A 71,677-nucleotide genomic window follows, 5' to 3' on the forward strand; every position below is an offset into this window, starting at 1 on the left:
GGCCAAACAGGTTCTTAAGTAAACAAATGTCAAGCCCCATATGAAGCAAAGCAGGCAGACTTCTGACTGCAGCCCTCAACCACTGTGGAAGTAACAGCAGACCAGGAGGAGAAACCTGCACCACGTCACTCTCTGGCCTTTATGTCATTTCCTGTGAAGTGTTTCCAGGTGCCGGCCCATCAGCCACTAAGAAGTAACTCATCAGCTCAACCAGAAACACCTGAAGGAAGTTAGAGGAGCCAGGAGTAAAGCAGAGCAGGGGGAGGGGGGGCAGAACAGAGCAGCAGTATGTGTTGTAGTGTACAGCTGAGGTCAACAACAGAGCTCTGCATTGATTGCACATATGTGATAAGGTCAAAAACTATCATGAGACCTTTGGCCCTGGGCACTTTCCAATCATTCTGTTTCTCATAATCTGTGGAAACGTGTCTGCTGTTTACAGTTCAATGAGCACTCATGGCTGCAGCGATTATGCTGCCCTGTTTGCACCCCCATGGTTCAATGCCATGTACATGTGATCTAATACCAGCGCTCTAAGCACACTGCTTCATCTGAGCTGTGGTGATTATGTTTCTATTAACATGAATGGAGATAAGCAAGGGAAGAGGAGAGAGGAAAGCTTGGTAATTAACATGGCTTGCATACACGAGTGGCTCCCTTTGGTCTCGTAAAATGCCTTTAATATCTAATGGCTTATTGATTTGTAAACAAAAACAGCTTGTTTGGTGTATGGAAGCTGCCTCAGCTGGTCCGCAGAATGATGTTAAAATTGCATTAAAGGGTTTTAATGACACGACAACCTATAGAAGATGTGTGTTGTTCACAATAAGTGTTAACTGTCAGTCGGCAACCAATTATTATGGCCCCTTCTGCACACAACACTCAACTTGATGGACCCCGGGGGCCATGTGAAGATGACTTAGTGGGTCAAATGCAGCCTGCAGACATCACAGAGCGAGCAGGAGCATGCACTAATGCAGCACACACACACACACACACACACACACACACACACACACACACACACACACACACACACACACACACATACATAGTACAAAGTGGAAACAGACGGAGCTAAAAATAAGTCATCTGAAATATTTAACTTACTGACCCAGAAAACAACCCCAGCGTAATCGTCTCTTTGCACAAGCAGAGGACGCCACCACGACCCGGCCATGATATCATGAGGGCTGATGGGAGCCGTGGCTCTAATGAAGGCAGAGCGGCTGTCTGCCTCAGGTTAATACGCCGCGATCACATGCAAGGGAAGCGTGTGTGCCTTATTTGTTTTCTTAGTCAATTATGTACGAATGATAACATACGGTATCAGGTCATTAAAGCTGCTTCAATCAGGTCAGTTGGCATAATGTGTTCCCAGATCAAATGCACTGATATGATTGCTGCAAAGCCACAGCGACGCTCAAGAATCCTTCCATTACATTAAGTGAAGCGATACTGTATACTGTCTGATTAGATCTTACCAAGAATTCATTAAAAAAAAACAATGACTTGCACTTGTTCTTGTCAATGCTGATGCGTCATCGCAATAAAATCCGTTTGGGGAAAAGTTTGTGTTCCGTTTACGACATCATTCCAGGCTAAGAATGAATAATCAATAACTCAATGAATCCATAAAGACACAAAGTACGACCGTCATTGTATTAGTGAATTATAGAAACATCTCAGTGGGAGAGAAAGTTCATTAGGAGGAACAAAGTCAGAGTCAAAGTTCTGTGTGTGACCTCAGACGTGCCCTTCTTCGGTCAAGACGACGAAGAGGACATGATGATTGGCGTGGTCCCCCCTGTCCTGCTTACAGCTAAACAGCCATGTCCATATTCAGCGCTGATATTGGCCTCTAACCCCCGGCCCAGATGCCATTACCATTTTAGAGTCACGGCGAGCGTCCTGGCTGATGCACAACACCATCAATATTAATGTTCTGCGACTGAGGCGGCTTTGGAAGAACTTTCTCCCACATCAATATTGATGGTGTTGCCATACATTGGAGTCGGGGGGCCCTCTTTAATGATTTATAAGAGGAACGCGGGGGTGGGGGGCAGGGGGGGGGGGGGGGTTGTCTCTTCACCAAGGGGGCCAATGCCATTTTTGGTCGGCACCTCAATGATGTACATTTCCTGCCGTTCAGAGCAATTTCTGCGGGAGAGGGGCGAGTCCAGCCCACACTTGATGAGATCTGAGTGGAGGTTGCGTCGAGACGGGATCCAATTCCCCTGCAATGCTTTGCCGGAGATGATGGTTATGGAAAAATGAACGTTCCATTTCAGGGGATCTGGGAATGCTAAATGGGGGTGTGTTGATTCTGGAGATGGGGGGGTATTGCTTTTGGGACATCTTCACAAACAGTCCACTGTTAGGCCACACACAGACACCGATCCAATTCATTAGGATCTGTGCTGCGGAGATGCACGGCTCCATATATCGCATGTCAGGACGCCGTGTGTGCTGAGGAGTTTCAGGCTGCAGTGTTGTTTTTGTTATGCAGTCTGAAGTAAGAAGGAGAAGGAAATTAATGAAACTCAAAATGAACTTTGGCTCGGTGCAGATCTCAAACCACTGCTGGTTTCGCTGGCGGTTGAGAATTTCAGCTGGATTTGTCACACTGCATAACAAAACTGTACAGATCACAAAAGCCGGCGAAGATAAAGAAGAATCCTGCGATCTAGATGCTCCGACATGACAAGAACTGATGTGAAAATGGTCGTTTAATTGGAACCATTTAACCACAATCAGGCTGAAGACAGATAATAGTTTTAAGTGTTTTAAAACTGTTTAACTTTGCACATACTTCAGGGGACTTACTGATGTTTGGGAATGAAACGTACAAGAATAAAAATGTCACAAACCTCAAATGAGAGATTCATGATTGGAGGAACCGCTCCTTTCTTTTTGCTCCTTTGTACAATTTGAGTATTTTCATGCTGGTGAGTTGAGGACTTAGGCGATCCTCAAGTTCAACCACATTCAACTTTGGCCTTTCAAACGTGTCGTCCATCACTGCTAAACACAAGCGCGTCTGCCCCGACCGTGTCTGTATGAGGCACGTGGCTCTGCGTCGGGGATCAGGAGTGAAGGCGGCGAGGTGAGCGGGCGCAGGTTCGCTCTCCGCATCGGCCTGTTTAACATTTAGATTTGAGCTGAGCCAAAACGGGCCCGACGCATCTCATCCAGTTATTGATCCTGAAAGCAAAGATGCTGTCAGCGTCTGAGACTCCACCTCCTCGCAGAATGAACATGTCGCCTGACAAAAAGCCTCTCGGCTCTGACAAGGCGAGGGTCACCCGTGCAGCTGTCCGGCCGCCTCCCCCTTCCTCCCCCCCCTCACTTAATACCTTGCTACGTTTTGATGGCGAGCCACTAAATGGAGGCTCTTTGGGGAGACAAAGAGTGACCTCAATTTAATCTGACATCCCACCTATCGATCTCCGCCACACCGGGCTGCCGGAGCCCCCAGAGATGGACGGCTGGCTCGCCCTTGTCCTCCACATTCACATTTTCTCGACGAGGCAAAATAAAAAAAAGGCTGTTTATTAAACAAATCGCCCCCCCCTCTCTCTCTCCACGATGTCTCGCCTGCCTTTGCTGGGCTATATTACCTCTATGGATCTGCTTCCTCCTCCCACGTTAGGGCACTGTTCATCTTCTGCCGGGCCCTTTTGCTAAATTGAATGTGTGTCATAACAAATAGAGGGGGTGTCCGTGTTAAATGCATGTGACTGGCGCCGGCGTCCTCTCTGTCACAGGAGCATCCCGTGTATTTTTAACAGGCCGACTGTGACACGGACCCGGGACCATTACTGTCAGAGCACGCAGGGTGATGAATCTGTCGCCTTATTGTGTTTGTCATCTCGACCTCTGGCTGGGTTCTGATTGGTATGTTGGCCTGCATTGTTTTTCACCAAAGTCCTGTTGTGTGTGTGTGTTTGTGTGTGTTTGTGTGTGTGTGTGTGTGTGCAAATTCGCTTGCATATTGGCTGTGCTACAAACCTACCTGACTTTCATTTGGCTTTCGTTGGAGAATTGTGGTGTCGTGGCGGTGAAATATTGCATCCAAACGTACAAAATAAGTCAAGCAGGAGCAGAAAATGAGACACCGACTGTGTTCCACTTCTATTATCCATCATTACCTCACTGTTCTACCGTCTTATTCATGTTATCATCCATTTTCTTACTATATTCCTACTTCTATGTACTGAATTTTTATTGTTTTTAATGTTTTATTGTTCTTTCATCCATGTATTGTTTTAAATCTGCTTTTTCATTTTTTTTGTCATCAAGTATGGAAAGTCTTCCAGCTTTGTATGAAAAGGACTTCAAAAATAAAGGTTTGATTGATTAATGGCTGCAAAACAAAATGTTCACTTTATACAATTTAGAATAATGCTACTGATATAATACACACATGGTTCAAACAGTGTTATTGTTACAGCCATTTAGTTTGTTGGAGGGATTATTGATATCTGACTCACGCTCCGCATTAGATGCAGAATGCAGCGTGGAAATGCTCTGAAGCTCAAGCATAAGCTAACTTCTCTCCTTTCTGTGATGCAGAGATTTATAATGCTGCATTTTTCTAGAACACGGTAAACAGGGAATTTCTCAACAGCACATTTCCAACACATCTTCAAACGCTGTCTGTAGTAAACACTGACCTCCTGCATATCAGCCTGCCACGTTGACCTAATCATCGCACCTTTATGTGCAAAGTAATTTACCTGCTAAGAAATTAACTGCAGCTGCTGCGCCTTCGTACGTCTGCAGGCTGAGAATTTACTGGCGGGTTTTGTATCTTGAAGCGGCGTATTTTGCCCTCATGGTTTATGCTGAGCCGGGTGTTTGCCATAAATGGCAGGTGTGCAAAATTGGAAGTGCAAAAGTAATTCAGGTCCTGCCATTCAAAGGAGCTATGTCAGTTTGATTTACCTGTACACATAAACACACACACACACACACACACACACACACACACACACACACACACACACACACCTTTGGGCCACATGTGTTTTTTATATTCATATGGGGCAGCAAAGAAAAAATGTGCGCCTCCAAAATGGAGGTTGAGGGGTCATGGTGTTTGGCCAGGAGTGACAGCTCTGAAATGAAGGCATAAGTCAATCGGCTACTCTTCATACACACACACACACACACACACATACACGCACACATATGGGTGGGAGGATGAACAGGAGTGGGCGGTTGTGAAGGGTGGGGAGAGGAGGATTGGAGGAGGGGAGGTTGGGCGTAAAGGGCACAAGGTTAGCATGTGAGGGGAGTGTGTGTTCTGTGTGTGTTCTGTGTGTGTAAGTGGTGTTGGGGGGGGGGGGGGAGAACAGAGCGTATGAGGATCTTAGGCCATGAGTTTGCTGTTTGTCTCTTTGTGTCTTTCTGCTTTTACTCTCTGGCTGCTTTCACTAAGAGCGTCCACTCTAAGTCAGTGGCTGTTTACCCGGACTGGAACAGAGAAACACACACACACACACACACATACTCTGAGAACACACACACACACACACAATGATGCACCTTGAACCCAAAGGTCAAAGACCATGTGTGCTCTATCCCTCTGACTCACTCACCCACACACACACACACACACACACACACAGCGGCAGGATATTTGTTTACATTCTAACACACACCTCTTTGCAGCAGGTCTGGCTCAACATTCGGGCCGCATCCTAGAAAGGGAAACCCCCACTTGGTTCAGATTCATTGATTGATCCATAGTATCGATTGGCTCGTACCTCTTTTCCTCATTGAATCAAAGTGCTCTTAAGAGAAGAAGAGAAATATCTGTGGACCAACACAGGAGTTATTTATGGTCTGTGGGCTGCAGAGGTTCCATCGGTAGGAATAGATCCGAAGACACAACGACTGCATGAGAGGTTTCAGGTGAATTTGATCGGTCACTGGTCCAATCACAGCATCGTATAGGTCGTCAATTAAAAATTAGAATGATTTAATAATCAAGCAAAAAGGCTGCTTATGAGATTTAAACAAGCCATGACAGTTATAACATATATGTGTTCTGGCTTTAACCTGGTCAGCTCATTTTCCCTGTTTAAACTCTGATTTAGAGGCACATTTGTTGTTGGTATGCAAAAAAAAATCAGGTTTTTGCATTTCCCAGTTGGTTCTTGTTTGCTAAACAAAACAGGTGATTTTTTTTCAAAGTCTCTCACCGATCAAACACTGGAGATATAACAGACAGGCTGCTGTCTCTGGGTTTCCAGTCAGAAACACAGAGATTTCCTTTGCTGGTTGGTTTCCTTTCATAACATAAAACTCTATGAATGCAAATTTCTCGCTTTGCCCTCTGTCTGGTAGCGACGTTGCGTTGTACGTCATTGTTTAGTCACACTATCTGTTTCCATTACAGTGTGCTAATGAGTATTTCATGGTATTACGTAATGGCAGTGAAGCCAAAATGAGCAGAATGACAGCAGAACACTTACTGTGAACAACAGAATTTTATTTCATTTAATGGATAATTCATATTTCCAAACAAAAAAAATGGACAAAAAGAAAACAAACTCATAGAAATCTTTCCGTGAAGTCATTTATCAACAGACGGCATTCTAAAGGTCCCAGGTGGCTTTAATCCAATACCAATACTTGATGTTGATACCACAGTGCCATGTTGGAAATGTGAGACAAGGTTGTTAAAACTAACTTTCTTTCTCCCAGGAAAAAACAAAACAAAACACTTAAACTAGTCCTAAGCTAAGTCACAGTCTTAAGTCCAACAGGGATAATATGGTAACACAGACTGAGGTTTTCAGAGGTTAGTCATACATTTCTCTACAGTATTGGTACCGCAAGCTGAAATGCCATGAGTTGAGGGGGCTTTCCCTACGTGACAATATCACCAAGAACAGGAAATGGACTCGCAAGATTTCAAAAAAAAAAGAAAATCAATATGCTGATGATGTCGGCTAAGACATTGACAAATTTCTCGACGTGTTAAAATTCTCTTTTCATGTAATCTCAATCATTTAGAGGAATTTTTTTTGACAGTATGCAAGTTTGTTTCCTCTCTTGTAATGACATTATTAGGACATAATACCTGTTATAACAGGTAACAACAGATTATGGCACAGTCATAAGATAAATGCTCAGTGATGAAATCTTTGTTCTAAGGCAAGTACAGCTAGTTTTGCAAAATGCCCCCCCGCCCCCCAAAAATAAGTCCCAATGGTCCAACGTCAGCCCGCACAGCTACCGCACAGTCACACAAGCCAAGGATCGACAATAACGACAATGTGTTCGTCGTTCTATCGTCACAAGATGGATCGAGTGGCAGAAAGGTAGCGAGGATCCGCCGGCGCTGTGGTTTCACAGACGCGGTTTCTGACTTTTTTCCTCACGATTTGCAAGTGCCTAAGCTTTTATTTATTTACTTTTTTAACAAACTTCCTCTTCTCCCCCCTGAGACCCAAACATAAGTATGCAGTCAAATTATAGACAAACCAAACATTGACATTTTTAATCACCGAAAACTAGAACAAAAATTTTCCAAACAAATATGCATTTCTCAGCTTTGGCACAGGTTTGCTGATAAGTGTGAATTTTAGCCCCGTTTGGTGAGGTGGGTTTGTCTTTTTGCTTTTGCACTGATATTGGCATGACTGTCTGTCTGTCTGTCTGTGTCCGTCTGTCTCTCTCCACACCCTTGAACCTGAGCTTTTCCCATTGAACCCTAATATGCTATAGATGCCTATGACTCAACGATATACATATGGACACAATCATGAGTTTTCTCTCCATATAAACAGTGCTAACACACACACGCACACACAATAAAACGCATCTTCTGCAAAAAAGTCCAAGACATTTTGGCATTTGTCTTTCTTTAATGGCTTCTGGTTTTCTTTAAAAACAAAATTGGTAAATATACAACGGGCCTTGTGCTGTTGGTTGCAGAGTTCCATTGGCAAAGCCCTTGATCAGAGTTCACAATACTGGGATGTGTGTACACAGCCTCTGTACATGAAGGTCGAGCACCGACAGGAAAGCAGAGGCTTTGTCTTTTGCTGCCCCTGTTGGGGTTTGAGACTGACATCTTAAAAGTGAGTCCAACAGACCTGCTGGTGAACTGCTCAATAACCTGTTCAACCAACCAGTCCAACTCGTGCCACATCTCAACACAGACTGCACCGCCGTCTGAGGGATCGGGACGGGGCGACCAAGTCTCTCAATTGGCCAAGATCCCCCTTGAGAAATGGTGAATGATTGGCTGGCTTGTCTGACCGGAAGGGTAAAGTTTTTTCTTATACCATCAGTCAAAGTTTTGAGCGGAATGGCGAGGGAGATGCTTCTTCTGGGAAAGTTGAGAAGTTGAATGCAGAGAATGAAGGGAAGGAAGATGGATGGATGGAGCGCTCAGATGGACGTTTAGCCTGAATTTCTCCTCTTCTTCTTCCCGTCCGTCTCAAGGCCCGTTCTCATTGTAGTGGAGCGAGATCGGCCGGTCGCGCTGCACGGTGGGCATATAGGGCCAGTTGTAGCTGGAGCCTGAGAGCAGCATGTCGCGGAGCAGCGTCTCGATGGGCGTCTTACCCACCAGGCGCACGAAGAACAGCTGCTCGATGACCGGCGAGGAGACGATGCGTAGGGACGGCAGGCGTAAGAGGAGTCGGCCGAAGCGATTGGGCTGGCTGGGGTACTGGTTCCTTACGTACTCCTCCAGGGCACACTGGGACTTCTCCTGGATGCTCTCCACATGAGCCACATCCGACAGCCCCATGGCATCTACACACGCAGCAAAAGTGAAGATTCATGGGTCAGAAAGAGCGACGACAGCATTCACAAACAGTCCCGACGTGATACTGTGATGGGAAGCATCGGGTCATACATTTTGCAAGAACTACAACAAAAGGTCTAATAGGTCTCATGTTGGTCGCTGACTGATAGCAGAGGTGGACTGACGCGATTGATCCTCCTCGAGAGCAGATAACTGTGGCTGTGATAACTTGTACAATTCAAACACCCTGCAGTGTTTTTCTGTTTGTAAATTGACTCCATGGTTCATATTTCAACTTTGCACCAGTTACCATAGCGATACGCCCACACCAAAGCCCTGAGTATTGATTAGTTTCAAGTCTTATATTTACCCACTGGACTCATTTTCTTGCTCAGGGTTATTAAAGTCTTTAGACAACATTCACAGAGAGCTGATGGTTCTGTTTGAATCCCTTGAAACCTGATGAGGTCAAAGCCGTCCCTGCAGCCGCGGCTTCTACACGCCCGTGCTCTGTATTCACGCTGCTCTCTGCCTCTCCCCTCAGCTGGAGGACATGTTCTGCCATCTACCCTCACACTTCCGCTCGCCATGGGTCTGGCACGGCTAGGAGAGTGTGTAACACTGCGTGCAACACTTTTCACACCCTGTATGTGCGGGGAGTGCACTGGGGATTTGGTAAAGGAGGTCAGAGATGTGTGAACTCAAAACAAAGAACACATTTCACTGTACGCTGCGGCGTACGGTGCATTCAGAGGAAGCGTGGACGCTCTTTGTCCCCTGAATGAACCCTCGTATCAAAGACACGTCTTGGATGAGGGCAATTACTGTACGTCCCAAGTGGGCTCCTTCACTTAAAAGCAGTGGCCCATAAGTTTTAACCTGTCGCCTTGCATCGGAGGTCCCCTTTGTCATCTTAAGCTTTGATCTGTTCCTTGTGTAACCCCCCCAAACGCCCCCGCCCCCCCGCTGGAGCCTCAGCACCGCGCAGCTAAAGCTTTAATTTTCCTCATATTTCTATTGAACCTTGCAGAATATTCGTCGTCATTCTGGATGAGCAATATCTCTCGCTTTGGGTTTATTTTCCTTCAGTAGGGGCGCAGCCACACAGGATGGTTTTTTGTGTGTTTTTTTTGTCAGCTGCCATTTTGTGTTCTGTGTGACACGGCAGTCGCTGCTCGGCGGGGATTAGCAAAGCTGTCCGTGCGACCGTAGCCCCTTCGCGTGCCAAAGCAGCAGCGCCGTGCACGCCCTCCGACACCCAGCGGCATGTTCCTTTGTCTGCTCCTTGGGCACACATTGGGTAAGTGGGTGGGGGGGAGAGATCACGGTGGCAGGACTGAGGTGCCCCTTCTCTGATGTGGGCTGATGGGTCCGGGGGTTCACAAGGGGTGAGGGAGGAGGTCTTGTTAACTCATCCTAGCAGGTCTGAGAGTCTGGAGGTTATAACCAGGCTTCTGTTATGAGTGAGTGTGTGTGTGTGTGTGTGTGTGTGTGTGTGTGTGTGTGTGTGTGTGTGTGTGTGTGTGTGTGTGTGTGTGTGTGTGTCTGCTTTCATTATATTCAACTCTCTATTCCAACAGAGCGATTAAATTTCAAATTTTGTCTTTGCCAAACTTGTGTTGTTTTTGTGATGTCTGTACAAGTGTGTGCGTGTGTGTGTGTGTGTGTGTGTGTGTGTGTGCATCTTCTTGCGCACAAGGAAGTCACATGGGGCGCTCAAGGCTACAGGGGTTATGTAGGTCACGGCTCGGGCTGTGGTGAATTCTCCTTCTCACTGAAACTCAGCATACATAATTCAGCTCCCGTGGTGGGGGCAGGGGTCCTGGGGTCTGGATTGGGCTTGGAGTTAGGTTTGGGGAGCGGAGGGAGGAAGGGAGGGAGGAGGGGAGGGACGAAGGAGGGTAGATGACTGGTTTCAATAATAGATGGGGTCGCGAAGCAGAGATGGCTGATGAAAGAAATGAGACGGGCGAGGTGGATCTATAGCCAGTCGCGCGGAAGAGAGCCCGACGTAAACGCCATAGGTGCCCTCAGAGCGAGCCTGACCAGCCGTGAGAGGGAGGGAAAGGGAACAATGCCAAAAAAGACAAAAGGACAAGAGACGACTCCTTGTTGGCTTCTTCACCATCCGCTTCCCCCCCCACCCTTGGGTCACAACACATGATCTCCCGGTGAAGTATCCCAGATGTGACAGTGTTTTGGCTGCTGCTGGAGCCCAGTGACTAATGGGATAAACCTCAACCCTGTTTGTGTACGCGCCGTATCAAAACAGGGCCCATCTCAGAGCGTCCCTCGGGATGCAAAAACACTTTTATTATGATTTAATCTTGTGTGTAGCTCATTGGGGGAACAGCGCAAGGGCGTGGGGCTCAAGTCCCAGTGTTTTGTGAAGAGCTTTGGATTGAAACTACCATCAAGTTGCGTCGATGCAGTAAAGACAGGTGTGCACAGAGGCTGGAGCGCAAACGGAAAGAACTTAAAATCTTCTTAAAACACTAGATTGATGGACTCTGTGTGAGGTCAGAGGTGACGTGGCTGCTGGAATCTTCCGGGTCTGAGAGTACTAAAAAGGGGGAAGATGCGTGTGCTTATTGTCTGACAGGACTCTAACAAGAACCACAAGCTGTCCAATTGTAGCCAAGCAAAGAATTCAGTTAATAAGTGACCTAAAGAGGTATCAGACGCAGAGATAAGTCCTTTATCAATGCTACCATTTTAGCTTCATCCTGATTGCGTCATTCATGTTTAAGGGGACATGTGAATTAGGAAGTACAACTTAACTGGCTTTGCTCAAAGTAGAGAGGTCGGAGGTCCACCATGATGCGACCATGTGACAGGCTTGATGTTATATTGACCACAAATGGTTCAGCGTGAGTCAAATGATTTTAAGTGAGACATACGCAGCTTTGTGCAGGGGTCAATAACTGCCTACTATCAGAGAGCGGTCAAGTTACGGTCAAATTCGCCGACTGCAGAGACCGTGCCTGACTGGGGGGAGCGCTGTCGCCCTGGCAGATGCATATGGAGCCGATGAGACCATATCTGGCATTGGCGGGGGGGTGGGGGGGGTCACGTCCCGGTCAGGCTCTGAGGAGGTCAAAAGGCCGCGGGCTGAGTACAGGTGAAGCGGGATTCATGTGCACGGGCAGGAGTGTTTCCTGGGAGTTGAGAGCAGGTTCACGTCCGTATACCGCGGGTAAACGATCAAGCGAGGGTCAACCTTTAGAATAATGGATGTGACTTCAGTTCTCAGCGGGATTGTGTCACCGCCTGTGACTGCTTGAGGCCCCTTGGCCTGTCCAGCACAGGTGCAGGCTGTTTAATAGTTTAAACTGTAGCGTAGTTTTAGTGAATGTAGCGGTGTTGAATAGCTCAAAACAGCGATTAAGCCAATAGTGCATTTTATTTATTACTTTCAATGACTGTATTGTTTTCTGATCAGGAATGTGAACCTCTAAGACATTTCTTCTTATTCTAAGCAGTTTAACTTTGTGTTTTGATAGCTTGTGATAGCCTGTGATACCCCTTGATAGCCTGTGTTACCCCGTGATAGCCTCTGATAGCATGTGATAGCATGTGGTAGCCTGTGGTACCCCATGCTAGCCGCCCTCTCTGAGCAGCACCAGGCTCCTTAGACTGGACAACACAATGTGCCCATAAGCAGATATCTGAATGAATGCAGAGGGCAGAAACAGAGAGTGTGTGTGTCTGTGTGTGTGTGTCATAGTTCCACATTTGTCAATCAAACCCACCTGAAGTGAAAAGCACGATGGACTTGAGGCAGGAGTACTCGGCCGTGTCCACCTGCAGGGCCTTCAGCTTCTCCACCTGCTCCTGGAAGACGCGGATGTGATCCATGAAGGCCACCACTCGCTCCGCCGACATGGGCGAGGCGTGCAGGCCGGCCGCCGCCAACAGCGGGGCCACGTGGAGCGGCATGGAGCACTGGGCGGCGTTGAGGACAAAGAGCTCGCTCCACGACATGCGCAGCAGGGCCACCTGGAAGAGAGAAGGAGCCGAGTGATTATGGGAGCCAGCAGGGGAATCACGTTCAAATCAGACATTTAATACATTTTCTTGGCGTGAAGTGGACAGCGAGGCCTTTGCTTTGGTTAGCTGCTGGTGATGATTGGCATTTGGAACCATTAGACATTATGAGGAATTGATTCTGAGCGGTAGGATTGTGTTTATAGGGTCAGAGCCCCTTCATTCATGACAGGGTGTGATGTAAAGGTTGACAGTCATTCAGCATTGGCAGAGGTTCACATTCTTCAAGCGCCTTCTGGTTACAGACGGCTTTAAATCCCATTTAGTCTCAGCATGGTTATGAGTGTGGGGCGTTCAGAAATTCAACTTATATCCAAATTCATACAGCAAAATATCAACAATCATTCTGAAGGATAATAAGGACGTTTATGTGTCTTGAAGGCAAAACCTATCAGTGTCCACAATTATAGTAAACGACTACAAAGTCAAAGTCGTTCTTTATTGAGAACCTGCTTCCAGATACGACACATAAACGCTCTCTGAAAGCTGAGCGTTCACCGCCGGCTCTGACACTGCGGCTCTCACTCCGAGGTCACATCCTAGATGTTGACACGGCCCTTTATGATATGTTAATTATACGGGCTTGTCTTGTAGCATTAAATATCTGCCATGCCTCGTCTGTCCCGAGATGCCAGCCAGTATTTACAGGCGGGCGATTACTCTGTGCCAAAGCTTTACAGCTGGTATAAATCTGCACGTGTGGAGTTGATGTAAGGCTCATCCGTGTTGGATATCAGAGGGACGTCAGGTGGCCCACACTGAGAATCACACAGCCAATGTGCTTTCAATCACTTAAAGGCACCGGCTTTGTTTCTAAGTGTAAGCAGACGGCGAAATATCACAGAAAATGTTTCCCAGAATCCGTGTGCATAAATCACTGCCGATGAAAATGAACACATATGTGATCTTTGCACAGGATTACAGCTTCCTTTAGGGTTTCCTTCAGATGCCCAGGCACAATGGTAACTATTTACTTTTGGGTTTAGTTGTGTGGTGTATAAATGTGTTCCTGTTGCGCTGCCTGTTGGTCTGAATCCACGATGGAGGAGGAAGCAGCAGCAGTGTGTTCCTGCTGGGCCCTCTAGTGCTCCACACAAAAACCGATAGAGCTTTATTCTAGCGGTGATTCTAAAGGTTTCGTAATTTGACTGTCACTATGGAAAGTCTAAGCTGCTATTCAAATAGGCGGGAAAGGCGAGGTGGGGGCGGAGCTTATCTCACAAATGTGTCTCCAGCTGCCCGTACACGCCTACGTGTTACATCGCATTTTCTTTTATTGGAGGGGAAACTATGCATCATTTTGAAAAACAACAACAATAACATTTTTAACTAAAAAATCAAAATAAAGTTGTTGCTTTGGTGTCTGGAGGTGAAATATTGACCCCAGGTTGCATCTTATTGCCTTTATATGCACGTTTGCAGCTCTGACGTAAGCACAAGCAAGCATCAAGATCAACTGGACTCACCTGATCCATGAGCTGCAGGTCGGGGAAGAAGGGGATGTTCTTGGCCCACTCCACGGCGCTGAACAGCAGCCTGGCCGCCAGCTCGCAGATGTTCTCGATGCCCATCAGGTTGTTCCCCTGCATGCACTGGGCGCCGTAGCGAGACGTGGGGTAAGGCTCGGCCCGCAGCAGCAGAGAGATGAAGCCGGACAGGTAGGGCTGGCTGTTGTACGGGTCGGTGCCGTTGGTCAGGTACTGGCCCGGGCTGCTCTGGGAGTTTGACGTGCGTCCTCGCTGCACAGCTGACGGGAGAGCAAAGAGACATCCGGGCGTTAGAATGCGGCAGTTTTAAAAGGCGCGAGTATGTCTTTCTTTCGTTTTTCGTTGTGGACTCTTACAAAGTCTATGCGATACACCTAAACCCGCTGCGCCTCCATGCGGCCTCTGTAAAGCCTCCATGAAAGGGGACGAGGTGCGACCGAAAGTCATTTTATGTCCCGCTGCAGAGAGGGAAAGAAGCGAAGATGAAGACGGGAGAGAAAGGAGGAAAATTGGGCATGTCAAAGGGGGCCGGACTGGGGGGGGGGGGGGGGGGGGGGGGGGGAGGGAGGGAGGGAGGGAAGGGGGGGGGGGGAGACGGGACTCTAAATATGTCAGCGCTCGTCTTTTCAGCCGAGCGGTGGAAAGTGGCCGGGCCAAGGCCATTCTCCAACGCCGCAGTGCATCAATGAGTAATGACAAGCAGCAGCCGGTAAAGATATAACACCTCTTTACACCTACAAATATTCTGCACACACACACACACACACGCACACACACATTCACACACACACACACACACGGTAAGATCCTCCCCCCTCTGCTGGCAAATGGCTCAGCCTGAGGCGAAAAGGGCACACAGAGGCCAAGCTCTCGTGCATGCGCTTGCACACACGCACACACACACACACACACACACACACACACACACACACACACACACACAGAGAAATGCCCAGCCCCCAGTTCAAAGCCATGATGATGCGTTGAGAGCTCAAAGGCCCATTTGGAAAACACCTGTTCAGTCATCCCCACTGTCTGACTAATAACTCCATCTACTGTTACACACACACACACACACAAACACACACACATACACACTGACGGGGAGAGCAAGCAAGCGAGAAAAAAAAGCATTGCAAAGAGGGCTGTGTGTGTGTGTGTGTATGTGTGTGTGTGTGTGTGTGTGTGTGTGTGTGTGTGTGTGTGTGTGTGAGGTAAAAGGCTGAAATGGCAAGATAAGGTGGGGGAGGAGAGAGCGAGAGGTGATAAGTTGAGAAAAGCGAGATAGAGGGCAGGAAGAGGGGTCAGAGGGAGGGGAGCGGGAGGAGGTGTGGCGCTCTATATGTTGAATATAGCAAGAGACCTGGCTTTACATGACAGGACAGGTGGAGGCCAGATATGTGTGTGTGTGTGCGTGTGTGTGTGAGGCGGGGGAGCCGGTTTGGAAAATACTTCCCCAGCCGACATCACCTGTCACCTCGGACGCAGCAGCTGTGTCAATTGAACGCGGCGTGCTGCGCCTGACAGGCGAGAGGTCAGATCACTGGAGAGCGTCATAAAAATGCCTCTGCTCCTGCTCCTCTCCTCCGCGCCGCGCAGCTAAAGGCCTCCGCACAAAAGGTGTTGACCTCAGAATACAAGTTTTCTCTGTGAACCTCCAGTCAACCCCGTGTTCCCGGTAAAGAATGCGCTCTCCTTTGGCAAACAACTCCCGTCTCTTCTCGGGCCCGAGCGCTGGGGAGGTGTCGCCCGTCACAAAGGGCGGCATTGCACAATGGGACATTCCGCGTCGCTCGCTCTCCCGACAGCGCCGCTCTTGTCTCGCTGCGCAAAGTGCCGGCTGTCGGCGGCGGCGGCGGCGGCGTCACAGCCGCACGCGGTTTCCTGTTCTTCAAAAATGTTTCAAATCAAAAGGAAGTGAAGGCCGCTTCAAAGAGCGAGGGGGGAGACGCGGTTAAGAGCGAGGCGCCGCCATACGCCTGAATTGTGGTCGGTCGCGGCGCACTGAGGCGGTTTATAGGACAGCGACACATGCAACAAAAACGGATGTCAACTCAAAGAGAGTCAAAGAGCTGGAGCTGACGATCAGAGCTACGACTGTGATGAAGACACACACACACACACACACACACACACACACACACACACACACACACACACACACACACACACACACACACACACACACAGAAGATTACACTCACACTGATATGAGCCAATAGATCCTTTACACGCTGGATTTACACTCTGTTGCCTCCAGTGCATAAAAAACATAAAAATCAATCAATCAATAGCCTGAAAAAACTATTGGTTCCTCTGAGTGAAATATTGCGTCACAATTTGCTCGTCTTGACTGAGGGACCGCCAGAATAAGAGTTCCCTCTGTTCTTGTTCCCAAATTGACCAATAGGGTCGCAGCGTCTCGTTATCTACGGCCTCTGTCACAAACATAGAGCAAACTCTGGATGCTTTAACACGTAAACAAACTGACTGACGGGCTGATAGGAGTGACATCACCTTTAAACACAGCTTTAAAAATGAACTCCAGTATCCATAGTACCAAGCACTTATTGTCAACTGTGGCTCCTAAAGTTCTAACATTCCCTGGACTCCTCAAGGTTCCGTGACATTCCGTGACCTGGCGTGACCTTGCTGACATTTCTCGTGTTTCCGATCGGTGATGAATCTGCTCTCATATTGATTAGAGCTTAATCCCACAGATGGCGGCGGGAAAATCTACTTGATCCACTTGGCTTTTGAAAAGCGTCATTGTGGGTTCACTCGTGGCAGAGAGGGCTGAGCACTCGACAGAGGGCACACACACACACACACACACACCGCCCGCTGTACTTCCTGTCTACAGCTGGCTGAGGGGACGGGAGGGAGGGAGGGAGGGAGGGAGGGGGGGGGAGAGAGAGAGGGTCGGTACACACACAGTGAAAGAATGAAAGACACATATGCACACACACACAAACATGGATGGAAAGAGAGTGAAGACAATTCTAGAAAGAGGGAGAGAGAAAGAGACACACACACACACAGACAGAGAGAAAGAGAGCGAGTGCAAAGGAGAGAGCACAAGCCAGCGGGAGAGAGAGAGAATCAGGCAGAGGGTGAGACAAAGAGAGACAGACGAGACAGACACAGAAGCGAGAGACTGAGAGACAGACATGTGCACACACACACACACACAGAGGAACACACACCGACCCAGAGAGAGAGAGAGAGAAACAAATTGGATGCTTGAGGGTAAATAAATAAATAAAGTCAGGGTCAGATGCAGACAGATGGGTAATAAAGTCAGATTTGGGCGTCGGCCATAATCTGTTTGCTGTTTGTTCATTGGTCGACCTTCTCTTAATCTCTCAACTTAATGTGATGGACAGCTCGTCGCCTGGTAATCACCCGAAAACTAGAAAAGAGTCAAGACACGACAGGAGGACAAATCCTGACGATTATTCTTCCTTTGGCAAATTTCAAATCATTCGGGGGCTCGGAGCAGGGAGCCGACACACACACACACACACACACACACACACACACACACACACACACACACACACACACACACACACACACACACACACACACACACACACACACACACACACACACAGCGTCCCACTGTGGCACAAAATGAGGGCACGAGAGGAGACGAGGAGAGGAGTGAGGCATCATGGGAGTTTTCAGCTGCGACTTTCAAAATGCCACTTCAGCAAATGGCAGCTGGCAGCGAGTACGCTCGGCTGCCCTGGATTAGCCTCTGGGTCAGACTGTTAGTGGAATTACATGCGGCCGCAGCGGCTAAATACAATTAAGGCCTATCAACATTTGCACTGAAAGGTCACGGCGCCGCGGCGACCGGGACACTTTATGGATTTGTCTCCCCGTCTAAATGATCCCGGCTGAATAAGTAGCTTTTCAATTTTCCCAAAGCTCCCATCGGGTCTGCGGAAAATAGACGGTGCCCCCGCGTGAACTGTGTCTGCGTTTCAACGTTGCGGCGCATTGTAGCTCAACCCGTGTGTGTGTGTGTGTGTGTGTGTGTGTGTGTGTGAGAGGGAGGGAGGGAGAGATACAAAATTAGAGATCATGCTGCAAAAACAAAAGCAGAGATTTTGATTTTTATCATATTGGAATCAGATGTTGAGATGTTTCTTTCATTGTGCGTTTGTTCTTCACTCTTCGGTGTGTGTGAATCAGTGTGTGTTTGCGTGGATATTTCACATAATTGAGACTTTTCTTGTCTCTTAACCTGAATCCACTGAGCTGCCCTTCATTAATATTATAATTCAACATTTCATTTAGAAAAAAAAGAAGAATAAATCCTGTCCAAATAAAACCCTGGCACCTCTGTGATGTTTACAGTAGGTGGCTATAATTTAGATGGTTGTTCTCTCTGTATCCATGACTACCAAAACAGCTTTGAACGCCTGTATCACAATCCTACAGGTTGCATGTTTCCGGCCTCTTCTGTTTGAACGTGACTGAAGCTTTAAACCTTTCAGATTAAACTCAGGGCTTAATTACACTTTCTTTTTGCAAGGCCAACATAACACACACACACAAAACTTACTAAACTTCCTCAACTCCTCCATTACTGTCCTGATTACATCATCTAATCATTGTAGCACCTCCTACTGGGGGACCGGGATTTGAAGTACCAGCGTTGGCCACAAGGGGACTCGCCGCCTCAGTGGTCCACTGTGTGGAGGCAGAACTGGGGTGGAGTGATTCAAAATGTCCGCCAGCTCCACAACCTCACAGACTGCTGCTTTATTGTTGTGAGGAACGAGTGAAACAGAAGTCAAAGCGCCAAATCTTACAACTATGAAGAGGGAAAGTGCCAACTATCCACAGAATTCCCGCTTGAAATGGTCACATGATCACTGACTGAGGCCTTTAAACACACAGATTTCAATACATAAGGTTTGCAGTGATACTTAAAATCAGCTTGAAGTGAAATATATGATTTAAATGATTCATATATGATATTTATATTTATATTTCAGATGAACTCGCATGGATCGCTTCAGTGCAAGTCAAACCACTCCAGCTCTATTTGTATGTGTGTGTGTGTCTGTGTGTTTGTTTGTAAACTCATGCAGATGCACATGGGTGTGTGTGATCCAGCTCAGAGGGCAGCGTGTGTGCTGGTGTGACGCCGAGGTATCATCCCTGTGACTGTTTTATTTCAGCCCTGAACTCTGACCTGCAGGTCGGCGCCCTGCGACACGGCAGAAGGCGGTGGGAGAGGAGCCGAGCGGAGCTAATGTGTAAACCAGGGGAGAGTTTGAGATAAAGACGGAGGAGATAGAGATGCTGAGGAGACACTGAGGAGGGAGAGGACACCAAAGACTCACTGGATGATCAAACACTCAAACCACTCACAGTTTCGAGCTGCAGCAGCGTTCATAACATTACTACTTATTACAATTTGTAGATTTAAACCTTATTCGTAGAATTCTGGATCAGCTTCTGGGGGATAAAAGTTCATGTAGTTTAGGTTAAAGATTCAGTCAAGAACTTACATTTTTATGAAATTCTAAAATCCTAAAATCTCAAATTAAAACTTTATTTTGTTTGTTTTAGTTTTTTTAAATGTAGATGTTGTCATGTTTTATCTTGATCGATGTTACTGAACGTCTCAAAACCTATTTTGAAAATGAACTCTTCTGGTTTCCCGTGACAACATGCCGTCGTCTCGCCCTCGTCATCTTAACAGACATTTCATGGCGCCCGGTTCACCGTCGAGTGTCAGGGTTCGTGCTCGCCGCTGCCGCCAAAACATCAAACCGGTGTGTAATCATCACAATGGGCTTCATGGTTGATCGGAAAAACTTTTGAGCGTTTTTATAACAATGTAAACAGCTCAATGAGGCTGCAGCCAAACTTTGAGCACCGATGAGAAGAAACCTGACAAATACTGAAACAATTAAAATCGTCTGGGGCTGAGACGAGACGACAAGCAGATATTTGTCCATAATTATTGATCCTACGACTCCATCCACGGAGACATTATTCAATGAAGGAGTGAAGGTGGAAGACAGAACGGATGGAAAGAGACAGAGGAAGAGGAAGATGAGGGGTGCATGCAGTTACTTCAGTCGCTTAGGTTCTTCAATTAACTATTAAACCAAATTTAGCCCAGAATTATGACAAAAATCTGCAAAATTCAGTGCGAGGGTGAAACGTTTGTTTTTTTTGAAAGAGTGAAAGTAAAACCTCGAGACTGAAACAAATGAGGGTTAAAACAGCAGCCAAACGACACACACACACACCCTCACACACACCCTGTTCATTTGAGGAAGCTTCAGACAAATTCAACCCTAATTTCATTAAATTAACTGAGGTTTTGAATCATTATCTAATAAAAAAACATGAAAGCAGAAAATCTCATGACAGCTTTGACTGCAGGGGTGAAGAGGTGGACGCCATGGCAACCATAAATGGATCATATTTTACCCTGCACATATGGGACGAAGTTGAAATCAAAACTATCCAACATTTTACCGCTTAAAACGCTCTAAAGCTGAACGATGCACGTCCCCGCTGCCGAGCAACAGGGGCGATGACATCACTGCGGGAGTTTAAAGCTCCTTAGAATCGCTTTGCCTTTTTCTCCCCCGTGTGTTATTACAAGTGCTCGGAGTGACACACAAAACAGGTCGAGCTACTTAAATCGCAAACAAATCAGTCCTGAGTCGATGTGTGTGTCGGTGTGATTGATACAAGACATCTGGGAGGGGCAAAACTTTTCGATCTTCATCCGATATAAACCTCACTTTTTTTTTTTAAATGTACAAATCTTAAGGCCACACAGAGTAAAATGACATTTGTACTTCCTCTAATTCTATATTTGTTTCATCTATTCACTTGATAGGAGAAGATAAACCTGTGACGTGGCCTTAACAACTCCAGCAGAGATTTCCGTCGTGTGTGTGTGACGTTAAATGGCAGCGCCCTCTCACCTTAAGTCAGCTGGGGCCTGAGCGACGTGTCCACGGGAGCCATTTTGTTTCCGAGGGGGCCTCAGACGGTGACTCAGCGTGGCGGCGCGGCGAGAGGAAGCCGGGCGCTTTAGGTTTGTCAACATTGGCGCGATGAGTAAAGGTTTCTCCCGAGCGCCATGCCGCCCTGATAGACTTTGGGGTGTTTACTCGCTGCAGAGGCGCCGTGCCGCTTCACACGTTTGGACTTTGACTCCACTCTGTCTGTTATTAATGTTTTAGCTTCGCTTGACCTATTTTTTTTTCCCCCCCCGCCGCTGTTAGTATTTTGTCAGAGTGCAATGTGGGTCAGCGGAGACAGCCGACGTCCCACTGGGCGTTCTGAGCGACGGATGACAGATTCCTGTGTTACAGATGGCAGCTGGGACTATTGACTATCACCACACTCACTCCTGACTGTGTGTGTGTGTGTGTGTGTGTGTGTGTGGCCATGCTCAGGTCCTTAAAATACTTCTTTACAAGCAAAAGTTCTGTGTACAAATTTGACTTATATTTATAAAGTTAGTTTGAATCGGGGGGTTTTCAGGAGGGACGAAGGAAACTTAACCTACATGAGCAAAGTAAATCAGGCTGTCAGATAAATGGAATGGAGGTAAAATGAGAAGAAAGAAGGGAAGAAGGAAAGAAGGGAGGATCGTTCATGATGAAGCTCTAAACTGCAGCATCAGATAAACGTACACTGGAGTGAAAACTGTGAAAGATGGAGCAACAGAAGTCTATCACAGAGGACACACACACACACACACACACGTGAATGCATGCTTTAACACAGAACATGAATCAACTGAAATATCTTTGCCTTACATAAGGTGAGGACACACACACACACACACACGACTCTGCATTACTAGTAATCATCCGTCACGTCGGCTCACGTAGTCGTGACGACCAACTAAGTGGACATAATGAAAACAGCGACTCGTGCAGTCAAATCTGTCACTTCAGGAGTTCAGTGAGACAAACAGACGTCCGGACCAACAGGCCTCGGCCCGTCTTTACGAGTACCACTTCACATTCACACGTCCAGCAGGCTTACGGACGCCGGCGGCTCCGGCGTTTACGTCATCTGGGAACAAAAGCAGCCGGGCACGTAGAGAATAATGACGTGGAGACGCTGCGTGCCGTCCCAGCCGCCCGCACGTCACTCAGACTAAAGACGGACACACACATTCTACATCCAGCTCCATTTCAAAGTCAGAATCTAACAGCTCTTAACGACCATCTGCTGCTTTTACTTTGAAATCATCCCAAAACTTCATGCTGTATGGATCATAGCTGACAGTAAACACACTGTACGTCGCCGTGACTACCTGAGCCAATCTTGTTGCATAATGCAGAGGAAACATGGCTTATGTATGACCTCAGAGGACGATGACCCCGGCGGCACACGTCAAGGCTTTTTAACCTTCTATTTGCTGAATTCGGAGATTTAATCCCCGATATTATTTTTGTCCGTGTTTCTAAACTCACAGCTGCATAACAGAGGCCCGAGTGTGTGTTTTATTTTATTTAAACGAGGCCACCAGAGTATTATTCCTAAACAGGAACACAGCACCTTCATCTCCGTGCATTAGAGACGCTGATGCTCATTCTTGATCACGGCCTAGTCCACAGCTTTCATCCAACATGGCTATAACAATATATTTATTTACGACTTAATCCTTCATTTTTAGTGCCGCACGCCGGGCACTTAATTTATCTACTTAAATCTATTTTAGTTAAGGCACATTATCACTTTGATAACACAGAAGTCAGCCTGCAAAGAGGATTTAAGGACACATTTTAATCCCCCTGACCTCAAACGCACCGGCAGATCAACGCGGCCACTGGAAAGCGACTTCATCCACATTTGAGTGTTTTGCACACAACTTTACATACAGAGACACATCTGGCAAAATGAGCCGACAAATCAGCAAAATGTCTCTCCAGCTTTTTCGTCGTGCCTGAACACAAACACTTTGTTCCAACGTTTCACTTTGGAGGAGAATTTTAGGAGCAGATTTGTTGGACGGAGTTGAAAACAAAGAGCTGGACTGAATTTGGACAAAATGTATAACTATCGACTCCGCTGTGTTTACGGTGCAGAAACTATAGGAATGACATGTTTTGATGTCCTACGGTCAGGTTGATTAATCAAAGGTATTTATTAAAGTGTAGGTGATGTCAGGGAACATGTTCGGTATAAAATAAGGTCAGAATGCAAAGGTGACAATCATTTAAACTGCAGTGACATTTCGGTTCAAAGCAGTGAAAGAATTCCCTACTGAGATTAAATCAATCATTAATTTCAAATACAAATTCCCCTTTGAGGCCTTTTTTCCTTCCCTCTGCCTGTCTCCAAATAAGACGAGTCAAGCCATTATTCCTACAATTAGTTCATTTGAAATGCATTAAGCTATCTCTCCTCCTCTGCTGTTGATTGATCCGGTTGAATATGAGATTATAAATCTGATATTGAGACTTTTAAGGAGTAAACACGCTGCAGCTCCACGGCTCACTCAGTGACACATGAGCCAGACCGAGTCAATGTGGCTTGCGGGTATTTTAGAGACTGTGTGTGTACAATGCACACACACAGACACAGACACGGCGGTGCGTTAGCGGGGACCCTTGAGGGATCATCCCAGGCGCTCTGGACGGGTATTTCCACGTCTTTCTATTTACATTTTGACTTAGAGGCAGAGAACAAAAGCCTGCAGGATCGCACAATACACTGTTCAACAAGCCCTGCCGAAGTGTCACTGAGCAACACTCTGCGTCAAAAGTCGAGTATCTGTTAAAGAATTCGAGTTTAGAGCACAAACACTTTTTGTTTTGCGCCCGCAGCTGATGACGTAGCTCGTTGTCGTCACTTTGACCCTTTGGCGTTTCCATACATTTTCCAGAGGAGGTTGTGAGTGCAGAGGGCCGCTCTTTCTGCCTGAACCCTCTAATTTCAAACCATAGGCGCCTTGAAATCTGGAGGTCATCACCACGACGTCTTGATGTTTGGAATCTAATTCACCCAAAGCATGGAACCCCCAAAACAAACGCATCTAAGCCACTAAAGCCACGCTGCTGCATGTGGGAGGACGAACCTCTGCCACCGTGAAGACGCAGCAGCTTAGAAAGTGGAGGCTGAAGCTTAATTAGGGCCGAACTCTTCCTCACCCAACACGTCTCCCCTGCTCCTCTTTGGCACTAACTGACCCGTTGTTAATCCACCACAATACAACTAATGTAGCGGCATCCTCTGTAGAGACTCTGGGTGTCGGGGAACAAACAGCGTAATTAAAAAGCGCGGGGGGACAAAGGGGGGGAGGAGGGAGTGGGGGAGTGGGGGGTCCACGGAGAACCGGGACGGGGAGCGGGGAAGCTTCGTGCTACAGCAGGTGGTGTCTGATTAGAACCACAACAACTGTACACACAGAGACACACACACACACACATGAAGCTGCAGCCTGCAGATCAACAGACGTGAGATAACATCACATCTCGGAGGATTTTTACGCACAAATGCCTCGCAGTCATAGTTCCGGTTTGACGTGAAATGACAACAACTTCAGTAAACTAATTTATTAAATCGATTGTTGCCACGAAACTGTTGTTTGCCAGCAGTTAAGATTTAAAAAAGTCAAATCAGTCAATTTGGTAAATTTATTCTGTCCAATTCAAACGTTTTGCGTGATATATTTTCGTTATTTCTCGCCGTTTCCGTTCCTCCAGAGGACTAAAGTCTCGTGTGTTGATGTGGAGGAGAGGGAGGGGGTTCCTAAAACGAGTCAAACAGCTGGATCCGCCTCAGCCGTTAATTTTAATAATTTAATAGTGAACAAGATCAACATTACGCACAACTTTACGCACGGAAACACGCTTTGTAAACACACACACTCACACATACACGCCACAGGCTGTTTGACAGACTACACGCTGCTGGCTGACACACGTCACGTTCCCGGGCCTTACCTTCTCTCCTCATGCCCACTTTCAGGCACTTCTTCAGCCGGCAGTATTGACACTGGTTCCGGTGGTGCTGGTCGATTGGACAGTCTCGGTTCCCCCGGCAGGTGTAAGTCAGGTTCCGCCTCACCGAGCGCTTAAAGAAGCTTTTGCATCCCTCGCAGGTGAACTGACCGTAATGCTTCCCGCTGGACTTGTCCCCACACACCATGCAGTCCACGTTGGGAAGCTTGTCCCCGGAAAGTGCATCGTTCCCCGGGGTGGAGCCGTTGGGGGTCCCCGGTGTCCCGCCGGGCTCCTGGCCGCAAATCTGGAGCTGAGACCCCGGATCTGCAGAAATGTTCTCTGGCCACTGGTTTACTACCATTGCCATGCTATCCCCGAACACTTTGCTCTTCGTTTTAAAGCACAGAGAGTCCGACGGAGTGGTACAGATCCGTCCTGAAGTCTTGGCAGGGCGAGGAGGCGCTTCCCACTTCCTTCACAAATCAACCGGAGCTCTGTTGTTATTTAAACCGCTGGCTCTGCTGCTGCTGCTGCTGCTGGATTAGCGGCTGATTGTCTGTAAACGCCTATCAAAGTTTACAGAAACGGCGGGGTCTCGTCATGATCGATGCATTTACGCGCAGCCTACAACTCCCGGTGCCCCTCGGTGCCCAGCAATCCATAAACACGCTGTTCCTCCGAGTGTAACCTCTTGGAAAAGTCAATCAAAAAACAGTCAATGTGACAGAAGTCAGCGCGAGTGTGTGTGTGTGTTCTGCGTCTATAGATAATAAAAAGAGTAAACAAAATGATCGATTACTCGCAGCAGTGTCGCGTCTCTCACTCGGTCGCTCCAAGGTCTCTCCCACGCGTTCGGATTGAGGATCTAAGACGAGCGGCTCTTGGGTGCATAGCTCGGGGGAACACTGACCATATTTCCCGGAGAAGAAGATTACAGCGCAGCCCCCAAAGAGTCGGTGCCCCGGTGGTTCCGCCGCCGGTGAGGTTCGGACGGCAATGTCAGTGTTTGAGCTTCTTCTGACCCACTGCAGCTTCCAAAGCCCCGCTGGAAAGGCGCGACGACGCGAGAGAAGAAGGAGATAACAGCGTGTTTACGCACAGGACGAGTGTGTTACTGCAGCCGTCCAACCGTCTTGTCTCCGTCTCTGTCTCTGTCTCCGTCTCTGTCCCACCTCTGCGAGCCAAAGCAGCAATTTGGGGAAAGTGTCACTAACACACTGCCTCGATCGGCTGCCACCCCCCCCAGCGGCGATCCATATTAGGGCTTAACTGCCAAATAAGGACGCGACCCCTCCCATTGGTGGCGGAGGCGCAAGATGAAGGGACAGCCGCGATTGGCCGCCAAATCTTGTGGAAAGTAAGAAGGCCTCTAATTGGATCAGCGTCGATTAGGACGTCTTTGATGGACAGGAGCGGTTGTTGAGCTACAAGCAACGTAAAGTGGGTTAGAGGGAGACAACAGATTAAAGAGGAGACCGATCAGCGCAGAGTTTGGCGAATAAATAAATAAAAATCTATTGTGATGGAACTTTTACGCGCGATATTATCCATTGCGTCATCGTGGATGTAAAGGAATGTAAAAGAATCTCTCGTTGGCCTGTGTGTGATTTGTTGGTGAAAATAAAATAAAATGTAATTAATTGTTTATTTTCTTGATGTCAACTGAGGACATTAACATATAAACATTATATACTCAACCAAAAATAATCAAAATGGTTACAAAATAATCCATGTCTAAAATAATATAAATCTATTAAATATTACACCAACACGTTTATTTCACCTCCGCATCGACAAACACAAAAGGGGACAAAAGTCTCGCCGAGAGACTCATAAAGTCTTTAAACTGTTAACCAGTTAAGAAAGTGTTGGTTTAGTCGGTTTGTTGTGTTATTCTTCTGCTTCTACCAGCTGGAACTCGACGCCCAAAAGGCTCCTGCGGTAATTAACAGTGACAGTGAGGCGTTCACCGGTAGGCAATTTTTGTTTTCACGTCCAAAACAGCGGGGAGGGCTGATTAATTTACCAGATAGACTCTTGATTTGTCACTATCTATCTATCTATCTATCTATCTATCTATCTATCTATCTATCTATCTATCTATCTATCTATCTATCTATCTATCTATCTATCTATCTATCTATCTATCTATCTTTCTATCTATCTGTACAGTAAAATGGCTTAAAGTGTGATGCATGATAATAGTAATATAGGCTTTTATATAAGGGAGCACACATGGACAGATGAGATAGATCGGATAATCCCATTACTGCTATAAAAACAAAATGGAACACAGTCCCACATCAGTCATATCCAAATTAATCTTTTTTTCAAAGCTAAAGAAAAAGCTAGTTGTCACATCTGGCTGCCTGCTCCTTGGCTTTCATTCACCGTTTCCTGTTTTATTTTGTTATATTCCCCTCTCCTCTCGTTTCAGGTACTTCACTTCCTGCTCTTGTGTGTTTCCCTCCCGTGTGCTTGTCTGCCCCGCCCTGATGAGCGTCACCTGTCCTGAACAGTCTCACCTGTCTCTCATTAAACATTCCCTCCCCAGTGTGTGTGTGTGTGTGAGAGAGAGAGAGACCCCCTCTCTCTTTGACTGCTCCTCTCTGTACTCTTCATCAAGCATTCCATTGCTCGTCCCCTTGCTCAGTGTGATCCTGCTTGTTTTTCACAATCTTTGTCTTGTTTGGCTTCTGCCTTCTCTCTGCCTGATCCCTGACTGATTATCTGCGTAACAAACCCATTTTTCGCAACTTTCTGAATCCACTTCCTGTCTGTTGAGTCCTCCTTGCCTGTGGTTGCTCCAGCCGTTACAAAAAGCTCACTTAGAAGCCGCGAGTGCAGCGCCCCGGGGCCAAAGAGCTGTTGGCCCCTTGCTCTGCTTAATTGCTGTCACATGTAACCTTACCTGTCTTCCAATTAGCCCCCTGACTCGCTATTAGGAGATTCCATGAGCTGAAGGCGAGTGACCGAGGGCACTGCGGGGTTTTGGGGGGCCTAATAATGATTAGAGTGTAATTCTATACACTGGAGGCTTATTAGGAGTGAAGGCGGAGAGTTTGGCCACATTTCCACGGAGAAGGCTAATTAAAAGAGGATCAACCTGGCTAATGTGTGTGATGTCCAGCCTCACTGAAGAGAACACTGTGTGTGTGTGTGTGTGTGTGTGTGTGTGTGTGTGTGTGTCATACTTTCTAATTTCTTAATTTTGAGTTTCAGTTGAAATGGCATGGAAACATAAACATAAGAAGATCTCTGATTTTTCTCACTACAACTTGAACACACCATCGCTCATTCATATTCTAACACATCTGCACATTCTCCTGAATCCCAAACCAACTTTTTTAAACATTATTATGTCTCTTATTCATCAGCAGACTTAAGTTTAAACTCTATTGGTTTATTTACAAGCTACACTGAAACGAAATCGCAATCAATCGAGGTCTGAAAGCCCAACAGAGGAGCGGAGAGCCGTTTTGTTTTTCTCCGACATCTTCAAGTGTCCAATAAAAGCCTCTTTATATCGAGCACACTTAGGGTCAAACAGCTCTCACAAACACTGTTTAGGCTCAAACGGGCGTTGAAAGTCACACACAATCGCACAAAATGTTTAGACGGTCGTAAGAAAGTGTTTGTCAGTGAGTTTAACCCCGAATCTGTGACTGATAACCCCACACAACCTGGATTGTGTTCACACAGCAAACCCCCCCCCTGCTCAGCGTACTCAAAGTAGGGTTAAACTTAATGCACAGAATTGTTTGTAACCACCATTTGATGCTCAGTGATGGATGGTTGGACCAACTGGTGCAGGAGGCTCTGACGTACGGGGGTGTCAGGGCGGGGGCAAGGGGTGGTAAACATGACTGCAGCCCATGGCCTAGGAAATGCAGAGGCCACCGGTTTACTTGTTAATTTATGGACCGCCTGACAACACCAGCGCCCACAATGCAACGCTGTGGTTGGGCTGATGCTAAATATGACCCTATTGAGGAAAAGGAGACCAGGTACTGTGTGTAACCTGAGCACACGGGGCCGAAATAGAAATGCAAAGCTGCGAGTGACATGTTTGTTAGGAGGTCCTGTGTGCGGTTTGTGTCTGCTGCTCGCGTCGCGCATGAGCAGAGAGCACAGAGCAGATAACCATCTGAAAGCTCTCGTGCTGGCAGGAGGTCAATGGTCTCTGAAGAAGTCTCGCTGATGGACAGACAAGGATGGAGTACAGTCTGTGTGTGTGTGTGTGTGTGTACAGTGGAGGATGTACTGAAACAGCAGCCTCATTATTTAAGGCAACACGGTGCAAGATGGCTGCTGTTTGCTCTTAATACTTACTACATACAGATGTTCCAGGGTGAAGTGTCACAGGGAAGCACTTTCTGAGGCAACAGTGAATATATTTGTATAGAACTCAACTCATAGCTTCACGTAGACGAGCTTTTAGAGGCTGTACGCACAACTACAGCTGTGTTTGGCACAGGGATCCGTCAGGGTCCGGTCAAAGGGCTGCAGACCTGGGAAGTGAACGCCAAATATCTCCAGAATGCTACAACTTCCAAAGAACAATGACGAGACGAGGCGGAGATACAGGGTTTTCACCCAGCGGCTCCAGAGACGCGCGTGCCTCTTTAGAAAAGGTACAATGACTAATAACTACAGCTGTTAGCAGTAAAAATACCTCTGAAAGGTAATAAAGGAGAAATGCATCGTCACAAATAACGGCGATACCTAAGTTAAGTACAAGAAACTCCCAGTTGTACTCATAAAGAGTTCTTGCATGAATGTACTTATCTTAACCTCTTCTCATGCGTCGGTAAGAGACAAACACACACTTCTCCTGAATGTGTATGTGTGAGTGTGTGTGTGTGTGTGTGTGCACCCCGTGGCGTTAATGTGAATGTGCAGAGACGCAGAGCCGATGGTTTTGAAAGTCAGCACTGTTTCCTTTGGCCGATTGGGGTTGATTAAGAGGTTAACTGTGCAGAGGCATGGCGTCTTTAAGGGAGATTTATCTGTTCCTGCTCTGACCCCTCGGGGGAAGCTTCCCTCACCCCGCCGTCCCCAGGATTTATTTAGTTATTTGTTTATCTGTTGGAAGGGGGTCAGTCTTTTGCTCTGCTCTATCTCAGCCCTGTTTGTGCGTCTCAGAACTCATTTTTCATCCCGTTTCTGGTGGGATCGTGGCGCTGGTGCCTTCTTTTTGCTGACTAAGCGAGGAGGACACGAGTGAAGGCCCCACTGAGTCTCGTGACCTTCGACATTTGGCAGCGATACACTCCCAAAATTGGTTATTTTCATTTGACACGTATTTTGCTATCTGTTCAACTTTGGCCCCCATTTGGAGGAATTATGGTGTTTTCCTAATTGCATCCTGACAGTTTTAATTCAGCTCCTCTTGAATTTATAGCCGTGTATTTCCTATTTTCTCATTATTTCATTAAAGGGGCTCAGAATCCTGACAGAGGAGACATTAGTTTATCATTTCACACAGGAAAACACTTTATCATTCCAGCTTCTCCTAAATTCCATACTGTAATAATAACAACAACACACTGGAGGACAGAGTAAAGACCCACAATGCCTCATAACTCCACTCGCTTATAAGTCCCTTTCCGAGGTTTTTCCTTTAAGATGACTCCACTTTCAGATATACACCTGGAAGGGAAAAGTCTGCAGCCAACAACCACCTACTTTACTTTAATACCTATTATTGTGTAACATGAAGCATCACTCTGTGCCTCAGTGAAGGTTTGAAGCTTTACATGTGGACCCTGACTGTCAGACTGGATCTCAAAAATCTCCTTCAGCCACGCAGAATCCTCATGTGATCGCTACTACTCACTATCTCTCAAAATCTCACACACACGCTTACTCAGCCGCACACACTCTCACACCTCTTGTGTAAGGGCGCTTGTCACTGTTAAGAGGCGGTGGGCCTTTTGCTGGGGCGAGGGTGCGGGTGAGGGGGGGGGGGGGGGGGCTATACAGGGAATGCTATGTGGCTTGCATGACCTGACATGTCTCTGAAGCTGGAGGGGGTCTCGACCTTTGACCTATGGCTCCAAAACTAGGAAGATGAAAAAAGGGGAGAGGGTGGGAGGGTTTCGCCTCTAAACAAGGGCTTCTGTTTCGACCACTCCAGGAATGTCAGTTCCATAAAAAGATGCCTACAGAGAGAGAGAGAGAGAGAGAGAGAGAGAGAGAGAGAGAGAGAGAGAGAGAGAGAGAGAGAGAGAGGGGGAGAAAGGGGCAAGAGAGAGAGAGAGGGGGAAGAAGGTGACGGTGTAAGATCCCACACTCACACAAGATCCTTCACTTCTTACATCACAGCTTAGTGTGTGTTATGATGTGGCTCTGTTGTACACACCTTAGGGTTTGTGTACATTTAAGGAGAAAGGTTCTAAAGTTCTTAAAAACAGTGAAAACAGAAAAAACGTACCACGGCAAACTGCTCGGGTCACAAATCCTACTGGAGAAATATATACTCCTGAAGTACCTAAACCAAAGGTACTTAAAAGTTAAATTACTGCTGCTAATCTACAGAAGCATCTAATCTAAATCTAAAGAAGAATGGAGTTTAGTAGCATGGCCTATATCTGACATGAGCAGAGGAGAGCAGAGGTAGAAAGACGTACAAAACAGGAATACTCAGTACTCCAGTGAAGTCTGAGTATCTACTAAGCTCCTATTTGTGTGCCTGTACTTATATTTCCCTCCTCTTTAGGCCCAGAAACATACAAGCATCCCTGTGGTCAAACAGTCAGATTATTAAGTGTCAGGCGTCAGAGTGTGACCAATGCACTTAACCAGGCGCTGCACTGGGGCACGCTCAGATTCTCTCCCTTCCTCCTCCTCCACCTTCATAATGTGATGTTTACTGCCATTTTTTTTTTTACTCCAAACTGCGGTCATGCGATCGGGCAATAAATTCCCCTCTGGACCTCGGCTGAAGGCTGAGCCCTTGTGACTCTGTGGTCGGGACCCGCTCGCAGCAGAACAGTGTTGACGCTGCATCGCAGAGGTTGGGTCAGGAGATAACCTTGTGTTTCGCACTGTTTTCCAGGTCGTGGACCGGGAGTCTGGATCGGAGCCAAACGGCGCTCAGGGGAAGCCTGTAATCTGTGACCCCACAGGGAGAAGCTCCGACGCTGCGACCGCCCCACGAACCACACACAAGCGTCTCCTGTGTGTGTGCTCTGGATGCACATGTGCACCGAGCGGCTTCCTCCTGACAGGTGATGAAGTTTAGCCTGATGCATGTAAAGTACATGGAAATGATCCACTCATATATTTCTATACGTGCAAATGATAAACATGTATAGCATATAGCAGAATGATCAATCAGAATATATAATAATCTAATGACATCACAACCTACATACAAACACAGAAGACATGACAAAGTGTGTGTGTTCTGTCGTTCAACACACACATCTGCATGGATTTAAAGATTTATACATAATAAATATAAAAATGAAAGATTAGAATTAAATATAGATAGATTAAATAAAATAGTTAAATATATCAGCTACACATTTATAAAACATATATTTATTATAAATGTATACAAATAATATTGTACATGTTGCATATGTGGTCATACACACAGTAGAGTTTGTGTGTCAAGTTTTGTTTCTCCACTGTACATCTGTGACAGAACAAGAACAGCCTGTGAACATGACACACACACACAAATCTAAACCAGTTGATCAAATATTGGATCTCTGTATTGATTGCTGTTCAAAGATCTGTAACTGCACTGCGTTCTGATCAGAAAACACACAAATCAAGACGTTCTGTTGCGTCTCAAAGTGAGAGAAGAGAAGTACAGGTGAGCCAGCAAGCTCAGCGAGCGTCTTGATGATCCTCAATGAAAGGTCAGACGAGTTGACTTGTTCCTACAGCTTCTATTTGTGGAGTTCGAATCCCTATTGACCATGCCAGCAGCTAATCAGAGGCTCATAAAGGGTTTTCAGACTGGCCCCGGACCAATCCTAACGTCTGATTGGATCAGCGGTAATCCTCCGGTATGACGCGTTGCTGATGGAATTTCCACCGGCCGACCATCCGACAGTAATTACACGACCCTGGAGACGTTGAATACCATGAATAACCGATGCGTGCGAGGATATTCTCTGTGCTGATCGTCAACTTTTGCCCTTCCCTCGCCCTGCAGCAGCTCACCCAGCGTACAAAACCCCTCCCCGAATCATAAACCTAAGCTGCAGAGGTTGAAAATGACCCTGAAGCAACTCAACTTAACTTCTCTGTACTTAAACATTGAGCCGCCAGCACAGGTTTGCCCCCGGACGCCGTCGTCTGACTGCTAAACGTGTGTTCAGGGTGGAAAAAGGCCAAATTCCCCTCCCTGCAGTTAAAATCTCAGACGGTGGTCTTTAACGCATTCTCCCACTTCGCTCCCTCCCTCCTGCTCTCCCAATAAAAACCTCTGACCAACAGTTGACCTTTAGCGTGGCCCCCTTCTTGCCGCTCCCCCCTTCCTTCTCCCTCTCTCCCCTCTCTCCCTCCCTCCGTCCCCCCTCCACTCCCTCTTCACCTCCGTCACTGCGGCCAATGAGAGCCGGCAGCTGCAGGCGGAGAGAGAGGAGCGTTTTTTTGGATTGGGTGGGTGGGTGGTGGTGGTGTGTGGGGAGGGGGGGGGGGGGTGTCAGGGTCAGGGGGGGTCACGGTACTGGTAAAGTCATCGCAAGAGGCTCCGACGAGGGGGCATCGCTTCCCCCTTCAAAGGCGGCGCGGTGACGTCCACTCCCCCCCGCCCCCCCTCCTGCACCCCTTCTCTTCTTCCAACCCCCCACCCCAGCTCCCTCCCGGCCCCCTTTGGCCCCCTTTGGCCCCGCTGTTCCTTGGCTCTCAGGGGTCAAGACAGCCCAGGGTTAATAAAGTGATACCAGGTGTTGGCCAAGGAGAAACGTCTCACCCCCTTCTCCCCCTTCCTCCCCCTCACCCGCTGGCCTTCTTCTCTCTTAACTCCCACCAGCAGCAAACTGTGCCCCCCCCCCCTGCATTTCACACCACCGAATCCTGCTGGGACACGGAGCCTCAGATTGAGTCCGGTGGAAGGGGTGGCCGAGCATGTCAAAGCAAAAACAACCCTCAGGTAGCGTGCAGCAGGACGTGCCCTCTGTGTGTTTGTGTGCATGTGTAAGTGTCACCCATTTCCTGAATGTGTGTGTGTGTGTGTGTGTGTGTGTGTGTATACTGTGCATAGGCAAGGGGGGGGGGGATACTAGCAAGCTGAATGCCACCGGAGCTCAATGGGGCCTCCAGGACAATACAGGGTTAACCGACCCGACAAAGTGGCCGATTATGTCTCAGCATAGAACCTTAGGAAGGAAAGAGATCCCGATGCCAAATCCTACCACTGTCATTCTCCAGGATCAGTGGACACACACACACACACACACACACACACACACACACACACACACACACACACACACAGGGCAGGGGGGGGGGATTCCCTTTAGGCCTGTGCAAAGAAAGGTACTTGAATGGCGTCTTCTTGTTTTGTCCACTAGAGTAGAAGATGGCTGAATAGATCAAACCAATCAAAGTGAAATCAAAGAAACAAAAGCAACGACACAGAAGGAAGCTGAACACGAACACACACACACACACACACACACACACACACTGCTGAGATGATGTACTCAGACTTGTGTGTGTGTGTGTGTGTGTGTGTGTGTGAGCTTGCCTGTGTATCCGGGTTTCCAGTCTGTTCCAGCTACAGTGCCAAACACACCCAGCACCATAACCTCCCTGCTCACACCCTCTCATTCCAGCCTGCTAATGAAGAGGGGCCCTAATTAACGCTAATTAACATCAACGACAAGTCGGGGCCATTAGTCCGGCTAATCCTCAGTTTACATTTTCCCCTCTCGCTGGAACCCTGCTGGCCAATTCTCACCCCGGCACAGAAAGGAGGCATTGTTAACGGGCTCAGCTTCAAAGACGCGAGCCCCCTCGAAAACGAGTCGCCTCCATTAGGCCCTGAGAGCCGGTCCTGATCCGAACGCTCCGCACAAACAGCCCCGGGAGTGGAAAAAAGGGAGGGGTGAGGAGGTCAAGCCCCACGTTTAGTCTGCCCCATCCGATCCATCAATGACTCGTTTGCACTCTTTCACCGTCCCTGACCAGCGAGGAAAAAAGAGAAACGCTGGAGCAGAGGCTGGGACTTCTGCTGTTTTCTCCCTATAGAAAGTGTGTGTGCTTGTAAGTGTGTGTGTGTGAGTGTGTGTGTGTGTGCCTATAGTTGGGATTGCCATCTCTGCTTATTTCACACTTCTAATTCTAGGAGGGTCTTTGTTTCACAGTAACAACAGCTCTATAACACACATGTCCTCACACTAACACCTGTTCTCGTGTTCACACACACACACACGTGAACACACACAAACACACACATACACAGACACACACACACACACACACACACACACACACACACACACACAGACACACACACACCGAGCTATGGCCAGTGTCTGATGATTGCTCTCATTCGTTATCGTCCGTATTAATATTTGCTGCGAGAGTCGTCATAAAGTTCAACCAACACGCTTTGGACGAATTTGCTGATTCTCTTGTCCTCCTTGTGATTCCTCTGCTTCTCTTGGCCCCTGGAGAAGGCAGAGAGAAGGAGAGAGGCCTCGTTGTTCTGGTCGCTGGACACCGAGCGTGGCACTTCCTCTGCCCACCACAAAAACCGCAAAAACCTCCAGGGTGCCAAAGGCATGAATCTACAATTCACATATTGTGTAGTAGAGTGAACTGTAATGTCACATCAAAACAGCTGACAAAGAGATCGGATTGTGATTTCCACAATGTATAGGCTTTGTCACGAGCCTCTCACGGCCGCCTTCAAGCACCCTGAGCCGCGTCCGGTACAGAGAGCTAGAAGTTTACGTTTACGAGGAAGAATCGGCACACAAAATGTCTTTATTTTGATTCATTTATTGAGTATTTAGCTTTCTGGTCTCGTTTCTGTGTTGTATGTATGTAACCCACAGACACGGCCTGGGGACAGAGCTGTATAAGAGCTGAGTAACCGCCTTTTGTACTGATGTGTCAACACTGAAACACTTTCCAAAGCGCTTCCCTGCAAAGCTCACACAGACACAGACACACACACACACACACACACACACACACACACACACACACACACACACACACACACACACACACACACTCACTTTTCCATGTAACCTTATCATGCACACAGTCATACCCACATAAATCACTCACTCTTTTTAAGTTTTATAAAAGCGTTCTCGTTAACCCTCTAAATGTTTCCTACGTGCCGGTTTAAAAAAAGGAAAAAGAAAAAAAAAAGCCCCCTCGCTTCCTTACACCTAAGAAAGTAAACACAATAAATTCCAGCACATAGCCAGAGCCGGGGTGTTGTGTTATTTTTCGGCACCGTGGGTAAGCACAATAGAAACGCAGCTGTGGTGATCTGTCCAGGCTCCCCGGGAGCCACCGGAGGCCGGGAGCACATGTTCGTTAATGATCATTTACAAAGGCCACAATGGGAGCCGCTGCTCGCTGAGGTCTGTACTCCTTTGCATGTCAAACCACGTGAATGACTGCACCTTCTGCTAAATGTTTAAACCCAGCCTGTCGCGGTGGATTGATTGCGGTTGACTCGACAGTTTAAACTCTCACTGAGGGAGGTGTTAAAAGTTTTGTTGGTTATAAAGAAGCTGCAGCGGTGTTTTCATTCACGCACGTCTCAGCACTCCGGACATTTCGGTCGGCGCTCTGATCTCAGTTTGGAATGCGTGTTTGAAACGCTTCACTGTGACGGTGGAGGGAAAACGTCAAATTAACTAAATGATTAATGGAACCTTGCCCTGCTGCTTTAAACAGTTTAACAATGCTGTGTCTTAAAAATGAAAAAATGTGCAACCAATATGTTTATATTCCCACTGTACTCTGATCAGTGTGTGTACTGCAATCCAACTCAGAATGAAATGTTTTCCAAATTGGGTCACTGACATTGTTTGTTGGTAAAACCGGAGCGATTTGGGTGAAATGTAGTCGGCAAATAACAAAGAACTTAAAATACTTATGATTTACATGAAAAGAAACAATATGAGGGATGTACTTTAGACGTAGTTTTCCTTCTGGTTCCATTTGCTTAATGCTGTGTGATGAAGAGCATGCTGAGGTGAAATAAGCCAATGGATTATTTGCATACTTAAGTAAAAGGGTCTGTTCAGTAAGTCAGTGCTAATTTCCATCCAGCTACGGTTTTCATATATTTGAAATCGCCGACTACTGTGACGTTTTTTATTTGCATGTACAGTAAACACGGTGACTTGGGGCACAAAAGGCCGACCGACTCTCCGCCGTCCTCCCGCAATCAATGCCATCCACGTCATGGTTACACACAAGCCAGCGCACGATCAACCAAAATCAAAGTTGCGTTTTGGGAGGAATTCTCTCCTCGCAAACACTGTGACATCTTAGCATCCGGCTGATTGATCAACCACCCAAAAATGGATCTGAAGCATTTTTGGAATAGAAGCCGTAAAGCTGCGGTCCGACGTGACACGGAGGTCAGGCGGTTTAAGGTGTGTGTCTCGTGACGGCCCGGTCTCCCACCGAGCTGCCAACATCAAGAGAAAGTTCCAAATGCTGCGAGGGGAGCGGACGGGCCGCCCGAACAAGCTCACGCATAAACACGTATGTGAGCGCACACACGCACACACGCACGCACGCACGTTCGGGACACATTCAAATATACACGCTCATGCACACAAACACACAGGCACCTATCCCTCCAGGGCATATCCACCAAACCTCCCCCACCCTTGAAACCCGATCTGTCGGCATGCAGCGCGGAATTCTCCAATCGCCCTGACTTTTGACCTTTGCCCTTTTTGGCAGTGCACAGAAGAGAAGATGAAGTGCCCAAGCCTCTCTCTTCCCCAACACAAAAAATCCCCTGTTCTAGCAACCCTCCCACACACACGAACGGGCACGCACACACACCACACACACATATAACACACACACACACACACTGATTCCTGTTTAGGACCCTCTTGTCAGTTCTCATGAGACGCATGATCACAATGACTCTTCATTTGTAGGTAACGGTGTGTAAGTCATTGTGTGTAGGGGTACCTCTTTAACACACACACACACACTCACACACACGTAGAGACCAACTATCAAAGTATAAAAGCTTTGAAAGGAGGAAAGAGGCCACCAGGATCATCACCAGAAAGTGAGACGCAGGACACTGTGTTTATGTGGTGTCAGCGTGTGAGTGTGTGGGTGTGTGTGTGTGTGTGTGTGTGTGTGTGTGTGTGTTTGGACTAACATTAAAGTTAAACTACAGCCTCCCCTCCTCAAATATCTTTACACAACACACATCCACAAATGACTGTAAAGCAACATGAACTTTGCTTTTAGTGGCACTAAAACATGTTTAGTTTGTACATTTTAGTTTGTTTTTTACACTCACACACACACACACACAGACATTCACACACACAACCTACTTAAACTAAAATCTGTTAGGCTCCGTCTTACATTGTTAGTGAAATAGATTGTAAGGCTGATAAAGTCCTCATAACGCTGGTATGTGTGTGTGTGTGTGTGTGTGTGTGTGTGTGTACGAGTGAAACAAACACACAGGTGAGCGCTTAGATTGAATGATTCTCTACGTCTTTAGTTAAGGTCAAACTGCTACACGCCGTCCTCGCCACAATGACACAGCTCGTGGCGTCACATCTCCAGAGCGACCACCCGTCCATTATTTCAGCGGAACCCATCGGCGGTGATTTGCGGTCACTCGGCTATCACATCTTGGCCGCACGCTGTGCATTATGCGCGAGCGTTTCCCATCCATCTGACCCGCTATCCCAAAGTGCATCTTCAGAAACCCCGGAGCGCCACCTCTCTCCTCCACCATCTGACCGCTGCCATTTGTGCATTGTGTGTGTCCGGCGTGACTGCTCTCGTCATTTTCCCCTTTGATTGGCCTTCGCACAATGTAATCAGTGTTGCAGCTGTCTGAAAAGGCCTCTTGTGCAGCATCTGAGCAATGCCGATCACCCCGATGCGTCTACAACTTTGCTTTTAGTTCCATTCAGCCGCTGTGACAAACGGCAAACTGTCTGGCGAGCATGTGTCAAGCCACTTGATTTACTGCTTTGTTTGACTGCACTGGCCCTTTTCTGAATGTCGCCTCCGTCTTCTATGGCCTTACTGTATTGGTAAGAATTGCCATGGCCGTAAGCTTGAAATTCTAATGTACAGACAGGCTGAAAGAATCGGACCACAGTATGTGTGACTCACTTCATGCGCTTCCGACACACAAAAGCCGACTTCTTCTGGATTTTTTTCCGCTTTTTACGACACGGATCAAATGATTGACTGGCGAATCCATCAAAATCATCTTTGAGTGTAACTGTATAAATTCAGCGAGCTCTCAAAAGTCCAAGATACGACACAAAAAGCCAACAAACGTTTTGATTTGGACGATCTGGCAAACTGAAGGACGCGCCATGTGGTCTGAGTTAGTTTGTTAGCGAGCGACGTGCCTTTAACTAGTTATGTCTCTGTGCGCAAGACCCCTACACTGTAGCCAATCCAATAAGACAAAGCTCTCTTGATCCCTCTCTTTAAACTCTCCACCGTGGCTGATTAAATGTAGCCCATTTTCACGCCTGCGGGCCGCGAGGCTTGAATGGCTCCTGGCAGTGAGTCCACGCTGTGCTGTCACTCCACGGGCCTGCGGAGGGAGAAGCTGAGGGCCAGCAGGGCTTAGCCGTAGCGTTAGCCCTAGCGTTAGCCTTAGTGTTAGCCTTAGCGCTCCACACAGCGTACTCTGAAGGTTTGTCCTCATTGTGATTAAAGGCAACAAAGCGACTTGGAGGGGAGATGTAGGAGATCACACGTTTACATATATATGAGCACAAGGAGGCGTCACACTCTGTTTAAGACGTGTACATGCTTGGATAAATCGATGTATGCGATTTGAGTGAGCATATTTTGAGTTGGGCTGATTTGAATCGGATTAAGGTGAAACCATGGCGTTAGAAAATGTTTTTTTTGCCTTAATCGCACAATAACCAAAGTTTAAAGTGCATGTAAACGTACTGACTGTTTGGCATCAATGTGCGTCACCAAATGGTCTCGTAATTTTTAGTTAGTTAGCTAGTTAGCTAGTTAGTTTGTTAGTTCGTTAGTTCGTTAGTTAATTATTCAGTTAGTTAGTTAGTTAATTATTCAGTTATTCAGTTAGCTAGTTAGTTAGTTAGTTACTGACCAATCAAATCCTTGTTGTCAGAAGATGCGTGAGGGGGGGAATTAAGGCGGAGTCTCATTAAACGCGAGCTGATTGGTCAAACACAAGCTGAACACCAAACACAACGTAACTCAGGACTGGAACATCGACCGGTAAAGACAGATTTCACTGAAGCAACAAGCATTCTGAAGTTAAAGTTGATGATTTTACATTTGAGAGACTTGTGTAGAGTTTCTCACGCTGCAGTCGGCCTCTGAACCTCCCCGCTCTTTGTTTTAGAAGCTGTTTGAAAGGAAAATAACCCAATTACAGACAAATCCAGTAAATTCCTTCCCCTCGATCAGCCCAAACAATACATTACTTATGCATCACTTGACTCCCAATACATGACCCCTCAGACAACAAACCGCCATCTCCCCCTCCTCCTCCTCCTCCTCCTCCTCCCCTCTGCGGCAGGGTGTTAAGACCTGTCCCTTACCCTCCCCAGGGAATGCTGGGAAAGCAAGGCCTCCACATCTGTCCCCAGCCTCGGGCGGAAAGAGAGAGGGAAGGAGACAGAGGAGAGAACATTCCTTCAGCCGCAAGAAAGGGGAGAGAGAGAGAGAGAGAGAGAGAGAGAGAGAGAGAGAGAGAGGGAGAGGGGAAGAAATAAGGGGAGGGGGGGAGAAAGGGAAGGAAAAGTGAAAAGAGAGTAATAAATACAAAAGAAAGAAAGAAAGAAAGAAAGAAAGAAAGAAAGAAAGAAAGAAAGAAAGAAAAGTAATAAATTAATAGTGAAAGACAGAAAAGAGAGAAAGATAGAATAAAGAAATGTTCCCTCCTTTTTTCACTTTTTAGGACATTAAGAGAGAGAGAGGGAGAGAGAGAGAGAGAGAGAGAGAGAAAGAGAGGGAGAGAGAGAGAGAGCAAAGGAAAATCTGCTTATCATTGACATCAAATTGAGAGACTTGAAAGGAGCTGCAGACAGAAAACGAAGGAGATTGAAAGAGAGAGAGAAAGAGAGAGAGAGAGAGACGGGATGAGAGATGGATCACGTCTCCTTATGAAGCCATCCGTCACTCCTTCAATAGCCCAGTGGGCAGAGAGAGGAGAGGAACCTGAACCCCCCCACAACTCCCGGGTCCTCTGTCAAAAAGGCAGAGGAGGGCGACAGGAGGAGGAGGAGGAGGAGGAGGAGGAGAAGGAGGAGAAGGAGGGCGAGGAGGAGGAGAAGGAGGAGGAGGAGGGCGGCTGTGATGTTGCTGCTGGAGCTGTGATCTTTACCTCCCTCCCTCCTGTGAAGTCAGCGGGGAAAGTGATCAGGCCGGCCTCTCTCCTCCTCCTCCTCCTCCTCCTCCTCCTCCTCTCCTCCATTTTCTCTTCTAATGCGACTTGTAACACTTTCGGGCCCCGTCAGTAATGAGGCCTGCTGTTGTTATGACGCCTGCTGTTAATTTCTTCGCCTCTCTAACGCACCAATACACAACTTCACCTGTAATACACACTTAGTCACTACAGCTGCTGTGTTATGCATTTATCCACAATCTACACTTAGTCATAATGAAGAACTTGTTTTCAGGAATATGATTTGAAAGTTTAAGAGTTTAGAACTTCAAAATAAAATATTGTAAAATGGTTTTGTGAATAAATCCTCCATGAAGTTTATTAAAATACATTTAAAGTAAAAAAAATGTAAGAACACACAAGGAAAATAAAGGTGCACTGATAATTTACAGCGTCAGTTCTTTATTGTTAATAAATGAATTGACTTTATTCTTTCTTCACTTTTTAACCCTTCCCTTCAGCTCATTCCCAATAGGTGAGTGCTGCATTTTCCCAGACGAGTGAGATGTAAACACACTTTGACACCCGGGTGTGACAAGTGTGAGATGTTGTTGACCCCTGCTTGTCCCCCGCTCGTTCTCCTTGTTAAGGTCCCTTCACGTCAGGGTCGCAACCCAGCACTTTTATTGGCCCTCTAAAGTCATCAGTGCTTTGGGATTGGATGAAAGCCGCCTAATGGAGTCAGTAATTGGTCCAGTTTATCAGTTTATTAGGTGCTGTTGTTGTGGGAACAGCTTTGGCGTATAAAGTAAAGTATACATCATTAGGACAGAGGAGGACACCAGGATGAATGTTTATGTAGGAACTATTTATAAAAGAAACATTTGGGGGTCAGAAATGGAGGGAAATGACAGGAAATGTGCTGGACTTTTCAAAATTAAAGGGAGAAATAAATCACAAATTTCTGTTACACACATTTTATTGACTGAGTGAGTTTGGGCCAAGATGTGCAGCAAAAAGAGCTGCATAGAATTCTGCTTTCATTAAAAAAAATCCTTTAAAATAAAAAATAAAACGTAAATGTTTTAAATATTTCATTATGTTGATGTATAATTGTATTCTGTCAATAAGATGTCACACTCGTATGAATCCAGAATGGAACAGGTTGCAAATGAAACCACCATCTTAAGTTGTCATGGCGATTTATATATGGTTGTGACAGAGAAGTGACAGGCCGTCAAAGACTCCATCCTCCTCCAGTAAAGAGGAAAACTTCACTCTTTGGTCTTTTCTGTCCGTCTCTCCATTATCTGTGTGTGTGACCCGTCCTCTTAAAACACTCGGACGAGTGAAAGGTCCTGACTCTGCACTGAGCCCCCTGGCCTGCATGTCAACCTATTCAACCTGCATGCACACACACAAACACACACAAACACACACGCACACACACACACACACACACACACACACTAGCGCGCACACCTACACACACACACACACACACACACACACACACACACACACACACACACACACACACACACACACACACACACACACAGCTGCAGGACTAGGAAACTGAAGAAGCCTCAGAGTGCACACACACACACACACACACACACACACACACAAATAAGGCTACAAACACGTTTTTTGCACATATACAAACACCCACATGCAAAAGGGACACAAAGTAGATGCTTACACAATACTCAAAGGAGATGGGGATGGCACACACACACACCCACACCCATACCCACACACACACACACACACATGCTTGATTAATCCATTAAGGTTTCGGCAAACCGTAGGATCCTGGTTCTGGATGAGCTGTCAACAAAAGAGAGGAAAACAACTATATAAAAGCCCCTCCCCCTTCTCCCCAGAACACCCCCTCCCCCACCCTGCCCACTCAGCACCCCCCCTCCTCACCCACGCAGGACTCCTTTCTCCCACTGACCACTGTTCAGAATTGCCCCCTCACCCCTGTGACCCCCCCATTGGGCCCTTTCACTGGGCGACAATGGCTGCCAGGGGCCGTGTTATTTGAGGCACTAAAGAGCCGTCCCACCCGCCCGCCCCCAGGACAATGCCCCCCCCACCGAGAGCTTTCTTCCCCTCACCTCCCTAATGACAGGTTTCATCCTCTCTGCCCTGACCTCCAGTAGAGGCTGCGGCTCCCGGGTCGGCCCACCGCCTTTCTGCCCGCTGACCCAGTCCGCCAACAGGCCCGCCTCCCGCTCACTAATACGCACACACACACTTTCACTCACTCACATGGATGGTGTGCATGCTGGGAGTTTGAATGTCCCTACCAGCAATTCTACAACTGTGAAAATTCTGAAAAATATTTTTATTTTCACGCTTTAAAAAATGATGAAATATCGTAAAGATTTTTGAAAAATCATGGAACTTTTTCATAAACATGTTAATCTTGAACCGAGAAGAGACAACAAGATATGTTTAACTTCTTCGTTATCTACTCTCAGATCATCTTAGCCAGCCGGTTGCTATGCGACGTTGCCATGACTCCCTGTATTTGCATGGGTGCTGACGTTTGCTAGACTGGAGCTGCAGCAACGAGCCGATGTGCAGTTTAAGGCTAAAAACGCTGAAGACACAGGACGTGCTAACTTTACATTTCTGCAATATGAGGTGAAGCTGCACAGGTTGAGCATTAATAAGAGGGAGAAACGATGGAAAGGTCGCCGTAGAAACAAGCTGAATCACCTGCAGCCAGTTTCTCTAACAACGTTGCATCAAAAGCATCAAGGCCTCCAACAAACACAACAAAGTTTTATTGATTTGCATTATTCATTCAATCACAACTGCGTAACAAGTCGCCATGGAAAGAAGACCGTCAAGAAGACTGTCATCCATTTTGTTAACACACAGGCACAAGAAAATAAGGGTTCACGTATATTTAAGATGCTTTATTTTTATTTAAAAATGCTATTGAACCATCAGAGGAGACGCCAGAGGAAACCCAGGAGTCATCACTTATAATGGCTCCTTACTGAGGCCTGGAGCTGAGCGACACCTTCACACACACAGGAGAAATCAATCTCTAAAGCCCGTCTGTCACATAGACGAGGGTGATGATGATGTACGGCTGTGAAGAGCAGCAGGTGTCGGTCAGTTTGGCTTTTAGACATTGCAGGCTGAATCAGTTTGAGTCTGAGTTTGAGAGAATTGGACTCAGTTACACAAAAACCTTAGATTCTGACTGATGTGTTTAATGATGTAGTGTGGACGATGCTTCATCAGATGATTCAGATCCTCCCAATGAGGAAATATATGTTTTAATCATTTTAAATCAAGACTGCTCTGCATTCTGCTCTTTGATTCTGAGAAGTGATTGATTTATCTGATTTCAAAGATTATAACCACGGCAACAAACTGTATGTTTTTATTAGATTAGTGTATCTAAGAGGAAGAAGAAGAACAAAAGTGCACCACAGAAGAAGAAAAGAGCTCCAGCAGTGAAGCCTGCAGGTCAAATCCTCTTTTTTGACAACTTCTCATTTAAGAGTGAGTTTGAGACTGAAATCGACTGATGAAGCGATTCCCTTTGTGTTTAATGTATATTATTGATGCCACAGCTAAATAAAGCCGACAGTTCCAGAGAGACACAAAAGAGAGGCGAGTCGCCGGCGTGAACAGAAGCTGAGAGCCGGTGGCAGTGGGAGTGTCGCTGCTGCTGCTGCTGCTGCTGGGCGCTGAGCTGGAGAGAGGGCGAGAAAATCGGCCAGTGTGCAGCGGTGACATGAAGGCGACAGGGTGTGACAGGATGAGCCGCCGCACTGGAGGGTGCTCACACACTCACACACACACCCACACACACACACACACACACACCCACACACACACGTCTAAACTTGCACACTGACACTCACGCAGACCTCATGATTACTTTCAACTGGGAGTATTTAGAACTCCTCAGGTCATAAGGATGAGAGTTAAAACCATAAACATGATCGCAGACGTCACTAAATGTTTTATAGATGCATATAGAAAGCCGGTACACTTATAAACATAATTAGGTCAATAAAACGTGAGGCTAAACAAGGATAAAGGAGGATTGTTACACCTGTGTTATGCATTAAAGTCTCTATCTCTCATTTTAAGCACACGTGTGTCAAACTAGGCTCTTCTACATGGACACAGGTGTTGGACATTGAGGCCGTGGGGCTCTGAGGGTCTTCTCAGGTGTTCTCTGGTCTGTGTGACGTAATATTGTCCCCCGCTTGCATCAGCCAGTGAACACATCGCCTGTGTACACGCCAGCGAAGCAAAATGCGGTGTTTTTTTCAGGAGAAGCCCAGTGAGGTGATCCCACACCAGCCAGCACAAAGACTCCCTCATTTAAATACAAGCAAAGGAGCTCTTGTAGTTGTTGTGAAAAGGTTGACATTTTGATTTCAAGCGAGGATTCCAGGAACAGCCAAATGTGCGAGTCTAAGATGGAGCATGTGGAGAGGCGCGTCTACGTCCCGGGCCGAGTTACGCCTCCGTCAACTGCTACTCCAATCAGAAATGAGCACGACAGGAATACATTCATATCCATAGTCGCATGTTTCTATGAATATAATTATCTGTTTGTGTGTTAGCTGGTCGGGGTCTTCATCTCCGTCGCTTCACTAGGGACTCCTACTGGTGAGTGGGAGCGCCGATACAAAGGGGGGCAACAAGGGGGCCAGTAATTAGCCGGTTCCAAACTGGAAGCTAAATCAAGGTCTGGTTGCTATTGGTGACCACTGCAAAGTCTCGTCTAAGTTGAACCCCAACTTAACGCAACTGACTCAATGTAAGCAATGCATATGTGATGAGGATGATGATGATGATGTGTGGTTTAACACTGAACACGTTATCACGGTGTTCACTCACACACTCTCACACACAGCTTCACTGCTTACTCTGAGCTTCTCCCTGGGGGGTCACAGTGGCAAGGAGGGAGGGATTTCACGCTTGACCTTCCCCTCACAGCTCCGTGAGCCCCTTCACCCCCGCCTTGATTCTCTTGACCTACTTGGTCATCGTGGAGCAAGCCACTTATAATACCTGCGTTTAACCCGGCAGCACGCTCGCCCCCTCTCTCCCTCTCTCATATATAAACATATACAGACACACACATCTGTCTCCTACATCTGTCCGTCCGTCCGTCCCTCTGCAGGCCTCTTTAGCGCCGACTGTGACGGATGCAAAAGTTTAGAGATCAAGATCTTATCCCCTTTTGCGAAACATTGTTTTTGACCATTTGGGAAGCTTCACACATGGAATTCTGGGAAATCCAATGCTGTGGCAATCCAATCCTATTATTTGTTTTTATATCTAAATCTGGAGGGATTCCTTGTGTGTTTTCACATCTGTGGCAAAGCATCAAGTTAGTAAATGAAGGACAGGTTTGATCTGCTGCTACTCTTCTGTGTTAGCTTGAAGGCACAACACATTTAGAGTTTACGGAGTGAAGAGCAGGAGAAGTAAGGGAATAGGATAGAATGTAAAATGGCAGAAGTGAACCCGGCCTTTGTGGTTCTCCTCCCAGCATCAGTTTGTCTGCTCAGGTTCAATCCAGGTGCTCCGGTTTCCTCCCACAGTCTGATGACGTGCAGGTGGGAGAGAAGCTCTAAATGTCCCGTAGGTGCATGAACACGCTTGTCAATAGTCTGAGATAAATAAACTGAGATGTTTACAGCGTTCATACGTCCTACATACATAACCCTGTTGACATGCAGGAGACTCCAGCTCGTCTTTCCAAACAAACTCACTCGTCCCTCAGGCGTGTGTCCCTCAAGTTTAGCTGCTACTACGGCTTTGGCTAACTGCTAGCTAACTCGCAAGCTAGCTGAAAGTTGTATGACAGTAAGATGCTTTACATTACAGCAGCAGAGATTATGGTCCCTGGATATGAGGAGCATTGGAGCCATTGATCATGAAAACTCTGAGCAACGTGTGCGTTTACAGCTTCCTGTTTGAGCCGGACAGAGTTTAGAACGATTAAGGTCTTTTGTCAGACAACGGCTTGCGGTTTTCCAATTGTACATTAGTTTGACTCACGGTCGGAGTCAGACTAATGTCCAACCGCTGCTGTGCATGTAAATGTAGCTGTCCTGTTTGTATGTTTTGTCAGTCCACTTGCATGCACACTAAACTCTGACTTTAGTCTGTCCTGTGACTACAAACTGAAGGATTTACATACTGCGCCCACCACAAGTACCGACTCCAGAGAGGACACACACGTATGCTGCAGGGAAACACGGCTGCAGATCTCCTCCCTCAACAATAAGAGCAAGTTAAGGTTTATAATTTCACTTTAATGTGCTTGAAACAATCACTCTGATATTATCTTATTAGGACAGCAGTGTGCAGGGTCTCTTTGTGGGGATTCCCCTCTTCTTCTTCCTCTTCCTCATCCTCCCAGCCCCTCCACACCCTCTGTAAAGGTGAGCACATCAGCATCCACAGACCCCAACGCCCGCAGTCTCACTCTGCAGCCCCACCGGACGTTGGGAACCATTTTCAAGTCAGATGAGCACAAACAAAGACGTGCATGTGCAGGAGCCAGAGAGGAGGGAGGGGGAGAGGGGCGAGGGAGGAGGGAGGGAGGGAGGAGGCCGTCAGCGTGTTGGGTAAACAGCGAGAAAGCCAAAGAGGTCGGCCATTGTGGAAGAGAGGAAGAAGGGAAAGAGAAGCGGAGGACAAGGAAGAAGAGCAGCGAGACGAGAAGGAGAGCGGAAGCGTGTGAAGAGTCGGGTGAAGGAGATTACTGGTGCTTCCAGATGGGCCGAGTACAAAGGAGGAGGACGGGCACGCCCGGCACTGAACAAACACAAATGTATACACACACACACAGCTGGAACTGTACACACACACACGGTGCCATGTGCTGTAGGTGTCCTCCTGCTTACACGTTGCCTAAACACAGGTCACATGACGAGTTCATCAGGTGGAAAGTGATTGCAGCGGAGAGAACACACACGCACACACACACGCACACACGCACACACACACACAATGCAAACTCAGAAAAAAAATGATGGGAGGCAAATCTGATCAAACGCCATATTCACTATTTTCACACATTTGGATAAAAATTAAATATAAGTATTTGTGATGAAGTTGACTTTCATAAATTGATCTTCTTTATTATATATTATATAAAATGTTAGACCAAAATAAATAAAGCTTAATGATGTCATTTTTGTTGTTAATGAGGCCTTAAAGTTTATTTTGTAAAAAGTAGGAAGAATCATAAGAAAGGACTTAAACATCAAACCGAGCAGGCAAACTGAACCTAAACCTCTAATTAAGAGTTTCAAACTCCCCACATGCCGCTCAGACGTCTTTGTATTCTCCCCACATTACAAATTGCGGTGTTTGTTTCTAATGGAGTGTTTGCAGCTCCAGCGTGTGCTCAGCCTCTCTCACAGAGCTCTTCACCCTCAGCCCCATTCTGAAGCTGTGAGGGTCAATCCCAACGATGACAAAGTCCTCATATCAAAGCCCACACACTCCCAGTTGACCCAGCGCTTCACCCCGACCCCGTTGTTTTATTTGAGCTCTAATAACTCTCCTAATTAAAGGCCCTTCCTATTATTTTTCCCCTCCACTCCCCTTTAAAAGGCCCTGGTTTCAAAGTGCTAATAAAATAAACTGGAGGGGGCCCGTTTCTTTATTTGTATGTGTGTGAAGAGTGTGTGGGAGAGGGAGGCAGGGAAGGGGTGTGTGTGTGTGTGTGTGTGTGTGTGTGTGTGTGTCTGTGTGTGTGAGCAATGCAGGACAGAGGTTTTAGGTTCAGAGGGGGGTAAAAGAAACAGAGGTCAGGGGAAACAAAGAAGCGTGAGACCCCGGGGTCAAGCTGCCTGGTGTCCACAGTCAGCGGGCCGGCGTTGTTGCAGGGCGAATGGCCCCGCTTGTATAATGGCGGTGCGTTTTGTCCACGAGCATAGGATAGAATATATCACAGTGCTGCTGACAGACGAACAATAGATCACGTTTTGTGGAAGTCCGAGCGGAGCCGGCGCAGCTCCTTTTGAGCCGGCCGATACATCTGGAGGAGCTGAGATTAACCCTGTATTTACTGGCACCGCACATGGGCGACCCTTCTTGACCCGAACGGCAACCTCAACAATATCGCTTATGGGTTAATATGAGAGTCAAAGACGCCCTATAGAGGAGGCGACAGTGAATCATCCGTGGCACAATGGGATGGGATACAATCAATACAACGGTGTCACATGTTGGTGGGAGATTATCAACAAATGGCCGTGTTCAGCTAGAGTCAGAGTGAAGCTGCGAAGCAATCAGAGCGCACGCACCTCCGCAAAGGCTCTGAGAGAGTGTGCGGCATTCAAATCTGCACACAATGCTGCTTATTTACACACAGTGGTGCTGTGAGGGATTTCTGCCAGCATATGTAAATGATGTCATGGATGTATGTTAGAATATGAGTGCCTGGATTAAATTGATTCAGTTGATTAAATGTGCAAAATGATATCTGAGTATGTCACACTCCACTCAGCCTGCTGAGAGTTCAGACGCAGCTGTGCAACACAAACACAGGTAATGGCGGTTGGTGACAAATAGACACAGCTACAGCTACAGTACACACACACACACACACACCTACAGCCAAATACTTGTGTCAAAAGACTTTAAATGTGTTTTCTTTCCTAATATCCTAATATTTGAAAAACTGAAATGTGGTAAAAAAAAAAAAAAAAAAAAGCTTTTACAAAAACTTCAGAATGGGAGAGAATTTGTTGTGTTGACTTGCGCTGGTTTGCATTGACTCAGTGTTTCTGAGGAAGAATCTAGGAATAACATTTCATCTAAAGAACATAAATGAAGCCATAATGAGCAAAAAGGTGTTTTAAAATGTCCACATGCTCTTTGTAAAGGAGTGGAGGTCACAGTTAAACTGTTCACAGCTCCTCTCCTCTCTAAAAGTGAAAGTGTGTGCTGTTATCCCCGAGCCACGCCCGCTCCTCCCCATGATGTCATGCTTTCTGGCCTCGCTTCCGCCTCTCAGAAAAGGCAGAAACACACACTTGCTTTACAACTTTCTCTCTGCAACCGAGTCAGACGGGGTTATTTGGGTTGAACATAGATAAATAGTGTCTGAAACATTTCTCTGCGTCTCAAACCAAAGTCCAGCAGGTGGAACGCGACACCACTGACCAGAGGGAGAAGCCGGCGCTGGTCAACTGTTTATTATTACATTTGCAGCTTCGCCATAAATGTTTTCAATCTCCTTTACCTCTGCCTTTGCTTTTATGATGATAAACATGTGCGAGTGGAGGTTTACGAGCGCGGCCGCCTCCTTCTGCAGCGACGATAAAAGCAGCTATGTGAATATCATGTGTTCTGTAGCTCTGCAGTGTGTCTGCAGTGTGTCCCCGTGCTGGCTGCCACTCAAATCCTACAAAGTATTCAGAACATTGATGTTTGAATAACTTACAACCTCTCGACTAGAAACATCAGCCCTGAGTTATACCCAAGGGGCCGAGCAATAACATAATCTGATAATATGGTAATAGCTCCAGGCTGTGTGTGAGATAGAAGCGTGATGGTGAAGGTGTTCAGTGCTGCAGGGGGGCTCGGCTCAGTGTAAACCCTCCTGCATGGTGCTGGATGGAGGTTATGAGGAGAGAGATGGGTCAGAGTTCACACGTGAGCGACTGGAGGTTCTGGAGAATCACTGCACAAGGATCAGGTTCAGCTCAGGAACAGTCATTTCATCCTTTTGTGGCCACTGGAGGCAGAGAGATTGTTTATTAATGAATATAAGTCCTTAAATCTAATATTCACATCACTCCTGAGAGTATGGGTATCAGTATGGGTGAGGAAGAATATAACTATACTGAAAAATGCAGATTTAAAAGTGGTAGAAAGTAAACAAGTCTATGTATTGACAGATGTTACTTCAGTAATTACATTTTCACAGACATTTTAATTTTCCTCATTTTAGAGATTGAGATGTTCAACATGACAGGAAATGGTGAAACAAAATGTCAAAAGTGGCATTTGTGACCTTTGACACTTTTATTCACCATTTTATTTTTAATACTTGTTTACATTTACTGAAGAAAGATTTAAAAAATGCAATCTGATGATCTGGCATTAAATAATCTAAACACAGGATTAGAAGCTCCAATGCTGCTGTCACAAGGTATATGGTCAAATAAGGATTTGGTCTTTAAAGGATTGTAGAGCTTCTTAATTTTAAAATAGAAAACAGTTGCATGAGAAGAGGTCACAATAAGTTTAGAAGGAGAAAGTCAATTGAGGCAAAGCACAACTTGTCAAATTGAACAAAGTGAGTCACAACTTGCAGAGAAAACGACATGATTGACAGGGAGTGGAGTCGGGGGTGGGGCGGGGGGTGCGAGAGGAATGAGGGTTCAAAGCTGGCGAGCAGGAGTGGGAAGATCACAGAGGTTGAGCAAAAGGTTTGAGAGGGAGATGAGAGAGGATGGAAGGAGCCCAGAGAGGAGTCTTATCTGTGACCCATCTGTCTTAACATGCACACTCCTCTCTGCTTAGTGCCCTGGAGGGGAGGGACGGGGAGCTGCATGCGTGTCAGTGACTGACTGAGGATCCTGCACAGGGCTTAGGGCTAAGGCCTTGGCCTGTGCACTCTGGCCCAAAAACCAGCCTAACCAGCCCCATGCCTCTACACCCCCGGGAGAAACTCCCATGACTTAGTGCTGCGATCATATGATCCAACGCACCGAGCAGGGGGAGGAAAACACCAACAAGCAGGTCACACATCAGCACAGATACAGATGTTACTCACTTTGACAAATCATTCTTCAACTTTGGGGTCTGGTGATCTGTCACTAAGTTTTTGTTAACGCGGTCCCATTTTGATTGAGAGGTTAAGAGGACACATGATCATCAGTTTGAGGTGGGAATGTGTGAGTGTGAGAATGTGTGTGTGTGCAGTAGTCCTATAATCTATACTGTAAACACGACTGTAAACTTAGAGAATATTTGTGGACATTTCCTTCTTTAGCTTTATTTGTAATTGGAGTTATGTGATTGTGAAGTTTCACAAGCCATCACTAGCAGCGTCTCTCTGCCCTTTGGGAACACTTGAACCTTCTCAGATCAGTTATGTTTGTCATCTTACACTCGTTTGCTGAAACAATATCAGCAGCTCACAGAAATCCATCATAAAGTGACATCATCACAGCCTCCTGCCCTCAGAAGGATCATTTCATGACTGTAAAAAGCGTTTGAGTTCATGTTGTGAGTGTTACATTACTGAATAGATGAGAGATTTTACTGCAGTATTTCTATTAGCATTTATCAAAATCTTGACTTCTTTTTAAACTACTAGAGGTTCAAAATTACACTTGGACACTGCTTATTCATCAAAAATGACCGATTGAATTGTTAGATTTTGGTTCAAATTGTTCTGTTATTTGTTATAGTATTTTAGTATCCGACCCAAAACCATGATCTGAGCTCCAGGCCTTTGAAGTAGAAGATTATAAAATATTAAACACATACATTTCCTATGAATAAATACTCCGAGAAGAACACAACACTGCCTGCCTATCTGTGCCGCCTAAGAACCTTTTAAATACTAACATCACAAACTCTGGACGCATCATTTTGTGCTGAGATCCCTTGCATCCAAACCTCCTAAGAAGTTTCCCTGGGCTCACACGTACGGCACACCTGGGAGATTTAACATAATGAATACCTGATGTGGTGCAGCAGTTAATTCCCCCTATAAAATAACTCCCTTCCTCCTTCCTGTGGGCCCCGGCTGTTGTTTATCAAACGAGGTAATGTCCTGTCATGTGACCCCTCCTCCCTCCCAGCAGCCCACCTGTGTGGACTTTTCTCTTAATCCCCCTGCAGCCCCCTTTTTGCGCTGCACTTTGAATACTTAGACTACTGAGTGTAACTAATTCTCCCACACAAGGATATTGTCTTCTGTCCATCTCTGGCTTTGTCCTTCCCTTTCAAGCCGCCTATTCACCGATTTGATTAGTTGGCGGTGTGCTGTGTGAGAGAGTTTGGAGGGGTTGGGGGTTCCAATTAAAAGCCTTAATAGCCTATCATCTTTAATCCACCACATGAAACCAGCTAAACCCTAATCACCAAACCAAGTGAGGGAGATTTTAAAAGCCATTCTGCGCTGATTAAAGTGTAGTTAGGACAGAGTTTGACCTGCTGCCTGTGAAGGCAACATACTAGTTTACAAATTAACAACAAAAGATTTAAGGGGAAATCCCACTTCAGACTTTTTCCTGAGGGACAAACTGCTACATTTGTGCAGCTCCATTAAAGTGAATAAATGTATTGTTTGTTGTTGCTGGTGGGGGTTTGATGTGAATGTGTTTAACAGGCTTCTCTCCCTGCACACATGCTGCACAGATCCTGCAGCTGACCAGGGGGCCGGAGGAGGAAGCCGCTCCCCTGGGACGACCAGACCAGCCTTTCTCAGACACCCATTTGTCGTCCCCACCCCACCTCCTGCACCCTCGCTCGGCTTCCCTCTCCAACCCCCTGCCGCCTCCCCCCCCCTCGCTGGATGACCCCGCAACCAGCGAGGGGTCAGCTGTGCAGAAGGAGCCCCTGCCCCAGCCCTGGGTCCGGAGCCACGGCGTAAATCAGCGGCTGTTTGTCGCGGGAACCCGACTCTGCCTGTGGTCCCAGCCCAGCCTGGCACCGCCGCCACTGGGACGTTGACGCAGAAGCAGCACTGCCAAGGTGGATTCCCACTGACCTGCTGCACCTTGCGGGCCATAAGGGCCAGACCTCTGCGGCCCTGAGAAAGATCCATCTGCACTGGAGTCTAGACGTGAGAAGAGGCTCCAAAACATCTACTTTACTGCAAATGTATGCATGAAAACCTTCCTCGCTATTACAGAGGCAGTTGAGGAGATGATGTCATCAAAATCCAAATGTAAACTAAAGTAAAAACGGCTCGACTGGCTTGAGTTAATCCGATCTGTGTGCTCAATGTCCTTTGATGCTATTAAACGTTTTCTTTGCTGTAATTTTGGCCTGTATTGTGCAATCAGGCTCAGCTGAGAAGGTTCAGCTCAGATGTGCTGTCGTCGCTCGTCGTCGCTTTAAAGTAAGAGCAGAAACATGCACTCAAAAAAGTAAAAGTACATGAAACATCTCCTCCATTATGCAGTGAGAGCATGTCATTAGTTACATTCCACCTCTGGCCAAAACAAGTCACAGTCCATTACGGAGCCTTAAGCGAACCTGTTATTTTGCTGTAACTGCCACAGACTAAATAGGTGATCTACTGCTGGCTCATGTAAAACAGCCCAACCTTTAAGTACAAGACAAGTCCCTGCACTCCTCCTCATCACTATTGACAACTCGAGGTCCTCTCCCGCTCCATCATAACTGCACCTGGAGTCGAGGGGACGTAAATCTGGCGGGCAGAGACAGTCTGCGGGTCCCCAGGCGCTCGGGGCCGGCTTATTGCCTTTTCCCCGGGCCCCCGCCCCCCCCTCGGGCCGGGCCGAGCTCTAACGTGTGAGCGGGGGTGATAAAATGGTTGCGTTACTGTTTTTCCCTCTCCAAACCAGTGACACCAGTTGTTCACCCTACTCACCGGGTCCTTTTGTGACTCTTGACAGGCTGTCAATTCCAGGCGGAGGACGATTGTAGAAGACGACGCGCATTACCTTGACGTGACACACACGTTCCACCCTGGGCCCGTCTTTATGAGCCAACAATAACTCTGAATAGCTCTGCAGCAAAGCGGAAAAAAAAGGTTTTCTTTGGCTGTGTGCTGCCTGGGTAGCGTGTCATTCTTGAAGATGTCTTTCCTCATATTTGGAAATACCGCTTTAAAAATACACCCGACAACTGAATTTAAGAGATGGATGATAATTGGGGTAAAGGCTCGTTGTTTGTTAAGACTCCCACCAACCATCAGTAATGTGTGTGTTTGTTGTTCTGTCACTCCTGTAGGCCCGAGGAGTGATTTTTGGCTTCAGTCTTTAGGGTTGAGGACAAGAAGACTTTCACAGTGACACACACAGACACACACAACCCCGCGGACAGAAATAGAAACCCACCCACACGCTGTATAGAAAGATGCATGCAAACAGAGAGTGAAGAGTGTGTCATCCTGCGCACAAACCACAGAACGTGTTCGACTCGTGTTCTGTTTGCTCAGCCAATCAAAATAAAGCAGCAAAGGCTCACAAACGGAGCCACGGATCACCGAGTGGTGGAGTAACAAAGAGTTTGTTTAGAGAAAGAGCATTTTTGTTGTTTACACTAAAGGCCCAAGAGAAAACAAAAGCAAGTGAACCCCTGGTCAAGATCACTACAATGTTCACTGTAGGTCCTGTTTATTTAAAACATTTCAGGTTCGTGGCCAAAGCACAAGAACATAAATTAGGAACACAGAAATGTTAAATATAAATTAAAATAAAGGGAAAGGCCGAAATTTAAGAACTGCAATAAAATCCAGTACCTTTTATTTGTTGTATGGTCGTCTTTGTTTTTGACGGCACACTGGAGGCTCCTGGGTTTAGACGACATCATTCTCACACAAATCAGCAGAGAGACATTGTGCCACTCGTACACACACACACACACACACACACACACACACAAGCTTCCTGTGGCCTTTTTGATGTTGCTGCTGCTGCGTGTCTCTAACCGCTGCTGCATCTGTGTTTGGGCTTCTGTTCAAGTGACCCACCGATGCTCTTTTACCCTCTCCCATCTTTAAGAAGTCTCACAATCTGCTTTCTCAATTATTCAGGCGGCCCCTAACCATGCAGAGCCATGTTGCATTAGACCCAACAACAGCCAAACCTGGGGCGTCCATTTTATAAACTTGTTCATGCAATCAGCCTTAATTGTAAACACAGGTGTGATCAATCGTCTCCGTGCTCACAGGTTTGATCACATTAGTGCGTTGAGTTTGTGCTTTGGGGCTGAAAGTCTGTTTAACCTGTTTGTGTTTGATCATTTTGGAGCTCAAATACTCAAAAACATCAAATTAAAAATAATGCAATTGCAAAATGAAAGATGAAGCCATTTTGACTCACTGATCATTTTAGTGACATTTAGTGATATTACACAGCAGCTTCCTCAGTCTTGTTATGTACTGTACACACACACTACACCAACACCTGGACACATTGAAATACATTTATATTTTCTAATAAAATTTTTAAATGTAATGAATTTAATACACAAGCCTACATTTGGACATCTCGCGTATATTTACAGAGAATAGAAACCGATCCTTCACCGATCAGCCCAGCAGGCCTTTGAGTCGGTGCAGATATTTGGGCTAATACTGCCCTCATGTGGCGACTCAATGAACTGAAGTAACTGAAAGCACCTCGTAGTAATGTCACGCGTTCATACAGACAGGGCTGAATAGTGTTTATGTAGAAAAGCACAATGTAAATGTGTATAAGTGAAGCCACGAAGGGAACAATATTTATTTGAAGAGAAGAAGTCAAACGACCCCAAACCCTGGAGACAGCTGCAACTTAGTAAAGAATACATTCAATTTCACCTTTGCTTTTTGTCCCCATGGGCAAAGTATTCTGAATATATGTACAAACTGAGCCTGTGCAGTGTGAGTGACATCATTAAACATGTTTCTCGTAGCTCCAGACCCATCTCCCCATCGCTTCAGTGCTGTTTCTTTGCTTTTGCGTGTTTGTTTATGATGTGTGCACAGTAAAGTGTAAGAATGTTCATGTTACAGCTGCAGTCATGTGCAGTAGAAGCTTTTACCATGTGAATACTTTACAATCTGATGGGCCTGCTGTGGTTTGATTGATCTTTTTATTACACCTGCATGTTAAGTGACTGAATATCCACACAAATAAAAAGCTGACGTTCCATTTACAATGATCCTTTATTGTGACAGTAGAGACAGACAATAGAAACACTTCTTTGTCATGTTATAGTTCCTGACTCTGGTCTCTGTGTGTGTGTGTGTGTGTGTGTGTGTGTGTGTGTCAGTCTGTTGAGTCCAGCAGCAGCAGTTTGATGTCTCCTTCCTTCCCTTCACTCTCTCCCGGCCTTCAGCTTCTCCTCCACTGTCTGGTCTCCCCTGGAGCCCCCCATGCAGGGTGGGCTCTTAGCCAGGGTGGGGTTGCTGCCCCACTGTGCAGGGGTCTTTGCCTGGATGGCCAGTGCATGAACGCAGCTACTCAACTCCTGCCGTACAGCCTCGTTGACCAAACGGTGGCGCTGTATCAGCGAGAGGCCGTCAAACTGCGGGCTGACGACCAGAACCCGGAAATGGGATTCCGATCCGGGGGGGACGGCGTGCATGTGGCTTTCATTGTGGACCTCCAGGTGCTGTGGCTCGAGTGCGTCGGTGAGTTTGGTTCTGATGGCGCTCTCCACGGGTCTGCTGGGGTCCGGGTCCATGTGGTGTCTGAAGTGGGCCAGAGGCCGGCGTGAGGCGACAATGGTGGAGATGGGGCGGGCACAGCGCAGGACAGATGTCAGCATCAGATCACTGAGGACGATCACATGTGTATCAATTCATATTCTGCTCAGTAATGAAACAAACATGATGTTAAATATAAGCAGATTCAGGTCATAGTTAAGAGTCATAAACGTAGAAACAAGTCCAGCTGTCTGTAACACAGTGGAGCAGAGAGAGAGAGGAGTACACACTAAAACACTCTCACGTTCTTTATGTCATTTGTTTGTTTACATCTGGAGCTCAGACCGCTCCTAGCATTAGCTTGTAGCTTAAGTGATAAATACAACTCAGTGTCAGAACATTGAGTTTCTCTTCATATCACATATTTATCTGCTGACTAACTCCGACGATATTAACACTGAATTAGAATACAAACTTAATTTCTGCCTAAAGTGCTCAAACGGTTCATTTTCTCACCTTGGAAATAACGTCAAATCCGTCCTCGGTACTTCCTGTTATGAAACGTCTACCGGAAGTGCGGTCCCTCTGGGTAGTGTAGTTCCTCTCTTGTAGTTCTTTGCTGCTCTCTGACGCTCCGGAGTCTAAAGCGGTTTTTAGATTTTTGCTTTCCGGTGAATTCGGTTTTTATTTTCCATCTAAATTTAAAATCCTACAAACTAAAAACTTGAGCTCTATTTAAATTGTTTAAAAAAGCTAGAAAATAATTTCTACTACTTTGACGTTGACGTTTTTCAAGCTTTTATGACGTCATTTTTGCTTTTAAATCTTTGAACTTATATTCTCAAAAACTGAGAAAGTTGAAAGTTTCTTAATGTTTTCCATTTTTTGTAGAATTTTTTTTAAATATTTCACCACAAATATTTGTAATCTTCTCAAATAAAATCTAGAAAAATATTTATTGTGGTTTGAAAAAACAGTGAATGTGTGTTTGTGTGACTTTAACTGGGATTCCTCCCTTTTTCTTCGTCTTGCCTGCGTGATGTGGTTGTATGATGTCATCTTGTAAGAACCGTATCTATGTGACCATCGAACTAACAACACTGATGTCATCTCAAACTCTGCCATTACATTATTGTGTCATTTCAACATATTGAATTGTGTCTTAGCATAACCTTTGCTGGCAAAGGTTCACAGTTTCTTCGTCTCTTTATGCATTTTGTCAACATATGTATCACATTTCCTGGATCCAAATCCATATTTCTGTCCCTTTTCTCTCCCTTTCTTCTTTTCTCCCTCTCTCTCCGTATGAAAACAATCTCATAAATGTCCCATAACTGCTCATTATCCTGTCAAATGCTTTACGTTACACCTTACTGACTGACTGATAAGATTCTTTGCTAAAACTCCACCATCCTATCAGATAAAGGGATTTGTGTTACAGTGCAGCCTTTTATCTGGCAAACTAAATCCATGAAAAGTAAACAGATTAAACTCCTTCAGACTCCGGAGGGTTGAGATCCCTGTAGTTAGTAATTTTTTTTTTATATAAAGTTAATATAGATCATAACTGACACACAGAAATGACAGATTGGTTTATTTTGGTAATTGTGACACTTGTTTATTCACACGGTTCTTGTCCATTGTGGTTCTAAAGGTTCGCTTGCACATCAAAGTGCAAACCCCTTTAAAAATCAACAAGAAAATATAAGAAAAAAAAATCTCACACACCTTGAAACAGAACTGATGTAACATTGAGTCTAACTATGCTTCATAACCTGTATTGAACATTGATGTATTTACTTGTAATTTCATTCTCATTTACAAAATACACACAAATCAAAGACAACATACAGCATTGTTCATTTACACTTCTGTTTTTTTTTTTATATCATATTTTTTGTTATATTCATGATTCCACACACAGTTTCTATACTTACAATGAACTACAGTTTCTACAGCACAACACCATGACAGAGGTGATCAATTCTTTTAACATTTACTTGATGGCGACTCGGTCTTATGGACAGAAGCCTGGAGGCCTGGGATTCTTTTGGAGAGAACACAAAACACGTTAGTCCTGTTTCATTACGCCGACACTCAGCAGTTTATAAGATCAGGCCAGCGTATCGTCGGGCGCTCCGATTCTCAATAGCTTCAAAAGGAGAGAGAGAGAGAGAGAGAGAGATACCCCAAACACTTATTGCTTTGTTAACTTTTTGCACTCACGATTGACTGTTGCCCGGGCAACAAGTTGATAGATACAAAAAAACCCTGTAACAGAAGCTAAGGTACGCATCTACGGCAGACAATCTGGACTCGGACAGAGCTGGAGCTGAATCACTGAGATTAGACGGACAGTTTAGCGTTTTAACAGCATTCCATGTCGAACAATACGACAGTAACCTTGGCATCCTTGTTTTTAAATTCATGGGTGATACAGCGGAGGCGGACGTGGAGTGACTGACGCGTTTGGCCGCACTGCTTGATGCTTGAGCTTTTAGTTTTTTAAGGATTAATGTGCCTGTCTAGATCACCGGTGTGCTTTTAAGAGTTACATCTGCAAATGTTTGCTTCCCGGGCCGCATTGTACCGTAAAAAGTGGTAAAACGGGACCGACTGGACCGGCGGGGTCGCGAGGTCGTTGAGATCGCAAAGTTAACGTCCAGCTTTTCTCGCTTTAAACCCGCTGGACATCACATGACCTGGATGACTGAAAACCTACACACACTGACTGCAATATAGTATATTTACCAAGAGGGAGGGGGGGCGGGGGTCAAAGGTTACCAAGATCCATTAAAGTTATTCTTATTTACATATAGTCATATCTATAATGGAGATTTGATGGTGTGACGTGTAAACTTAGGCCATACAAAATATTTGGCAATAATCAATGAGAGGTGGTACTCATGGCACGCTCCTGGGAGAAAGGGTCAGATGGTGAATTTAGAATTGATTAGGACGTGACAGAGGAGGGGGGAGGGGCCGGTGGTGCATCTGGGCAGAAGGGTGGGAGGGGGGGCGCGGTGTGTGTGTTTATGTTCACAACTGCACACATATTCACAATCTGGTCATTTGGTAGCTTTTGGTCTTTGTGCTCTTGCTGAAACGCTGGGCTTTGTTGTTCTTCTTCTTCTTCTTCTTCTTCTTTAACTCTCTAGCAAGGCGGGCGGCACCAGGATGTGGCTTGAAGAACTCCAGGCATTCACGATTGTGCGTGTACGTACGACAGTGTACATTTAGTGCAATGGGTTTGTCTACGTATTCCACTGTCTACATATGGCTGCTATCCTACAAAATGGCAGTTAGGACTAAAATATCTTCAATCTGACAATCTGAATTCTTGTCAATGGATTGTTTTGCTTATACTATGCAATTGTGAACATATCACTCTTGCTTGTGTCGTACACACACACGGGGGGGAGCGGCGGTACAATCCGCCCTCGTCTACCGTGGATCTCAGCCACATTCCTACAATGAAGCAGAAGTAAACACGAGGTGCCCGGCTCCTCCCGGTTCATCCCCTCATCGGCAGAACGATCCTCTCGGCCTCTTTGACACACACACACACACAGAGTTTGCGACGCCCCTCATTTCAAATCAGCAAAATGGAGAATACAACAAATCTGCAGCACCCTACTATTTCTACTTTAGGTGCAAATTCCTCCCAGTAACCTAATAAGTATTCTACTGACGCTCTTATTGTTTCAACTCTCTATCACCAAAACAAAACGGGTCAGATGTGGGGGAGAGGGGAGGAGGAGGAGGAGGGGAGGACAAAGGAAAAGCTCAATGTTGCACAAACTAAGAAGCACACACACGTCAATATAAACATTCAATTCACACAAACATTTGATTAAGATTCTTTTTTTTTTTGATAATTTGTGCCTGCAGTTAAAACCACCGAAAGTAGAAGTGTGTGTGCCGTTATGTGCTGAATCTCTCCTTCTACGTTTTAGATGTTGTGTCTCTCGCAGAATACGAGACGCGATGTTAGAGGAAGAAGGAGCAGTATGCAGTCTTTTATGGGGCAGAACTTTGAAAATATTGCGGCAATTGAACCTAAACTGGAGGGGAAATGTGCCTTCTTTACTTCTACTGTTCTCTCAGTTTCTGTAAATGTACATACATACTTTGTGACATGCATAACACTCTCCTAAACACAACGTAGAGACCTCGTACTGTAAGTCTGGGAGGAGGCGTTTCTAAAAAGGCATTTCTTACAAAGGGAGATCCAGGATGATTGTAAAATGTCGAGTGTGACTTTGCTCACATTTTCTCAAACCAATGGAAAATGTTCCGAGACTTTCACACTGTGCTTTAAAACGGACCGAGAGAAGAAAACAGAACACAACGACATGTCAGCACGCCGCTTATTCACTCGAACGATCGTACGTCGACTTGGTACGACTCAAAGCGATGTTTTAAAGGGAAAGAAAAGGGGGACCGAACTCATGTCTTTGTCACATTCAAACCAGAGTGAAAGCAAAACCTGGAATGTTCTATCATCTATAAAATGGCAGTTAAGTCTGTACACCATGCAACACGCACCATGACCTAAGGAGAGAGAGAGAGAGAGAGAGAGAGAGAGAGAGAGAGAGAGAGACTCGGCAAAAATCAAAATCAGGCTTCAAATCAAAGCAGAAAAATGCTGCGTTTTTGGATTTGTGTCCAACAATGGCAAAGCGCTCCAGACTGGTGGGTGGAATTTGTGAGACCACATGAAGATGGATACAGAGAACTCTAAGCAAATGGCTAGTGGTCATTTCTATGAGTCTTATTTTGCATGGCTCAATATCAAGAGCCCCCATCCCCCCTCCTCTAACCCCAGCTGTGTGTATTGGCTGTGGGAGAACAGCGGTTAAGTGGATTTTGTTATCTGTATTCTACGGGGGATAACAACAGCATTTCAACACACTGAAATGTGATGCAAACCTAATTTTAAAGTGCGCCGGTTCGCGCACATTGTCGATCGTTTCATTCAGATTGAATGATCCAGCAATCAAATCTTGGCCATTTCCCAAATAAACGGACCATCCACAATATTTACATCTTAATCAATCTGCACCGAGTTACGTGCTTTGTTTGTTTGGTGGTTCCTAAAAGGGGGAGGAGTTAGAGGGAAGGATCTGGAGGCCTCTCGAACTGTTCTTTCACAGTGTGGCTAAATTTTCCGCCCCCCCCCTCCAGTGGTGGCGCCACACTATTGCAGCACCTGACCACGCGTCTCTGGTAGTTTGAGGGCCAGGAAGCTGCCCGTCGCCAGCGCCCCCGAGGCGAAGAGGATGGGCACGGCCTTGGTGATGCCGACGAAGGAGGTGAAGATGCTGATGCCCAGCACGGCAGCCAACTTGCAGAGGGCGTTGAGGAATCCAAACGCTGTGGTTCTGAGGAGAGAGAAAGGGGGAGGAAGAGGTTAATCTCTGCGCTGCATGGGGACAGAGGGACCTCCACGGGTATGAGGGGGGAAATCTAACACATTCCTGCAGGGACAGAGGGGATGGGGATGTGTATAAATAACGTTAGTCCTCTGGGAATGGAAATGTTGGTCAGGTCAAATAGAAGAGTTTGTCATATCACTGACAAATTAGAGTTTTAAAGACAAAACAACGGCCTCAAAATAGCAGAACTGTGACGATATTGAGACCTGAGGGAATGAGATGAGGATGAGGACGAGGATGGGGACGTGGGCGGTGTTGCAGCACATGGGGACGAGGTGGGGGAGGTGCAGGGATGTGAACAAACTCTCATCTCCATGCAGCTCTGTCCTCTGAGCCTCACACAGTGTCCTCTGTGGAGGCTGCAGGGACTCTATGTGACCACAGGGTGGAGCTACACTTCCAAAAACCAACCCTCTTAATAGATCCTCCGCTGATGAGATGAATCAGATTTCAGTTTGACCCAATCAGTGCGATCGAATTAGGTTTTCAGGCTTCATCACTGCTCCTGAACATGGGGCCGTTGAAATCAGACGCACATCCTGTTCCGGCCACGAGGTGGCGGCAAAGCACCTCCAGATTTCACGAGTCACACCATCACAGGCTCTACCAATGATCTCACCACACACGCCGTCCATCCCTCCCATCCAGCCAATCCTGACGGGCCAACACGTATGATGTCATGCAGCATCACTGAACCCCTGGCCCGCAGTGTCCCTGAGAGGTCGGGGTTCACCTACAGCACCCACCTCTTATCAGACGGGTAGAGCTCCACCGTCAGCACGTCCAGGGCGTTCCAGGAGGCGATGCTGATCCCCCCGAACAGGCAGAGCAGAGCAATCATGGCAGACTCACTGTTGCCAAAGGACAGGAAGAAACAGCTGATGCAAGAAATCACACTGGAGCCCGCTGGAGAGAGAGAGAGAGAGAGAGAGAGGGAGAGAGAAGGAGAGAGGGAGAGAGAGAGAGGGATGAAGACAGGAAGTATGGATCCTGCGTCAACAATTAGTCCATATTAGCCTCGAAGCAAACAGCAGCTGCAGGAGAGCATGAACTTTTTTTACCCAGCATCCTCAGACGTCCGATCTTGTCCATGAGCAGCGCCGAGATGATGTTGCCTGGCAACACTGCCAAGGTGCCCAGGAAGCTGACAAAGTAGACCATGTAGGCATTGTTGTCGTCGCTGACGTCGCTCAGCAGGCAGCCCTCCTTGTTGTGCAGGAAGGTGCTGTTGATGAGCTTGGAGTTGACCAGCCGGTACTTGAAGAGATCTGAGGGGAGGAAGAGGAGGGGGAGGAGGAGGAGGAGGAGGAGGAGGAGGAGGAGGGGGAGATGAAGAGGAGAGAAACTAATGAGTGGAACGTTAGATTTAGCTTCTCTTATCTTATTGAGGAAAAATTGAAGCACTGAAATGGATAAAACAATAACAAATACCTTGGTATGTATTTACTGTTCGATTGATTTGATTTGTATTTGCTAAATTGCACAACCAGAGGGGAATCCTGCACGTTTGACTCTTTTACACTCGTTGTCGTTTGCAGCAGTTTAGCAGTAAAAAGGTTTAAGTGCATCACAATAAGAATAACAGTGAAATACAGAGATTAAATATAAAGAATATAAAGAGGTGGCACTGACTTCACTTATACGAGTCACTTTAACAGTTTGGTATAAATAATTTAATTTTTCATCACAAACACTGCACTTGTGGAAAGTAATTGCACTTTAATGTTAACTGGTCATTTAAAGAGCTGGTGTGAGGTCATAAACACTGATAAATGCAACTTCTGCCCTTTAATCTGTGTTTATACCGACACTACATTGATCCTTCACACGCCTGTAAATACTACAGTGAGGATGAGGAGCACTATGGCAACTGTGCCACAGCCGTAAGTGGACGAAGATTAAGCAATAATGAAGCAAACAACTTTGTAATTGTAACGAGGAGCTCCTGGTCGGCGCCGATAGCGGCTGTGATTGATCGCTTGACAGGTGTTCGGATGGCAAACAAAGCAGGAGGGAGGAAGGTCTGGCTGATACCTCCATTGTGTGTGTGTGTGTGTGTGCAGCATCTACAGCTGATTGCCACCTTTTCCTTGAAGTTACAAAGATAAAAACGTGTTATTGTCTTTATTAGTTTGTCTGGCGGCCTTGCAGGCGGCGTTTTGTCACTCCAAGTGGAGAAAAATCAATCGTTCGGTGTAAAAGCAGAGACGGCGGCGCTGAAATAATGATGGATTCGGTCTGTTGTTGCCTAGGAGACTGCCGCGATGCTACATTTGGCACAGGCCCAGCCGGTGAGGATGGGAGACGAAGGACGGAAGGAAGGAGGAAAGGAAGAAGGGAAGGTTAGTGAGTGAGAGGTTCTGAGACGCCACCAGTCGTACATCTGCAGTCGGAGAGTTGGACTAACAAAGTAAAAGCTGCGGGGATGGGAACAGAAGATGATGAGACAGACAGACGGGCGGAGCAGACGCACGCTGTGACAGGAGAATAGATGGCGTTGGATGATAGCACGGAAATCACACAATCCCTCAATATGGTCGCTCTATAAGGCGCTGAAGTGAGAGGAAGTGCCAACGTCTCCCAAACAAACGTGCTATTAATATCCAGAAAGACAGAACAGTGTGTGTCTTTACCAAATCCACATTAACATCTATCTATCTATCTATCTATCTATCTATCTATCTATCTATCTATCTATCTATGTATCTATCAAAGTTGTATCTCAAATATAAAGAGAATTCAGTTGGGATACACACACACACACACACACACACACACACAGATATTAACAGTGCTTTGTTAGTTTGCATGACATCACTCTAGAACTTTGGTTAGGTTGGATGACATCACTTTGCTGGCTTGATGACATCACTATAGTTGATTTAAGCAGGTTCAGAGTGTGTTTACAGTTAGAAGCGTCGCTGTTTCCTGACCCGTGTGTTTGGCTTTAAAAGGAGAGTCTGACCTGGACTCATCGCCCCAGCTGACATGTTCAACAGCCACTTCAGTGAGTATCTCACACGGAACTCTGTCAGATCTAACTCCAGGTGTTTCCCCTCATTCTCATGTTTGTTCTCCATTTGTAGATATGGCGACTGTCAGAGTTGTGCTGAAGGAGGAGCAGCTGCAGTGCTCCATCTGCCTGGACGTCTTCACCGAGCCTGTGACCATAGAGTGCGGACACAGCTTCTGCAAAGCCTGCATCGATCAACACTGGAACCCTGACGCCCAGTGTGTGTGTCCCCTGTGTAATAAGCTTATAGGCGCAAAACCTGAGCTATGTGTGAACGCCATCATCGCCGAGATCACCGACATATTCAAAGAGGCGGGCAATGACGAAGACGAGATAAGTCCAGAGCAACAGAGCAACGAGCTGCCAGATCCTGGAATCAAACGGAAAGTGAAGTGTGAAAGTGAAAGTGAAAGTGAAAACTGTCAGCCTCAAGTGAAAGCGGCGCGCCTGAATTCACAGCAGCCGATCCAACCTGTGGAGGAGATGTGTATGAGCCACAATCAACCTCTGAAGCTCTTCTGCAAGACCGACCAGACCTGCGTGTGCCTCGTCTGTCCTACTTTAGACCACATGGACCACGAGTGTGTTCCTCTGGAAGAAGAGTATGAAGAAAAGAAGGCCGAGCTGGGGAAGAAGGAGGACGAAATTCAGCAGAAGATCCAGCAGGGACGGCTAAAGATCCATGACATCACACAGTCAGCAAAGCTCAGCAGGGACGCTGCAAACAAGGAGAGAGTAGACGGCTTTCAGGCCTTCACAATCCTGAAGAAGTGTGTGGACAGAAGCCAGGCCAACTTCATGAAGACCATGGAGGAGAAGCAGAAGCGCTCAGAGAGACGGGCAGAAGGCTTCATCAAGGAGCTGGAGCAGGAACTCGCTGAGCTGCTGATGAGAGCTAGTGAGATGGAGCGGGTCCAGTGCCCGTGAGAATACCTCCTCCAAGCAGATCAGAGTCCATGCCAGGGCAGGAGGGGAGCCTGGAGGAAGCTGCTCCTTCACTCTCAAGTCCCTCCCATTCTTCAGTTCCTTACTGAGCGATGGCGGTCTAAACTCCGCCCCCCTGATCTTCTCAGCTGTCCAACCGACAACCAGTTTGTTTTCTCATTGCTTCTTACTGCTGTAACAACAACTCACCCACACTCACCTGATCTAACAAGCAGGAATAAAAACTGGATAAAGAAAGGGTTTATTGTCTGTTCATTGTAGATACAGTATTGTTTCTATGATGTCATTCATGATGTCATTATGGTGGTTGCTAGGGTAATTTGGTCTCCCACTAGGATCAGAATTGTTTTTATTATAATTTGTATTTTGATATATAGATTATATTATATTATATATTGATGACATCACTATTGGCAATTTCAGTAGTTTTTGATACAATATTTATTTAGTATGATTTAAATGAGATGAAGAAGCACCTTAAGCCTGAAACACTGGAGCCCTGAGCAGAGGAGTCTGGAGGAACGCTGCTTGTTTCAACTCCACACAAACTCCAACAACAGCAGGATAAAGTATAAAAGTGAGTAAAAAACCTTTAAGATGAAGTTGATGTGTCAGTTCAGATTTAAACTCACATTAAATATCTATGTCTATATATAAGTTGTATCCCAATTATGAAGGGAATTCAGTTGGGATACACACACACACAGATATTAACAGTGCTTTTTGTTAGTTTGCATGACATCACTGTTGCAACTTAGGTTGGATGACATCACCTTGCTAGCTTGATGACATCACTGTTGTGTATTTAAGCCGCTTCAGAGTGTGTAAACAGTGAGAAGCGTCCCTGTTTCTTAAAGAAGAGGGACCTGGACTCAGCTGACACGTCTGAACTGAGGAGCCTCTTCAGTAAGTATCTAACATGGAACTCTTTGTCATTTAACTCCACTTGTTCTCCCTTATTTCAAAGATTCCCTTAGTTTCACCTTTGTTCTCCATTTGTAGATATGTCGACTGTCAGAGCTATGCTGAAGGAAGAGGAGGAGTTGCTCTGCTTCATCTGCCTGGACGCCTTCACTGAGCCAGTGGCCATAAAATGTGGACACAGCTTCTGCAAAGCCTGCTTCCATCAGTACTGGAACGCTGCGGCCCAGTGTGTGTGTCCCCTGTGTAAAAAGGCTTTAGACGCAAAACCTGAGCTATGAGATCACTGCCGTGTTCAAACAGGAGGCTGGAGACCGAGCCGAGACAAGATCAGAGCAACAGGCCTTCCCAACTCTGACTGAAGAAGTGTGTGAAGAGAAGCCAGGCCAACTTCAAGACCGTAGAGAGGAAGCAGAAGCGCTCAGAGAGACGGGCTGAAGACCTACACAAGGAGCTGAGCAGATACTCTCTGAGTGGATATGGAGCAGGTCCCACGCCCGTAAGACTACCTCCTCCAAGCAGATCAGAGTCCATCCCGAGGGGAAAAGAAATCAATAAAAGTGTTCTTTCTTTCTTTCTTCTTTTTCTCTCTATCCCAGGTCACAGGAGGGGAGCCTGGAGGAAGCTGCTCCTTCACTCTCAAGTCCCTCCCATTCTTCAGTCCCTAACTGAGCGATTGCGTTCCAAACGCCCCCCTGATCTTCTCAGCTGTCCAACCGACAACGAGTTGTGACTTTTGTTTCTCATTGCTTCTTCCTGCCGTTACAACAACTTACCCACACTGACCTGATCTAACAAGCAGGAATAAAAACTGGATAAAGAAAGGGTTTATTGTCTGTTCACTGAAAAATACATTATTGTTTCCATGATGTCATTCACGATGTCATTATGGTGGTTCCTAGGGTCATTTGGTCTTCCACTAGTGTAATTTGGTAATGCAAATAAGTAAAACTGCCAGTTTGATGTAAATGAAAGGAGCAAAGACTGGAGCCCTGAGCAGAGTGGAGTCTGGAGGGAGGCTGCTTCTTTCAACTCCACACAAACTCCAACTACAGCAGGATAAAGTATGAAAGTCAAGACATATTTGAGATAAAAGTTTGTTGTGTGCGTCAACCTGTGTTATAGAAGAGGGTGGCGATGAAGGTGCAGTTCTTGAAGAAGGTGTTGCTGGAGGTGATGTCCTCAAAGTAACACTCCTCAAACAGCGAATCCTCAAACACCATGGACTTCATCTTCAGGTTCATAAACCTGGGAGGGAGAGGGAGGGAGAGAGGGGGGAATGAAGAGATGGATGTAAAGGTGTAGCGTATTATTCCCCATGTTACTGCCACGTTCTCGCTCTCTTTTGTGCGCCGCTTGCTCACTTGTCATTGAAGTACTCCCCCTGGCGGTGGACCTGGTTCTCCAGAGTGAAGTTGAAGGTGACGTGTTCCACTCGCTCCTTGACGAAGACCTTGGTGCGCGAGGCGTACTCCTGCCTCTGCAGATACTTGATCATGTCCGGGAACCACACGGTCAAACCGTAGTAGCTGGAGGAGAGAGAGAGAGACGACATGGGTTTGTTACGGCGCACGCATGTGTGTGTGTGTGTGTGTGTGTGAGACTATTCCAGTTCCCTTTTTACCTGAAGGACATGGAGAACCAAACGGCCATCATCATGTAGGTGGTGCGTCGGTACTCAGGAGAGAAAACGGTCAGGAAGTTACTCCACACCTACAGGGAAACACAAGAACAGTACTTCAGAGACTGAATTAGAAATAGGCTACACAGTGCGTACGCAGGTAAACACAAGAGGAGAAGAACGACACACACACACACACACCACATCCCACTGTGTCCTTGAATACACTCCACGTAAGTGAGTTTGTTTCTCCTCCTGTTTGTAAATCTAATAAAGCAACAACACGGCTCCGGGTTTGTCACCTGATGGAACAGCGTGGCGAGCTTTGTCCTCCACTTCTGGTGCCAGGCAGTGGCGTCGCCCATGTCCACCAGCTCGTCCATCTGCTTCACCGTCTTAATGGTGGTCACCTGAAAGCACCGCGACTCAACGTTTAGCTTTCATCTTTTACCACAGGGTTCAGAAGTCTAGAAGAATCTATTAACACACTGCATCACCAACCAAAACAATACAGTCTATCTATCATCGTGATACACAAGAGCTGCAGCATCCTAAAGTGTGAAGTACTTGACATTAAAATCTGTTTTTCCGCATCAAAATGTAAATGTATGCAAGCAGAGGCTGCACTGTATTTAGGTCAACAGTCACAAACAGGCAGCACCATGTTGTCGTCGCCTCCCACACACACACACACACACACACACACACACACTGCATGCGTGGCTCTGGCCTGTGAGACTTACAGAGAAGACCCTCTCTGGGTAGCCCTTGGCCCTCATGTTGGTGTCGTGGACCTGCTTCAGAATCATCCACGCCTCGTCATGTTTGCCGTTCTGACGAAGAGCAAAGCAACAGCAGAGCGTTCAATAACAAAGTCTGAAGTCACATGATGTTACATTGTCACGGCCTTGTTTTTAAACAGATAAGGGTTTTTGTTAAGCTGATGTTCACGTTTATAGTTTTCCTGTTATTCATTCAAGGGCAGGTTTAGTGCTGAGCAGCCTGAACGACCTGAACAACCTCAGGAGCCCGAGGAACCCGAGGAGCTGAGGTTGTGGAGACTCGTACTTGATTTCCCTGGATTTGGATATTTGACCCGATTCAATCCAGCTTCCCTCAGAAATATTCAAGAGGAAAAAAGTGCAGAAAAAAAACATGAGGCTGCAACTTTTTGAAAAAAAAAGGGAAGAAAATGCAGATAAAGGGAATAAAGCTTCCACTATCAGAATACTTATTAAAAAAGAGGGAGAGAGACAGAAAAGAGAGAGTGAGAGACAGAGAGAGAGAGACAGATTAGAGAGAGACAGAGAGAGACAGCGAGAGGGAGTGAGAGTGAGAGAGAGAGAGAGAGAGAGGGGAAGAAAGCCAGATTAGAGAGACAGAGAGAGAAAGTGAGAGTGAGAGGAGAGACAGAGAGAAAGACAGAGAGAGAGAGAGAGAAAGAGAGAGAGAGAGAGAGTCACACACACACACACACACACACAGAGTGAGTGAGTGAGTGAGTGAGTGAGGTGAGGTGAGTGAGTGAGCGAGTGTGAGGAGAGACATAAAGAAAGTGAGTGAGAGTGAGA

General features: G+C 46.5%; 4 protein-coding genes across 5 annotated transcripts in view; 1 reads left to right on the top strand and 3 right to left on the bottom strand.

Annotated features, from left to right (window-relative positions):
• Positions 1-6,487: 6,487 nt before the first annotated feature.
• On the bottom strand, positions 6,488-26,445 carry nr2f5 (nuclear receptor subfamily 2, group F, member 5). Of its 2 annotated transcripts, XM_076150409.1 has the most exons (5): positions 25,260-26,445; positions 14,661-14,762; positions 14,284-14,564; positions 12,523-12,769; positions 6,488-8,778 (listed from the first exon to the last, which is right to left on the bottom strand). In XM_076150409.1, exons 1-5 carry the CDS (start codon positions 25,624-25,626, stop codon positions 8,459-8,461), a joined length of 1,317 nt encoding a protein of 438 aa, XP_076006524.1. In that variant the 5' UTR covers positions 25,627-26,445; the 3' UTR covers positions 6,488-8,458. The 2 variants fall into 2 exon arrangements, with proteins under 2 accessions (XP_076006524.1, XP_076006525.1); XM_076150410.1 differs by lacking the exon at positions 14,661-14,762.
• Positions 26,446-57,647: 31,202 nt separating this feature from the next.
• On the bottom strand, positions 57,648-58,743 carry bola1 (bolA family member 1). The gene is made up of 2 exons (XM_076150429.1): positions 58,685-58,743; positions 57,648-58,297 (listed from the first exon to the last, which is right to left on the bottom strand). The coding sequence occupies exon 2, from the start codon at positions 58,288-58,290 to the stop codon at positions 57,838-57,840; it is 453 nt and encodes a 150-aa protein (XP_076006544.1). The 5' UTR covers positions 58,291-58,297; positions 58,685-58,743; the 3' UTR covers positions 57,648-57,837.
• A 4,625-nt stretch (positions 58,744-63,368) lies between these two features.
• Positions 63,369-71,677, bottom strand: part of sv2a (synaptic vesicle glycoprotein 2A) — a 17,867-nt gene continuing 9,558 nt past the window's right edge. Inside the window, exons 5-12 of the mRNA XM_076150491.1 lie at positions 70,850-70,939; positions 70,409-70,516; positions 70,110-70,198; positions 69,850-70,014; positions 69,600-69,733; positions 64,668-64,874; positions 64,353-64,512; positions 63,369-63,552 (exon numbers count right to left, since the gene is read on the bottom strand). Of these exons, the coding sequence (XP_076006606.1) occupies positions 63,369-63,552; positions 64,353-64,512; positions 64,668-64,874; positions 69,600-69,733; positions 69,850-70,014; positions 70,110-70,198; positions 70,409-70,516; positions 70,850-70,939 (1,137 nt within the window). The remainder of the gene's footprint in view (positions 63,553-64,352; positions 64,513-64,667; positions 64,875-69,599; positions 69,734-69,849; positions 70,015-70,109; positions 70,199-70,408; positions 70,517-70,849; positions 70,940-71,677) is intronic.
• LOC143001010 (E3 ubiquitin/ISG15 ligase TRIM25-like) lies at positions 66,539-67,580 on the top strand. Its single transcript, XM_076150550.1, has 2 exons — positions 66,539-66,613; positions 66,693-67,580. Exons 1-2 carry the CDS (start codon positions 66,595-66,597, stop codon positions 67,544-67,546), a joined length of 873 nt encoding a protein of 290 aa, XP_076006665.1. The 5' UTR covers positions 66,539-66,594; the 3' UTR covers positions 67,547-67,580.

Source organism: Genypterus blacodes, unplaced genomic scaffold, assembly GCF_046128005.1.
Source record: "Genypterus blacodes isolate CSIRO-AG114 ecotype Tasmania unplaced genomic scaffold, CSIRO-AGI_Gbla_v1 ptg000052l_1, whole genome shotgun sequence".
Classification (NCBI taxonomy): domain Eukaryota; kingdom Metazoa; phylum Chordata; class Actinopteri; order Ophidiiformes; family Ophidiidae; genus Genypterus; species Genypterus blacodes.

Coding starts and splice junctions, on each gene's coding strand:
- nr2f5 (XM_076150409.1), bottom strand. CDS start 25,626: ATGGCAATGGTAGTAAACCAGTGGCCAGAGAACATTTCTGCAGATCCG. Junction 14,763..25,259: donor AGTGGGCATGAGGAGAGAAG/GTAAGGCCCGGG, acceptor CCCTCTCTGCAG/CGGGACATAAAATGACTTTC. Junction 8,779..12,522: donor CATCGTGCTTTTCACTTCAG/GTGGGTTTGATT, acceptor CTGCGTGTGTAG/ATGCCATGGGGCTGTCGGAT.
- bola1 (XM_076150429.1), bottom strand. CDS start 58,290: ATGCTGACATCTGTCCTGCGCTGTGCCCGCCCCATCTCCACCATTGTC.